The sequence below is a fragment of the Equus asinus genome, chromosome 20, assembly GCF_041296235.1.
Source record: "Equus asinus isolate D_3611 breed Donkey chromosome 20, EquAss-T2T_v2, whole genome shotgun sequence".
In the NCBI taxonomy this organism is placed as follows: domain Eukaryota; kingdom Metazoa; phylum Chordata; class Mammalia; order Perissodactyla; family Equidae; genus Equus; species Equus asinus.
The window spans coordinates 59,805,832-59,877,920 of NC_091809.1; the positions used below are offsets into that span (position 1 = coordinate 59,805,832).

General features: G+C 39.4%; 1 protein-coding gene and 1 long non-coding RNA gene across 2 annotated transcripts; one reads left to right on the forward strand and one right to left on the reverse strand.

Annotated features, from left to right (window-relative positions):
• Positions 1-4,397: 4,397 nt before the first annotated feature.
• MMP20 (matrix metallopeptidase 20) lies at positions 4,398-52,044 on the forward strand. Its single transcript, XM_014860010.3, has 10 exons — positions 4,398-4,577; positions 12,010-12,257; positions 16,615-16,763; positions 18,579-18,704; positions 19,516-19,677; positions 21,989-22,130; positions 34,387-34,523; positions 35,529-35,685; positions 48,735-48,838; positions 49,881-52,044. Exons 1-10 carry the CDS (start codon positions 4,452-4,454, stop codon positions 49,979-49,981), a joined length of 1,452 nt encoding a protein of 483 aa, XP_014715496.1. The 5' UTR covers positions 4,398-4,451; the 3' UTR covers positions 49,982-52,044.
• Positions 52,045-55,718: 3,674 nt separating this feature from the next.
• On the reverse strand, positions 55,719-60,104 carry LOC123279086 (uncharacterized). The gene is made up of 3 exons (XR_011495662.1): positions 59,934-60,104; positions 58,834-58,882; positions 55,719-56,125 (listed from the first exon to the last, which is right to left on the reverse strand). It is a non-coding gene; the product is annotated as an uncharacterized lncRNA (long non-coding RNA).
• Positions 60,105-72,089: the final 11,985 nt, after the last annotated feature.

Below are 72,089 nucleotides of genomic sequence, written 5' to 3' on the forward strand. Positions count from 1 at the left end.
GCACTAACAGATCTGGGTTAAAATCTTGGACCCACCACTTAATATCTATGTGCATTTCAACAAGTTATCTACCCTTCCTAAGCCCAAGTTTCTTCACTTGAAAAACGGAGCATTCTACAGTTGCTTAAAAAATGTACAGAAGGTGCTTGGCTCAATGTCTGGCATATAATAAAGGCTTAATAAATGTTCTGACACCTTAGGGTAATGTCACACACCTTTGTTTGATTCTTTATATGGGTTCATTTAAAATTTATCCCTCTGAGGACAATCTTGTTTTTCTTATTCCTAGCTTTAATCATTCAATCAGTCAATCATTCATGCATTCATTTGTTCAGCAACTGTTTATTGAATGCTTATTTTGTGCCAGATATTATTCTATGTACTAGGGGTAATGTTGTGAACAGAATATATAAAGTCTCTATCATTACGGAGCTTACATTCTAGTGGTGAAAGACAGATAATAAGAACATAAACAATATATATAGTATGTCAACATATACATTTAATGATGTAATTCTTTTTATCCCCACAATTGTTATTTTAATTGATGGTCAATTCAGTAACCAATGGTATCTTAGAAGTAAGAAAATGTCATGTATTCATTTTTTATTAACCCATCACAATATTTTTGGGAAATATTTGCAAATCATGGAAAAAACAATTCTGAAGTCTCCCATTGTGAACTAGACTGAGCACTAAGCATCCATTGGCTGTTTTAATCCTCTCAACATCCTTCTGAGATAGGTATTATGCCCTATTTTACAAAGCAGAACATAGTTTAGGAGATTTCGCAGATTGTAGTACACATTTTCTGGGTTTGGTTTTTGATTTGTCCCTTGACTGCCAGCATCAATTTCCTCTCTGGGGAACATTCCCAATACATATATATTCCCACTCCCATTATATGTGTATATATGTATAATTGGTGGTCTGTATGGAAGATGTCCTGCCTCTCAGTATGGAGGCCAAGTTGAGGAGGTCCTCCTGCTTCTTGCCTCTGGACATCAAGATGACGACACATGAACCAGGCCCAACCAACAGAATCTCCCATTCCTCAGACTCTGAATGCTGAGAGTGTGAGACAAAGACAGAAACAAGAGCCCAGCAGCAGTCACCTTGGCCGTCCTGCTGGAATACTGTCCAGTGGTAAGAGGCAAGGTCCCCAGCAACAGATCACGCCTCAGTTTTGGTTTCTAGTGCTCTTGGCCCTGCTGGTTCTCCCAGCCTGATACACCGGCCTTCCTGACAATTCTTTGAGATACCTAATATCCTTTCAAAAAAAAGCATATTTTCTCTTAAATTAGCCAGAACTTGTTTTCATAGCCTGAAACTTAAGAACGCTTACTGGTAACACATCTAGAAAATGGCCAAGTCAATGTTTAATTCTTTATCTATCTACATACAAAGTCTGTGCCTTTTATTTAAGCAAGGCAACTAGGTAGTCCATTATTTATTCAACAATTATTCATCAACCCATCACATGCGTAGCAGGCACCATCTCAGAAACTTACCTGTTGGGGATTTACTAAAACACCCATGGAATTGAATTTGGCTGGCACCTAGCAAGTAGTTCTCTACAGTGAAATTAATTCTATCATTTAAAACCCTATCTCCTTGTGTTAATGGTACATGGAAATTTGAGTTCTGTTTAAAGTTTCTGAAAAGTAGGATCCCCAAAACATCATTCCTGTCCGGAGGTTCCCAGCCTTCTGTTTCACGTATACTATTTTTATCGTCCAATTTTTCTCCTCTGCTTTCCACATTTCTCTGTTGTATGGTCTCTAATTTCATTGCCTTTTCATCATTGACTTGCTTTGACATGATCATTTTAGGTTCAAATGATTTGGATTTAACTTAGATTTGATAAAAGATTGAAAGAAAACAGACTATGCTCCCCTGTGAAGAGAGAAAAATCAGGATGAGGAAATGCCTACTGAGAAACTACCAGCTTGAGTCTGTCACTCTCTTTGGAAAGGTCAAGAGTGTTGCGTAGCACTGGCCTCAAAGTGAAATCTATTCACACCAACGTGTAAATGACTTATAATAACATAGCTTGGTATTTCTCTGCAGTTTTTCACTTAACAATCAAAGTGTCATACTTGGGAGATTGATTGTATTTATACATTAGAAGAGTGGATACTGGAATCTTCTAGAAATATCTAGGTCACACCTTACAGGCAGTTATTTATCTCAATTTGCTTCCAAAAATGGAATTTAGCATACTCTTTAGAGTTCTAGAAGTGAGAATATTTTCTACTGGCCCCAGAGTTTCCTTACTGTCATTCCTTCCACCCCAAAGCTTCCTCCCTGTCGGCACTGAGGCCATCACGATAGACTGGAGTAGTGATTTGGGAAGAAAATACGGGAATAAGATGACCAAATGGAGGTAAGTTTCAAGGACTCATTCCATGTGTTCTTCAATTTTGGCAGCAGTTATGAAGGTGTAGCAATTGCGCTGCAGAGGACAGGAGAGTATACAAACGCAAATTTTGAAAAATTACTGTACTATTCTTTTCCTTTCCTCAAACAAAAAAGTGACAATGAATATATGTTTGCACATTCACTCATTTATAAAACAAACTTTGTTAAGTGACTTTTGAATCATTCAATCTTCAAGGAGCTTACAATTTAGTTAGCTGAATATCTCCATCTTTCAGAATCTACTAGAATTCTCTATCAGTAGAATTCTCTATCAGAATCTACTAAATCTGTGGTTGTCTTTCTTTTTTCTTGTGAAGATGATGTTTTGTGTGTCTCACAGTACATGACAGAGATGATATTCACATGTGTGACAAACTCTCATTGAGTACCTGGGGTTATTCGCAAGACCCCACACGCAGGCTGTCACTCCACTGTTTTCTCTTCTATGCAGGAAAGTATATCAGAATGCAACAGAGCAAGAGAGAGAGAGACACCACTGTAGTAACAATCTTGAATCTATTCTAAGTGTGAAGGTAAGTCATTCACACACTTTCATGGCTTAACAAGCACTAGGAATAAATTATTTGCAACAGACTTCACAAATGACTTGCAAATACCAGGTATGTCACCACTAAAACACACTGCTGTAGATGGCAAGGGCAATCGTGAATACTTTCTGAGACTGGGATGTTCTTGGCACTTTTGATACATTTTTTAATTTATCCTAGACCCCATAATTCTATTTGCTCAACTAATCCAGTGGTTTTCCAACTTTAACATGCATCAGAATTACCTGGAGGGCTTGTTAAAATGCAGTCTGCTGGGCCCCACTCCCAGAGTTTCTAATTCAGTATGTCTGGGCAGGGCCTGAGAAGGCATTTCCAACAAGTCCCCAGGTAACAGTGATGCTGCCGGTCCATGAACCGCACTTTGAGAATCATTGATAAAGGTATCCATTCATCCCTTCCAAAAACATTTATTAAAACCTACCAGGTGCCTAACACCAAAGTAAAAAGACCAATTGAACATTATTCTATAAAAGCTAACCTCTATTGAGCACTCTGCTGAGAGCTTTGTTATGACCTGGTTTACTCCTTTATGACAATCCTACAGTTAGGTATCTTTTCCACACAGTATTATTATGGTCAGTCTCTTTCAGATTAAAAAAAAGTCCTGATGTTCAACAAGGTTAAAGAACTTCCCCAAAGTCACACAGCTAGGAAGCATCTTAAACAAAATTTAATCTGTTTGTCTGATGCCAAAGTGTTTTTCTCACCATACCCTCTCTTCTCCAAGCTATCTCTAGATCAAGATCTGTCTAAATCAGAGCCAGGAAAAAGAACATGGCTCCAGATAGCCAGTGTGCAGAGAATGGGGAGTTCTGTCTAACATTTTGGTTAGCTAAGACATATCTTTGTGTTAACTTATTCAAAAGCTTTCTAACAGTTATCAGTTCACTTTCTACCCTAAGTCAGCATAATATAATGTACTGTTTCCTTGATGATTCAGGATCTTACGTGTCCCAGAACCATCATTATACACAGCATTCGTTCCTGAGAAATGTCGAACTGGCTGCAGAAGATAGAGGCAATTCGACTGAATGTGTGGGGAGCCCAGAATTACTGAGGACAAATTAAATTATATTCTAATTATTTCCCTTTTCTGTAATCAGAATGGAAAAGACTCACAAAGTGAGACTAAACAAATGTTTCAGCTGAGTTGGGTTCAGATTAATCAAGTTTACCCCAATTTGTGTAAGTAGCTGACAAACTTCATTTAAAAGTCTTTTTCTCCTTTTGCGACTCGGTAACTCACAAAGAGCGAAGCTTTCCTTGACTCCTGTGCACCGTTGTGTTACCCCGTCATCAGGGAGAGAAATGAGCTGTATAATTACCTTTTGAGACATGAATCATCCTTGCTCTGAGGGCCCAGACCTGTTCGACTCTATAAAAGCAGCTGAAGGTGGAAGTGCAAACGTGCACTGTCTGTCGTCCCCCAGGCTGATATAATTACCACGCTACCGTGAGGAGATGAAGGTGCTCCTTGCATCTGGCCTCGCTGTCCTCCTCATCACGGCTTTGAAGTTTTCCACTGCAACCCCCTCCCTATTTGCAGCCACCCCCAGGACCTCAAGGAACAACTACCACCTCGCACAGGTTTGTGAATCTTTGCACAATTCCCTTTTCCTCCTCTTGCCCTGGAAAACTTAAAAGGGTATAACAAGAAAATAAGAAAAAATCTGTTATTGTTTTAAAATCATCGTCTAAGTCCGCTGAAGTCTGATAGATACTATCTCCTGGACAGCTAAGACTAAGGTCTGGTGCACAGTGGGTGTACATGTTGCATGAGTGAATAAATAAATGAATAAATATCTATCTAGGAATCTTGCTTCATACAGAATTTGAGGTGGCTTGCAAAATTACATGCAATACAATAAGACAAAAGAAATATTTGAAGAATAATGCAGGAGGAAAATAAGGGCAAAAAAATAAAAATCAAGGTGTAGGATTCCCACACTAGAGGTGGATTGTAAATTTAGTGCTAAGCTTCCTAGCAGTCACAATAAAAAGATTTCCTATGGGCACATTTTAGAAAATGGCTCTTCTACTCACAGTAAACTTGATCAAAACCTAAAGTGAACCAAGTTTTTCCTGAGTGCCTACCCTCTTTTTATTGAAGAGTCTTTCCTCTCTAAAGCATATTCACCAAGTACCTTATTTGCTTACACTTTCTGTATTTTCCTTTTTTAAAATCTCCCCCAAATAACTGTTGGTAAAGATCTGATACAAATAATTTGTAGTAGAATTTTTGCAAAGGCTACACATGACTCAAATTGATTCAACATACAGTCATGTGTCGCTTAACAACGGGGATGTATTCTGAGAAATGCGCCCTTAGATGATTTCGTCGTTGTGTGAACATCATAGAGTGCACTTACACAAACCTGGATGGTACAGTCTGCTACACACCTAGGCTCTATGGTACTAATCTTATGGGACCTCCATCGTATATGCGGTCCGTTGTTGACTGAAGTGCCATCAGACGGTGCATGCCTGTAAATTTGCTTCAAAGTGTCATTTTGCATTTAAAAGGAAGGTGGCAATCTTCAACCTAAAGAAATGAGTCTCTAATGATGGAACTTCCAACGTTAGTGAAAGATGTGTGGATGAGATGTTTTTGCACCAGGGACTGTCTTTCAAAATGACAGCGTATCTGTGATTACCAGCTCTGCCTCCAGGTTGCTTTCCTATCTGTCGGGCTGCACCGTGTGGTGCTTCAGTGGTTGCGCTGCAGAGCTGACCTACACCCTGACACACCGGTGCGTCCCTACGGATTGCTTTGCTGCCCGTCCATTCTAACTGCTCAGTCCCCCTGCCATACCAGTCATCAGCTCTGCATATAAACAGAACAGTGGATGCCAAGTGCAGACCTATTGAATTGAACTTCCTTTGACTCAAGCCCACTTTTAGATGAACTAAATTCAAAAATAACATATCTCAGAATACTGGGGTCTATTTCAAATTGTATTTCACTGGTGCCACCTGGTTTTGAGTCCCTTCTCCCCAAATATAATTTTCCTCCCTAGCCTCGTGCCACTCTGATGCAGAAACTACAGAGTCTCTGCAACCTCCAAGAGGAGGGTCATGCAGAGGCCAGAACTGATCTGAGGTGGCCGAAGACTATGATTCTAGTCCAGGTTCAGACAAAGTATGGTCATCGGGCCAAAACTGGCCACATCTATTTGTTTACATACCATCTGTTACTGCTTTTGCATCACAATGGTGGAGTAAGGTAAAACCAAAAATATTAACTATCTGCCCTTTACAGAAAAAATTAGCTGACCCCTGAGCAGTCTTACAGGAATAAAGCCAGAAAGTCTTAAGAAAAGCCATCCTTGCTAGGAGTATTTGGGAAGAATTAGGTGGCCTTGGAATGTTGGGGATCTTTGGTGATCCCTTACTTCTTCATCTCCAAAATAAGTCAGTGCGCCTCAGTCTCCCTTATGGCATACTCTCAGAAAGACTCCAACCAGAAACCAAGGAAACTTGTCAATACCTCGTCACCCAGCAAACAGCACCTTCTCTTGCCTGCAACGGGCTCAGTCACCAGCTCGGGGCAGGACCAGTTGACACCTTTCAGCAGGCTGAAATGATCTGGGCAAACCTCTAAAGTGGATCTCAGTGACTTAGAAAGAATAATGTCTCACCTTATAGTTTACAGAAATATATAACAACTTTGGCGCAGCCTTATAATACAAATGAAACAACATGAAAATGGGCTTATTTCATGATAATAGCTTAAGGTCACTCATTCAACAACTATTCATTGAACATTTACTATATGCTGTGTGCCAGCATCTCTTCTAAGTACTGGAGAAACGTCAGTGAGCAAAACAAGTAAGGTCCCTGTTCTTATGGCTGTTACATGGGGATGACGGAGGAGATGGGGAGGTGCTAAACAAGTCAGTCAATAAGCGCCCAATATGATTTCAGTAAGTGATGCTGGAAAATAAATTAACCAGGATGAGAGACAGTGACTGGGACAGTGGGGGTGCATTTTCACCTGAGTAGTCCAGAAAGGCTTCTCTGAGGAAATGACATTTGATATGAACTTGAACTATAAGAAGGAGCCAGTCATGTGAAGATCTGGAGACAGAGTAGTCAAGGCAGAGGAAAGAGCAAGTGCAGCAGCCCAGGATGAAGAAGCGCGGATGGAGCATCAGGCTAGTGTGGCAAGAGCTGAGAGACGACGGGAGGAGGGTACTGACTCAGTCCCAGAGTCAGGCCAGGCCAGCGGATCATCGGAGCCAGGGAGCTGGATCAGGTAAGCACTTCCACACTGCTCTCTTCTTTCTAGATGGCTTGCTAAGAGAGAACAAGTGGTTTTTTGTGCCTGGAAACTCCAGACAGGAAAATTTCCAAATACCGTTCGCTTCTTCCTAAACCCACGGTGACAATAATCTATGCTTGAAAACATAAACAGGTTTTTAGTTGATTTATTTAATGCCACTTGTATTCTTTAAATTCTAATTGGCTAGTTAGCATAAAGACTTTGAACATGATAGAAAGATAAAATGCTTACTTAGTCTCATAATCCAGGGTTTTATTCCACTTTTTTGTTTGTTTTTAAAAGGCAATATCAATACAACACTTAAAACAGATTGTTAAATTGTCCTGAAAAATAATATAGATTTTCATTATCATGTTATGAACTCATAATTAAAGAAAATGAAAAATAAAAGCCTTCCAAATACAAACTGTTAAATTCAGGTGCTTTTACTACCATTTTACTCTCTGTGTATAAAGCTATTTTTAAATTGTTATTATATTCAAAATTCAGTTCCTACTTTTCTGATTATTATGTCATAAGAAAATTTCGATTTTAATATTATTTTCATATTTTTAAAGAGTTGCAAATATTCCATAATATGAGCAAGTTATAATTCACTTAACTATCTCTTTTGTTGGACACACAGATTATTTTCATGTGAATAATGTTTCTATGAACACCTTGTGCATCAGCCTAATCTAAAGGATTATTGTTTCAGGATAGAATTCCAGAAGTGGAATTAATGAGTAAAAGGGTATATACACTTTAACGTCTTTTGATACATTTAAAAGCATTTTCACATTGAGGATCTCATTGGATCCTCACACCAGTGTGGTCAGTAGGACGGATTCCAATCCCATTTGATAGATGAGTAAACTGAAATCAAAAGAAATTAGAATTGTTAGAATCCAGGATTTATCACACAGCAAAAATTTCCCATAGTTCCATTTTTGTGATTTAGCCAAAATAGAAAGAAATGTTGAAGAAACCATATCTTGAACTTCACCTTGTCCTGAAGCTTACTTAAATCTGAGTTTTGAACTCTTAACTCTCAGAAAGGACACTAGGAAAGTGCACTGAATGAAGAGTTGGGAGGGAGCTTGGGCCACTAGCTTGCTGGGACTGCCCTCTAAGGCCTCAGTTGTTTTTATCTATCAAATGTTGGAAGAGAAGTAGAGAGAGGACCACCTGAGAACCAATCTTATGATCTTCTAATTTTGACAGTGGGGGAGTGGGGAGGGCAGGGTGCAAATGGGACAACTCTGGTGAGTCTGAAATCTTTGACTCAGCGCCACAATCAGGTGTTGAGCCAACAACACACAAGTGTTAGAATTAACACAAACCAAATTCTAAGGGCACATCTAAATGCCTCATTGAACATTGTGACTCTAAAAAGTATGCTAAAACTTTGTGAATAACTTTGGCAAGAAAGTGCCCAGAATCATTTGGGCTCTCAGCACCTCAGAACATCTGATAATTCTTCAAAGAAGCGTATTTTCATATTTCACCTAAAGAAAAAGAGTTCAAATATTAACTAAACATCTACTCTGAGCCTAGAACTGTGACAGCCACAGGGCCTGTATTTGTGAAGGAGTCATGGTCCCCACAGGAAGGAGCTTGCCACCCAGCAGGCAAGAGTAATGAGAAATCTGTGGACAACAGTGTCATGTGGCAAGTATTTCCTAGTAGAAGAACCACATCCTGTGGGAGCAACTCCCTTGTATCACCATAGACACCAATTTTTGTTCTCTTTTTAAGTAGAATTAGTTTCCAATTTTATTTTACTTCACTAAAAGGTACTGTTTTAATCCTATCTACTATGATTGGTCTTAAGCCTTCTGAGGCGCAGGTCTAGCATCTTAGTCATATTTTAAAGTAACATTTTATTGTAAAACTGTATATGTTCACAGTAGAAAAATTATAAAACATATATAACTAAGAAAGAATTATCCTCAATTCCGTCACTAAGATGCAACCACTGTTAATCCTTCACTCTTTATCTTTCAAAACCACTTTTCTATGAGTTAGGGCCGGAACTAGGGCGACGGGAGGGAGGCAGGGTCGAATGCTGGCTTTACTTAAAAGTTTGATGCTTTGTGTATCATGTATTTTTTCAAATTAATTTTGATATTTTTTAAATATTGCATTAAAATACTATTTTTCTTGATCATTTCAGTTTTTGGGCGATTTCTCACTTCCTCACCCTGGTGCCAGTTTATGACTATATATCTGTGTGTGTATCCATATACACACACTTTCATTTATAAACATGGCTTATACTATACGAGTAGTTTTAAACCTATTTTCTACTTAATGTATCATGAGCATCCTCCCTTATACAACTATATTTTTTAATTATTTCAATTTAATTAATTTATTTCAAAATTAGAATATAGAGTGTAACATATAACCTAAGAAGGGAAAACATATTTGAAATCAAAACTGTCTCAGAAAATAAGAGCTTACCTCTGAAGAGCATAATCCAGATTTACCATGAGCATCATGTTATCATAGCATCAACTTGAGCAAACAGGAATAGCTCAGAGAACCAACGTCATCTCGAAAAAGATCGGAAACACAAGATGCTTACTTAAGATGGTGGCCTAACCAGAGATGGACACGGAACCAAATAGTCACACCTCTGTTTTAGAGCACCTCAGCCAGGTTCCAGGGCCCGTGAGCTCGCTCCACACTGCCTCTCCCTTTGCCTCCTCTGGGCTCTCCTCTCACTGAGATTTGTAGAAGGGATGGCCACCGGGGAAGGGAGCTTCTCTCACAAGCAGGGCAGGGAGCAAGGGTCAGTTGACCCCACAGTAAGGAAACAGCACCTTGTCAAACAAGTGAGCAAGTCTTACTCCTTTTTTTCTTTCCTTAACAATTAAAGTCCATGTTCATAGCAGAAAACTTTGGAATATAGGAAAGGGCAAAGAATAAACTTTCACCCATAGTTTTACAAGGCAAACAAGGTTAATATCCAGGCATATTTCCTTCTAATATTTATGTTACTCATGTTCATTATAAATTATATATATAACAAATTATATGTATTACATATAAGTTATTTATTATATATCAATATGTGGATTAATATCTTAATTTTAAATATTAACATATATTAATATATATATAGTGAACATGAGAATAAGATAAATACATACACATATATATTTGATTTGGTTTATTTATGAAATTATGATAATTTGCATAAAGCTTTCACCTCTGCTTATTTCAATGTTATCACTATTATATTGAGTGCATTATTCCATATCATTAAATGTTTTTCAAAAATGTGTCTTAGGGGAGGCCTAGTATTACTTCACGTGAACATATAATAATATATCTAACAAATCCTCTATTGTGAGATATTGTTTGCTTCCAATATTTTACTACTTATATATATAAATATGTATATATAACATATAAAAGTCATATACATAATTGATAAAAAATATATATAGTTAATGTGATATATAAATAAATATTATTATGTACAGTAAAACGACTTACATATAATATATAAATATAAAATTTTATATATAATAAAAAATATACATAAATCTTTAGCTGCTCTTTGTTTATTTTCCTGAAATAAGTTGGCTGGGTGAAATTCCTGGGCGAACAGCAGGCTCTAACCCTGCATTTGCCTGACTCTGCCTTGCTCACTTCACCTAAGCAGCATAGACAAGTTTTTGAATCATATATTACAGGTTCTAAGCCTTTACGTACGAATGAAAGCCTTATAATTTATGGTTAATTTTACCTGTCTCAAGAGGCAAAGAGCCTGTCCCAGGAATCCTGCCTCATGAAAACAATCTCAGTCCCACATATTGAACACACTAGAACTGATTAAAATCTTCAGTTGGGAAACAGATTGACGCTCTGCCCACATATAAGATGAGAGGCTGGAACATAACTTTTGAGAGTTAAAAACATACTGAGCTTGCACAATGTATAGTGAAAATACCAATAACTGCTTACCTAGTGGTTCAGTGGTTAAGATTTGGTGCTCTCAGCACCACAGCCGGGGTTCATTTTCAAGTCAGGGAAGCACACCACCCAACTGTCGCTTGTCATATTGTGGCGACTGCATGTTGCCGTGATGCTGAAAGCTATGCCACCATTATTTCAAATACCAGCAGTGTCACCCATGGTGGACAGGATTCAGTGGAGCTTCCAGACTAAGACAGACTAGGAAGGAGGACCTGGCCATCCACTTCTGAAAAAATTGGCCATGAAACCCCTATTAAAAGCAGCTGAGTGTTGTCTGGTATAGCACTGGAAGGTGAGAGGATGGCGCAAAAAGACAGGACAGGGTTCCGCTCTGTTGTACACAAGCTAGCTAGGAGTCAGAATCAACTAGATAGCGCTAGCAACAACTGCTTACCAGAGACATAGGATAGACTGTTTCATAAACTGGGTAAAGATTTCAATGCCAAATGATCCATGGGGAAGAGGTGTTCACATCATTTTCCTTCCATTATTTCTCCCTCTTAAAATATCTACTCATTGCAGAAAAACTATAAAATGTAGGTGAGAAAAAAAAAATCTAAAATTCCCACTACCCAAAGATAATTATAGTAATTTGGCGTATATCTCCCTAAGCTTTATCTATGCAAATATATCTAAGTTTTTTCAAAGATGGGAATATGCTCTACACTGTAATTTTAATATATCAAGAATATTATCCCTGTCTTACCTGAGCAGGAGTATTTCCCAGAGACTGTGCTACAGATGTGTCAGCCTACCTCTCCATTTCAGGCGTACCTCGACAAGTATTACACGGTTAAAGGAGGCCACCAGATTGGTGAGATGGTTGCACGAGGAAGCAATTCCATGGTGAAGAAGATTAAGGAGCTGCAAGTGTTCTTCGGCCTCCCAGTCACCGGGAAGTTAGACAAGTCCACGATGGATGTGATCAAGAGGCCTCGCTGTGGAGTTCCTGATGTGGCAAACTACCGCCTCTTCCCAGGTGAACCCAAATGGAAAAAAAATACTTTGACCTACAGGTAATGAGATCTGAGTCTCTCCAAATTCAGAGAGAAACATCCTTTCTCTTTCCTCCTTTTCTTTTAAAAATATCTTCCTTCTGATCTGTATAAAAATCATGACTCATCAAAATCATATAAGAACACTTAGGTTGAATCTTTAGACAATGACGATGAAGACAGCACGAGAAAGTATGATCCCCAGATTATTGTAGTGGCTGGCCATCTTAGGCTTTACAAACAATTGTATCAGTTAGGGACAACACATTTATCTTTAAAGAAAAATAATCTAGTCTAGGATTAATAACCTGACAGTGCCAACCAGTTTTCTTAAAACAACCTGCTTAATCAGAAGGATATGATGAAACTCACCAATCAATAAATTAATTTCCATTGATTCCAAAAATCATTTATTGATGATTTACTAAGTGCCTACTATACGCGTTCAGTGTTGGAAATATAAAGGTGACTAGATAACCATCTCTGACCTTAGGGAACCCACAGCCCTTTGGGAGAGGCACACACACAAGCAGATAGTTGCAGCTCTGTGTGAAAAGTGTGAAACCACAGGTCTGAGCAGAGAACTGTGGGAGTACTTAGAGGGAGCTACCAAGTCGCCCAGCGACCGGGTAAGTGACATCTGAGCCTAAAGTCAAAGTAAAGTAGGAGCCCGTCTGCCTTTAGCCCCAGGCTCCCCAGTCACCCATGGTATCCCTCCCACCACCACCACACTGTAGCATGCCCCCAACCTGGCCATCCCCTGGCCTCCTCCTGCCTCGGAACAAGGATTCTGTGTTGTCCGAGGGGGCATGCCCAACCAGAGTCTGGTCCTCTTTGCGCTCTGCTTATTCAGGCTGAAATTCCTGCTCAGCAGTCTGGACCCACTTGCTGGGCTGGCCCAGCCTCCTTCCCAGGTCAGCCTGGGTTGGACCACCCATGGTGCCAGCCCCTCTGCCTGAATGTGGGGCTGGAGGCAGGCTCAGGGAGCCTGGGTATGTGGGCTTCGTGCATGCTAGACAGCGGTGGCATCGGAAAAGAAGGGCGGCCTTCATTTGTACTTTTGTCCCAGGCCTCGCAAACGTTAGGTGTTTTCCACTTTGAAAAGCAGACTGAGCAAACAGTGGCAGAGGGTGGCGGGAGTAGAGGATGCAGGAAGGGGAATGGTGGGAGGCCGGGCTGGAGAGACAGCCTGAAGGGCAGCTAGAAGGTGAGGCTCAGCAGTTTGGGCTTTTGCCGCCGGTTGTTAAGTTTCCAAGAATTTTGTGAGCTGGTTGCCAAACACAGCCATTATTAAAATTAAATTATGTAAACTTACAATTAAATACATTTATTAAAAACAAAGGTAATCAAAACGTCGCTTCCTAATTATTTTTCTTTAAGATTAGCACCTGAGCTAAACACTGTTGCCAATCTTTTTTTTTTCCTGCTTTTTCTCCCCAAAGCCCGCCAGTACATAGTTGTATATTTTAGTTGTGGGTGGCTCTAGTTGTGGCATGTGGGATGCCACCACAGCGTGACCTGACAAGCAGTGCTATGTCCGCGCCTAGGATCCGACCCTGCGAAACCCTGGGCCGCGAAAGCCGAGAGCATGAGCTTAACCACTCGGCCACGGGCCAGCCCCCCTAATTATTACACTACGTTTTACTATTATGTGTTCACAAAGTCTTTTACATCTATTTTATCTGCTTAGTGGAAATGATGTCCTGCCCCATATCTCTTCCCAACTTTGCGTTCTGTGGTGCAAGTTGGTGGCTTGAAATTCACCATAGTGAGAGTGTTTACGGTATGGAAATGGGCAAACCCTATAAATCAGGAGGATTGGTTATGGACCCAGTTGTTAAACTGTACCAGCACACTAGCCAGTCCCCATGGTCAAATGAGGGAGGGTGCAAACCCAGAGAGAAACTACATGATTCCTGAGGCCACTTGTTAGCTGCTATGAGTCTATGAGCCCATAAGGTGGTGCTCTGAACACAATTATTAGCCTCTGCTTGAGCAAAACAATTCCATGAGAATCAAAACATTTGGGGAAGAAACCCCACAAAAGGAACCAAACACACGAGTGATTATGACATAATTAAGAGTAAGACAGGAAAAATTTACATACACTCATGGAGTCTTTTCCACCATTTTCTTAAAATAAACTGTATCATAGAATTTTAGTCTATGACTGTGAACAGCAAAGACAGGGGCATAGATCAAGATAATTTAGGATTTGGAGAAGTATCATATTCTTGTGATAAGTTGGGCAGACCCCAAACCCACAAGCTCCCACTGCCCATCCCCTCTCGCTCTGGAACAACTCCCCTGCCCCCTCAAAAAAAAGAAAAAAAAAAGCACTAGGAGCTATCTTAGTATTCTGTCTGTATAGCTACTGGATCCCAGAACAACTTCTTATAATATAAGCCAGAGGATTAAAATACATAAAATATATCATAGTGTTTATGTGCATAAGCTTTGGAGTCAGATAGAACTTGGCTCAAATACTGACTAATCATAAAATGTGGGTGATTACTAAGACCTCCTAAGGGTTGCTGTGAGGATTAGATGGCATACCACATTAAAAAAGTGCTTAAAACTGTGTCTAGCACTTAGTATGTGTTCAAGAATATTAGCCATTAGCACTGTTGCTTTATCAATTTCTAGACCCTGGGTCAGGATTGTTCTCTAGATTCTCTTCTTTTCTGGTGCTGTCCGTTTCGCCAACTCTGTCTTCTCTAGCTCAGTACACACAGTCAGCTCAAAGATATGGCTGGCTTGTCTACAATGCAAGGGAATTCAAGGTATTACCCATCCAGAGTCATGATAAATCAGAGATTCATATTATATAGTGGGCTTGGCATATATATATATATGTGTGTGTGTATATAAATATATATATATATATTTTTTTTTTTGGTGAGGAAGATTGGCCCTGAGCTAACATCTGTGCCAACCTTCTTCTATTTTGTATGTGGGACGCTGCCCCAGCATGGCTTGATGAGCCATGTATAGGTCTGCATCCGGGATCCAAACCAGCAAACCCTGGGACACTGAAGTGGAGCACACAAACTTAACCACTATGCCACCATGCCGGCTCAGGCTTGGCAGTTTTTGAAAGCACTAAATGATCCCTTTTAGTGTCCTGGTTTCCTCTTCAACTCTATAGCTCTTTCCTCTTGGCTACAATCCCTGGACTTAAAGATCTCCTTGCTCCTTCCCTCTCCATTGCTAAATTGTGCTATGTACCATCCTCTGTGTAGGACACGTTCCCTTCCTTTTGGGCCCCAGGACTACTGCTGTGGGTTTCTGGTTGAGATGGCACCACTCGTATCAGACTAAACTAGGATACTTGTTAAAATGCAGATTTCAGGATCACACCTGTGTATTTAACAACCTTCCTAGGTGGTTAGTTAGCACAGGGCCTAAAATTTGAGAACCACTGAGTCGGTCCTAAAAACCACTAGCTTTTATTCATTAATTCACCCATTTATCAAGCATTTGCTAAGCACCTACTCTGTGCAAGGCTCTGGGCTAGGAGCTGGAAAAAGAGAAGGTAGGCTCAGTCCCTGCTGTCAAGGTTGGCTCTTACAGACCTAGCTTCTCCCTCCACATTCGTCATTCCGTCCCAGCCCGAGGTCCCAAGTAGAAGCTCCTCTCTCCTGCCCTGTCTTCACACACATGCTGCCAGAAACCCCCAGCCCCAAGCTCCAGAGCAGCACGTCCTAGAGTCACCAATTGTCCTAGAGAACCACCAAACTGTCTACTTGCTGTTTGTCCAAAAAGCTCTATACTTTTCTGCCTTTAGATGTCACTGTCACACAGCATTTGATGAAAGCCTCAAGCCTTTTTTCAGTCCAAGTGAGAATCCTTGTTCAAGGCTAGCACTTCCTCTTTAAGAAATGTATTATTTTAAGAAAAAACATTCCCCCGTGGCCCTGGGGAAATCCTGATGGCCTTTGACTAAGAATTTGCAAAACCTCAAAACTCCACGTTTTTGTTTTTTACAATTCAAAATTTTCAGTCCCTTTTAGGGAAACAAAAGCTCCCTTCTCAATTAAAACCGCTTTAGGGACAGAGGACTTCTTGACACTTGTAAAGTTACACATGGTATTACTCTTTAAAATTAGTGACAATATAGTAACAATGAAAGCCCAGCTGATTCAGCACCAGATTATCTCAACTCTCATTTCTCCCCTTCATTTCTCCTATGGTTTAACATGTTTCAGTAATTTAACAAAATGAAAGCAAAACCAGAATTATGGCTCTGGAGAAAAAAATCTCAATTGTAGATTTATGTTCAATGTTTTGATTTTTAACACAATCTTGACGTAATTCTTGCCTTCTTCACTTAGGAGCATTTTACTGAAAGGAAAACGTGTTCCTTCTATTTTCACAGAATATCCAAATACACAACTTCCATGACTCCTGCCGATGTGAACAAAGCAGTAGAGATGGCCCTACAGGCCTGGAGCAGTGCTGTGCCCCTCAACTTTGTTAGGGTAGACTCGGGAGAAGCCGATATTATGATATCTTTTGAAACTGGAGGTACTGTGGGGCTTCTTGGATACTGTCTGCTAATCCAGAGGAGAAGTGTTCCAATACTTTTCCTTCTACAAAATTTAAGCCAAGTGATCAATGCCATCCTCCTTCACACAGTGATGTTATGGGCAGAAGCCAAGATCACGGCAAAGTCATGATCTTCGTCTGACCAGAAACTAGAAACTGGGGAGTTCTCAGCATTTCTTGTCATCATTAGACTCAGCCGTAGAAAGGACTCAGTATAACAGTTCTCAGGATGGTTTAGCCCCATTAAGGGCGGATTCTGTCAGATTTAGCTTTCCTATTGTCTAGGAGGCCATCTGACCTCATGCTATTCCCATGATGTTGTGCATCACTATATACCCTATTCCATATTAGCCAAGAATCCTCACCTCGAATCCTCGCTGAAGGCAATCAATTCCACAGTGGCCCTGACGGCTTTCCCCCTGCAGCAGTGGTTAGGAGAGTGGCTTTGCTGTCTTGCCTCCATTTGCAGACACAGATTGCCTCCAACTTACCCATTTTTTCTCCATCCCCCCACTCACTCTGGTAAGTTGTGGAGGTGTAACTTTGCACAGGGATGGGTGGTGGACTCTGAGCCCTTTTCAGAGAAGTATGTCTAGTTAGGAGATAAAGTTAGCAGTTAGCAGATAAAGTAGATGGCCCATGAGATTCTCTTCCCTTCTCAACTTTCTAACAGTGAAGGAAGTGACTGCCACTGCCTTTTTCCCTCCACAGATAATGTTTCTAGACGTCCCTGCTATTTCAAGTCTTGATCTTAATTTTAATCTGATGTCACTGGCGGAAAACATGCTTAGGAGCTAGGAGAGAGAAGATTAAGCAAGTACTGAGTATGAGCCCTTCAGAGATGGCCCTGGGTGTGACCTGGCCCATGGCAGGTCCTGCTCCTCCCGGAGGACCAAGGCCACCCCCAGTGAAGTGGCAGGGCAGGGTGGCGCTCTCGATCTTTCCAGCTTGTACTCTGTCCCCTAAAACACAAGCTGACTAAGGACTGCGGGACCATTCCACCAGGCCCTCAGGGCACGCAATCTGATTAAACGGCACTGCACCAAAACCTCAGAAGTGGCACACTGGAACTTTGTTATGTTGGTTTTTAATAAAACACCGTATCCTCACTAAAATCGTAAAAAACTGTGAAAGGTGACTTCTACTGCATCCCTCATTTTATTCTTCTTCATTTTCTATTAAATGTAATGAACTGTTAATTAAATATAGACAAACAAAAGCATATAAAGCCTTAAAAGTTAAGATTTTATAAACACCTTTATTACTTTCATTTTACATATCAAAGTATATGAAAATTACAGAGAAATTTTCTTTTTTTTGACACTTCCTTAAATTGTATTATATTGTGCTGTAGAAACAGAAAGCACACGCTTCTTCAATTTACTGTTAATGTCTTAGCTGAATCACATGTTGAAAGCTACACTTTGCCAACACGTTCATCTTCCAATCAATGGATGAGATTGCTGTTGGATGGCCATTTGTTCTTTCTCCGTATGTAATCTACAACATGCGCTTAGTCCACAGTGTGCCATGTGGCAATTAATAGACGTTGCAGTAAAAACAATAACAAAAGCATATTTTTAATGTTTACTATCGTTGAAATACAAAATACCCCTTTTAATTTTTCGATGGACAGATTACTCATGGACATGAACTTCTTACAACAAAAAGCAAATATTGGAAAGTAATACTATTTTAGGTGTCGATGCTTTTCAAAAAGTTGTCCATTCCCTGTACCCCTCAAAAATTGCTAGAAAGACTAACTCCTGTTGACATTTCTCCTCGCTTACTTAGATCACGGGGATTCCTATCCATTCGATGGGCCTCGAGGGACTCTAGCCCATGCATTTGCCCCTGGAGAAGGCCTGGGAGGAGATACACATTTCGACAATGCTGAGAAGTGGACTATGGGAACGAATGGTATATATGCACAATTCACCATAACCTGGAAAATATTGTACCTTCTTCTGGGCCTCCATCATGAAACCTTGAGGTTCAACGTCCCAAGCCACCCTTTAACTAGGGAGGCTGGCTAGGAAAAACAAGTAAGCCAAAAATCCAAAAGGGAACACCATAAGGGAAAAGATTCGCCCTTGATTGTGCTGTAGACTTGTCTGATCTCTGGTTCATAGCATACAATCTCAAGAAGTAGCAGTGCTCCCCGCAACACACAACTTTTTTTCTTTAGCTATACAGTATTTAGTGTTTCTTACTTGTACTTGGAAATAGGCCTATGTTCAGAAATATCCTGAGGGAATCACTAGTCTCTTGAAAAATGTGATGGGAATGGGTATAAAAGTTCCAGAATATCATGCATGTCACCTGGATATCTTTAGTGTGAAATTTTTGTAGATAAAAAGAAGTAGGCTGTCATAGCAGGGATCTAGTAAAACATTTGTGGCCTAAATCTATGAATTATTGCCAACTATTATCATTTTGCCATTATTAGCTCTAAGGCCCTTCTATCAATCTATTTAGCATCACTGACAATAAACAAAATGGATTGACTTACATTTCCATCCTCTCCCACCCCCAAGCCTCTTCTAGCCAAGGGGGACAGAACTAGACAAAAGTCAGCAAAGTGCCAGAATAACCTATCAACCTTTAAATAATCCAGTTACGAAAAGAAAAGGAGTTAACTGTGATTTGGGTATATTCTCCTGTAAAGACAGAAGATATGGATGATAAAACCCTGTGTTGATACTGTCTTTTTCTTTCTCATATTGTCTAGGTTTCAATTTATTCACTGTTGCTGCTCACGAATTTGGCCATGCACTGGGCCTGGCCCATTCCACAGACCCATCAGCACTGATGTACCCAACTTATAAGTACCAGAATCCTTATGGATTCCATCTCCCCAAGGATGATGTGAAAGGGATCCAGGCATTGTATGGTACATTCACTACAATTCTTTGACCACTAGCCCTGAAAGTGACAGGCATTCAGTCTCCAACTTAGAGAAACTATACTTTGCCAGGAGTTACCAGCATAGGTAAAGATTAAGCTAGAGACCACAGCCCCAAATATGACCTCTTGTGAAGAGCTTATTTACCAGAAATGAATAGTGCTTTTTTTTCTAAAATGTGTGATTAAATTTTACATCTTTCCTCCAAAGCATGTTGGTCCCTTGATAGCCATAGAAAATATAGGCATTTGTTTGGTTTTTGAGTGTAGGTCAGCAGTTAGACATTGGGAGAGGATGGCTATATTTTATAGTTCATATATTTAATGCTTACCCATTTGCAGATAAGGGACTTTTATCTTCCCAAAAACAGCAATGATGATGATGATAACTACACCACTCAGTCATATAGACAATCTACAGTTTACAAAACATGTTCATATGAGTCCTCTCACACTATCCTCATGACCAGCCTGTGGGATGTGAAGTGCTTTCCTCATTTGATAGCTAAGACATCTGAGGTTCAAAGATTAGTAAGTATCCCAAGATATTCAAAATTATCTCATCTTAACATTCTTTCAAAGGTAATAAAAGATTATTAGAAATTCTATATCCAATTTTCCTTAACAAAAAGACAAATCCGTTAATCCAGGAGAAGGAACCTTGAAACATCATTAGACATTTGACACGTTTTCTTTAATGGGTAAAAGGAAGAAAAATCTAGGAAACTGATTTCCATTAAGCCTCAGAGCCTGGCTATTCAGCCTTTACTTGTCAGAGACTCTCTTCATCCTCTCAACCTAGAAAAGGACCTGGAAAGCCTAGAACCCTCATGCCTTCCTCCACGTTGGCCAATCCATCTGGCTGTTTAAAAATGGGCACACAGATCTACAATCAGATTTCGTCTGAGACATAAAAGACAAATTTATCCAAAGATGTGTTCAGCCAGCTCTACCTACTTGAGAAGCAGCTTATGTGCCAGTTCTGTCTCCCCCTTGACTGAAAGAAAAAAAATGCTGTGAAGGTCTCCATTTTACAAACTTGGCTCCTGAGTGCCCATTGGCAGAGCTCTAATGTGAAGCAGTTCTCGTGGGCCACCAACAAGAACTGAACCCAAAGGCTTGCCTGCACTTTACAGGTCCTTGTGAATTAGAGAGCCAGCACCATTCTGATAGCCACTGTCACTCAGCCAGGAGCTGAAGCATATATTTTGATATGGCCATTTTTGCATGGATGAACAAAATGTAAAAACATGGTTTTATATTGCTGAGAAGCATACACATCACCCACCCCTGACCACCTTGCCACCCTTGACCATTAGTACAGTACTTGGCACATAGTAAATATTCAAAAATTGATAGCACATTTCTGATCTGACCAATTTCCAGTTCCTGATCTTTTCCCAAAGCCTCCCTGTCCCTCTGATCTTCACCCCATTGCTGACCCTGCTCCACCCCTGATCTCACCCATCCCTCACCTTCGTGGGCCCTTCCCTGTGCCGCACTCCTTCCCTGATCCTCACCTCTGGTTGCAGCAAGACTTGATCAAGGGCAGGGACCTGCCAGGACCAGCGGCTCAGGCAGCCCCAGCTCGTTCTCCTGTAGCTGGCAGATAGTCCTCAGGAATGCACTGTGGGAGATAAAAACTCACCAGCATCTTTCCCAAGCAGCGGGTCCCTGTTTTACAAGAGGATCGCCCAGAAGATGCCTTTCAATAGCAAACACCTTCAGGGTACTTCAATGCCACAAGAATGTGCTCAGTCTTTCCTGGATGCCTGGTAAAAGGCTCTGCACAGTGTAGGATGCCCAGAAGTGGACAAAAATAATATGAAAACACACAGGACGGTTATAATCTTATTGAGTCAAAGAATTAAATTAGACAAATAATCAGTGGCAACTTTGAAAATACGTTTCTAATTTGGAACACCTGTAGCGATCAAGGAAGTTGTGTAGAATGATAAAATAATAGCTACCATTCTTTGGAGAGTTACCATCTGCCAAGCACTCTACTAAGTGCTTCTCAGGCATTATTGAATTCTCACAAAAACTTTCTGAGATAGGTACTATTATTGCCACCTCCCATTTTACTAATGAGGAAACTGAGGCTTGGAGAGGTTAAATTATTTGCCCACATCACACAGCCCAGGAACTAGTGAAGCCCGAATTCAAACCCAAGTCTGCCCGCCATCAACAGCCATGCTCTTTATCACCTTGTCATATGCAGGGAAAGTGGGTCTGTAGAGAAGAAGAGCACAGACTCTAGATTCCTGGTACTATCTTGACCAAGTCACTTTGAATCCTAGGACCTCGGAGAGCATTCCTGGGAAAGCCCACCATGCCCCACGCCCCACCTCGTAATCCATCCATCCCTGACCTCTGTGACTCCGGCTCATCCTTTGATGCTGTGACAATGCTGGGAAAGGAGCTCCTGTTCTTCAGGGACCGGTAAGACAGTGCCACCAATCCTTATCAGGCCTCAGCTCCACACATTGCTCTAGAGGGACCTGTTGCTGCCGTGTGTGAAGATCACACAGAAATACTGTCCTGTATGGCAGAAGGGTGGGAGGCACAGGTCTTTAGGGAGATATGGAACTGCCAAAACTACTGTTTGTGGAGCATCTGCTATGCTCTTGGTGCTGGCTAAGTGTGTTCCGTAGGTGCACTGTATTTCTTCTAACCCTTTCCACTGTGAAGCAAAGATTAGAATCCCCAATTTACAGATTAAGAAAGAAGTTCAAAGAGAGCAAGTAACTTTGACAAGGTGACTCAGTTTCATTAAGTGACTGAGTTACGACACCAGCCCAGATTTCTCTGATGTCTCCCTTGTTCACCACTGTATCCCTAGTGAGAGCACATGGGGATGCTCAATAACTATTTGGAAATGAGAGTTGGATAGAGGGACAGATAAGTGGATGGATGGACAGATGGATGGCTGGATGAGTGACCAGATGAATAGATAAATGGGTGGATGGTTCCAAAGTCAGCACTCTTAAATCCCTCTTTCTCAGGACTTACTGACTTTTCAACTGTCAGTTAGCTATCAGATAATGCAGAGAAGGGGGAATATTGGTAAGTTTTTGTTATACTACAAAGATAGCTACTGAAGAATGCCCTGAGGTTTGAGTTTCTAATATTGTTGTTTTAGGAATGTTTCTTTTGAGATTATTAGTAGAAGTTTTAGTAGTTCTGTGAGTTGTAAAGAATGGTGAGGTGGAGTTGGTATTTAAATTTAATAGCACAGGGGCCGGCCCGGTGGTGCAGCGGTTAAGTGCACACGTTCCTCTTCGGCGGCCCGGGGTTCGGCCAGTTTGGATCCCAGGTGTGGACATGGCACTGCTTGGACAGCCATGCTGTGGCAGGCGTCCCACATATACAGTAGAGGAAGGTGGGCACGGATGTTAGTTCAGGGCCAGTCTTTCTCAGCAAAAAGAGAAGGATTGGCAGCAGATGTTAGCTCAGGGCTAATCTTCCTAAAAATAAATAAATAGATAGATAGATAAATAAATAAATTTAATAGCATAGGAGATGGAGTAATTTATGGTACTGGAAATGCTGGGGTTTTTAGTGAAGATGTTATAGGAATATCTGCATTCTTTAGCTATGAGAGTTGACTAGTGGTGGTAGCTGGTTGTTCTTTATTTATTATTATTATTATTATTGCTATGGTGATTACTCATCGAAATTACATAGAAGTAAGTTTAAAATTAGTGTAATAAGGAAAGAAAGGAAATATAATTTCATTAAGACTTTTTGGTTTGAAATTAATGTGGAAGTTTTTATTTGGAAATAGGAAATAGGTTTGGGTAATAAATTTTCTAGTCAAATTAAGTCTAACAATACTGATGCTAGTTTTTGGCTTGCTGAAAGATTGCTGAATGGTGAGAGGCAGTAAGTAATAATCGGAAAAAAAACCGAGGGGGTTGGAAAATTTATATAGGTGGGAAAGAGATTAAATTTTAAGTTTTGTGTTATAAGGTTAAGTTCAAATGCTAGAATGAAACCTGAGAGGGTTATGGTGACAGCTATTAATTTTAGGTGTCGGGTATTCTTATTTGTAGATTAGTTGTTGGAAATAAAAAACCCAGTGGAAATGCTTCTAATTAAAATGCATTTAATAGAATTATTAGGAGAGGATTACTTTCATTCATTAGAATTAGAGTGGAGAAACAAGGTTGTAGTATAAGTGAGAAGAAAATAATTGGAGTGCTGTAGACCACTGTTAGGGAAGTGGCAATGAGTGTCATTAATAGGGCTCAGGCGTTGGGATCCAGAGTTATAATTCTGCTCACCACTTCCAATGTGTGGGTTTTTTTATGGAGGCTTCATTACATAAAAATTGATTAAATCATTGGCCATTGGCGATTGATTCAACTTCCAGCCCCTCTCTCCTTCTTGAAAGTCAAGGGGTCAGGTCTGAAAGTGTCAACTCTCTAATCTCATGGTTGGTTCCTCTGGTGATCAGCCCCCATCCTGAAGTGCTTTCCAAAAGTCACCTCAATAACATAACAAAAGACACCTTTGTTGCTCTCATCACAGAAAATTCCAAGGGTTTTAAGGGCACTGTGCCAGAAACCAGGACAAAGACCAAATATATATTTGTTATTATAAATCACAACATCACAGACATGTCAGTGGTTTTGATGATTAAGACTTTGGAGTAAGAGCCTGTAAGGAAATGCATTTCTGTGAGAGCTAGGCTTCCAATAATAAGTGAGGTTATAGGAAAATGTAAACCTTTAAATAAGATGCCTACTTTCTGAATGTCTTCTTCATCGTCTAAGTTATGAAGAATAGACCCAGAGGATGTAAATAAAATGGCTTTAAAAAATTCATGAGTGCAGATGTGAAGGAATGCTAAGTATGGTTGGTTAATGCCAATAGAAACCATTAGGCCTAATTGGCTTGAAGTAGAGAAGGCAGCAATCCTTTTAATGTCATAATGTCTGTGAGAGCTCAGATTGCTGTAAATAGTGTGGTAATAGCACCTAGATAAAGTGTTAATGTTTGAATAATTTTATTCTTTTCTATCAATGGGTAGAAACAAATTAATAAAAAGACACAAGCTACAACTATTGTTCTTGGGCGAAGTAAAGCTGAGACTGGCACTGGGCCTTCTCTGGCTAAGGGAAGTCTCGGGTAAACGCCAAACTGGGCGAATTTACCAGTTGAAGCTAGAAGTCCAATTGGCAGAATGCAATCAGGATTAAGATTAACTATGAAGATTTGTTGGAAATCTGATGAGTTTAAGTTAAACAGTTCCTTTTCTCCTCAAACTCTGGCTTCACAGGGAGCATGGCTGCTGTCTCCATGACACTGGTTACTGTAATTGTCTCTTTCCTTGGAGGAAAAGAGAAACTTTCCTATACTCACCTCCATTTCTCCCTTTACTGGGGACAGAATTCAATCGCACCAGAATAGGCAGAGGTAGCTCAGAAATGTGCATGTGTGACATTATTTTTTATGCTTTTTTCTTCATTGGAAAAGTATTCATTGAGCCCGTACGGTGTTCCAAGCACTGTTTTAGTGGCTGGAGATGGAGCAATACTCCCCCTGCATACCTCACAGTTACGTGAGGAATAAGGACATTCAAAAAGCACTGCCATCTCACTGTGTGCTCACATGAGCTCTTCTCTGTGCATCTGGAGAGAGAGAGAAAGCAAGCTCTCTGGTGTCTCTTCTTATAAGGGCACTAATCCCATCAGTCCAGGGGCCCACCATCATGACCTCATCTAACGCTGTTTACCTCACACTGGTCCCATCTGAATACCATCATACCATCACTTTATGGTTTAGGGCTTCAATGTATGAATTTTGGGAGGAATCAAACATTTAGCCCTGTTGAAAAAAACAAAATTCAACCAAGTAAATTTGAAGACCTAATTGGTTTTATTAAATGATTAGTGAATCAGGCAGCCTCCCATCTAGCATGCAGAAGGTGCTCCAAGGGGTTGTACAAAATGGAAGGTTTTTATAGGAAGAAGGGCATGGCAAGGGAGCTATTAGCAAAAGAAAACAAAAGATTGTTATTTTTAGGCCAGGCCATCCCCTTTTGGGGGAAGGAAACAGCAGGGGGTTTTATCACTCAGATCACCCCTTCCTCTTCTGAGGATGGAGATGGCCTATGTGACAGATCACCTTGCCAGTGCTTGACCAGAAAATCCCAGACTGGATTACATTCATGCGAGAGGTTGAAACTGCAATTAGACCAGATGTTACATCTAAGTTTCATATTGTGGGCTTTAGCATGAGTGATGCCATTTTGGGCTTGTGGTTTTCTTTTTCTTAGTGCATAACACAGAGCAATCACATTGTTAAACTTGTTGTTGTATATCCTTCCAGATTTTTCTCTGGATGGGGGGATATATTGTAAGTATTGGAGGGGGTACAGGGATGTCCACAAAAATGGAATTTTACTAGATATGCTGATTTATAAACTTTTTTTAGTTTAAATCTGTCTTTTTTTAGTTTCTCTTAGTTTAGTTTATCAACAGCTCATTTTTCCGTGTTGATGAATTTTCATCTTCATCTTCATTTTATGTAAGTATATGTTATTCCTATGAATAGATACATCATTACTATTTAACCAATCCCATACTTATGAAGATCTAGATTGTTTCTAATTTTTAAAAATTAGGAAGAGGTTGAGCTAAATCTTCAACAGTAGATGGACATCCACTTTTCAAAGGCAAATTAGAGCAGAGCCCAGGAACCCAGGATTGGTGTCAGACTAAGTTGGTTTAAATTCTAGCCATTCTTCTTAGTGATCGGGCAAGCCGCCACAAGTAATATGCCAAACACATAGTGAGCACTCAATAATTGGCACTTACTATATTTAGCAGTGGGAATCAAAAATATGTACAATGGGTTAAGCCTTAGAAACAACTTGAGATATTTTTCATTATTTATTTTTATTGATTCTTTTCTATTAAGACATTGATTATTGGCTTGATTTTATTGATGATTACCAAAAAGTAAACCAAAACAGAATTGGTAGGCATTGCCCCAGGAGCAATAGGCAAGGCACAAAGAAGGAGGAGCCTGGAACACCAAGCTAACTAAGGTCTGCTTCATCTGAGGGATAACATTTTCAAATTCTGCACTGCCCAAATGAGTGCATATAGTACTCGTTCAGTGATAAAGAAATGACATGCTAGCGACGGTGTAGCAGGTAGCTTATTCTTTTGTTAATTATCAGTGGTTGTGATGGGGCAAAGGAGAGAGTGAAGTCAAAGATATTTCACCGTTTCATGCAATTATAATTGCTTTCTTAGAAAAGCAAAAAAAGAAAAATCTAAAAAAACCTCTACTTATCAAACTATGAGCATTTAGCAATTACAAAGGACTATTTGAAGATGACACATCTTTTGACAAAGTCTTGACTATAAAAACTGAGAGTGGTGACAGAATAGGGAGGCAGAGATGCAAGAGACATTTAGAAATGAGTGGTTAGTTGGGGGGGATTAAAGAAAGACAGGTGGCTGCCCAACATGTCTCTGCTTGGTCATCACCTTCTCATCTTCTCCCATTTCTGACCTGATGAGCTATTGTGGCAGGGCAGGTAATGCCAAAGAACTAGGAAGGGCTAGAAGGAGGACCGAGAGTCAGGAGTGGTCCCCTTCTGGCACAGGATTTGTTACTAACTTGACATGGGACCTTGAACTTCTCTTCCTTCTCTTTAAAATGAGGTGTTGTCTGACATTAATAGTGACTTTAATGTGTTCAGGACTTACTGTCTAAGGATTCTGTTATCAAAGCCTTACAATGGCCCTGTGAGGTGTGATTATTATTCTCTTCTTACAACACACAGAGAGGATAAACAATTTGTTCAAGATCACATAGCAAGTGAGAGGTGGAGCTGGTACCTCCACCCCTACTATGGTATGCCAGAGCCCATGCTTCTAATAACCTTGTCCTCCCACCTCCTATGATGCCATCCAGAGCTAGAATCCCATGACTCTATGGCTCTGATCCCTTCCTGGCTGTCCCCAAAAGTCCCAAAGTGCTTGCTAAGCCTGGACAAAGAACAAAGAATACTTTCAAGCCACAGTTATAATGGCAACCTGGGGGCCATTATGAAAGAGCTCCCAGTCTGTGCTCTCCCACCCGCCAGCCTGGAATTCCCCATCACCAACCATAATCTGTTAAGACATTTCAAACTGTGGACGTAATAACCACATGGTTTGTTTTCAAAGCAAGATGGAATGTGGTACTTTTAAAGTCACCATGAGATTGTTACATATTCTTCATAGTGTATAAAGGTACATTGGTACATTCAAATGTTCTGTTTGAAGAGAAATAAACTTTAGCTATAATAAGTTGAAAGTCATACATATATTTAATTCACATTTGTTCTTTGTAATAGATGACAAAATATTAATGCTATCTCAGATTTCCTTAGGCACTTAGGGAAGAGAAGAGGGAAATGACCAGAATTACAGCCATACCAAAATTAAATTTGCGTCTCTCAGATTATTCTGGGTTTTGCACAATATAATTTTAAGAATAAAATCAAGAATACCACAATCAGCTATAAACCTCAGAAGAAGAATAATGTTTTACTAAGGGAATAAGCGTAAAGGTTGATCATGTCCAAATCCTTTGTTAGAGGCAAGAAATCTAAACTCAGGTCTCAGTTTAGCAGAAGCTCCACTGCAATCTGGGTGTTTTGACTCCCAGTCCAGAGTCGATCCCATCACTCGTACAGAAAACTTTCTGGCTATGTAATGGAACTACCAAGAGAAGCACTAACAATGAGTTGAATGAACTTGTGCCTTTTGACAGGTATGCATTTGAGTTAGTAGAAAAAACACGTCAGGGCTACTCCTGTGCTCCCAGGCCCTTGGCCTGAAGGTTGGATAAACAGCCACAAGGAGGACGATATTCTTAGACTATCCAGGTTTCCCAAAAATATTTGATAGGCTTCTCCACATTCTGTTTTATTCTCAGAATAAGATTATTTAAAAATGTCTGTCAATTGCCAATTGTCATGTTTTGAAAGAGATTATATATCTTAGGTTAGAATGCAAAGAAAGACATTTTTAAGGGTTATGCACATAGGAATTGAAGAAAAGGATAAATGTAAGAGGCATTCTGAGAGAGTCACCAGCAGGACTTGGATATTAATTTAATGAGGAGAACAATGGAAAAGGAAGAGTCAAAGATAGAAGCATCATTCACATAGACAGGAAAATCAAAAAGATTTGTTGGACACATGAAGAAACACTCAGTGTTAGATGTGTCAGATTTAAGGTGATAACAATTCTAGTGGAGTTTTATAGAAATAAGCTAGTGCTCAGGGGAGAGGTCACAAGTGGAGGTGTCATAGGTATGGAATCTCCCACATGGAGGAGGCAGTTAAAGACTTGAAAACCAACTACAACAATAAATAAATCAGGGAGAATAAGATTCCTTTTTTTTAAACAATCAGTAGTGGAAAATGCTGCCAAGGTCACCCAACTGAGGACTGAAGAAGGACTGACTGGCCAAGATAATTAAAGAATGTAGTTTCAGTGGAGTAGTGAGAAAAGAATCCAGATCATGTGGAGTGAAAAAGCAAATGGCGGGAAGCAAATGGAGATGGTAGCTATAGATCATTCATTTGAGAATCTTGTTAATAACAAAGGGAGGTAAGTTAAGATAATAGCTGGAAGAGGCAGCAGGGTCGACTGAGGATTTTTCAAGATAGGAAATATCTGGGTGTGTTTGAAGACCTTGAAAAGGAACCAATAGAGAAAGAAATGCAAAGCACTATGGGAAGGAGGGCCAAAAAAATCAGTAACCACTACTATTAGGTATGACGTTTGGAATTTAGCCTTTCCCAGGGTTCCATGGGCTTGAGGAAAGCCCGCACAACTGAAGAGGAAGAGTTCCTCCTTCGCAGTCTCCTTGGGGAGTGTCTTTTTCTGGGTATAAGGTTGCATCATTGAAAACCAACAAATGACATTGTAATTTACTTAGACTGACTCTCTATTATGTTTTAAGAATTCAGATAAAGAGGCAGAAGGTGTACTAAGATCCCTGACTCATTGTCATTTCTTCTGAACGCCCTCCTTCCGTCTAAGGACGGGGCCTTTTACATCTTCGCAGGTTATGGCTTATAAATATGGATCCCCATAGGCTCTTCAGATGGGTATAAATACTTAATTCAAGGACACTGTGCACAGCTTTGACTATTTTTAACTACTGTTTACACATGGGTTTTTAATTTTATAAGCTGTATTTTTCTTGGCCTCAGTGAGATGAATGCTGCATGTTTGATTTCTTGGCTTCTAAAGCCGAAATAAGCAGCCCTTCTGATACAAGCAGCCCTAGTTAGTGGTCCCCCCAAATGAATGTCTTCTCAGACAATAACATGATAGTTTGTACCTCAAAGTTTCTAGTGACAAAAATTTTGTATCAGTGAGATAAATTTAGTAGGAAACTTAGCTCCATTGGTAAACTCCGCTTAAGTTTTGCATATTATCAATTAATAAATTTGTAAGATGAAAATATATCTTTTTTAAGTATCTACAAATAATTGTAAGAGTAGTCCAAGATTTATAAAATACTTTCCTATGCATTATCTATGCATTATCTCAATTGAACCCTTGAAGTATTAGCACAGATATTATTATTATTCTCTTATTTGACAGAAGGAAATTGAATCTCAGAAAAATTGACTCATATGAGGTCACATATCCAATGATAAAACAAAGTCTCAAGCATCCCTTGCTTCTCTGACTGCACTGCATTGCCCAATATCAGAAAAGATGAGTACCAATTCAAACTGTGAGCCACAAAAGATAGAAAGAAGAAAGACACCTCTACCCCTTGAAACTAGGGAAAGGATGACAGAGAAGACGAGAGTCAAGGAGAGTAAGGGATTGAAGAGGATGGAAAATGAAGGTTCCCATTCAGCTCGAGCTGAATTACCTTGACAGCCCAGCAAATAGGAGATGAAGGCACTTACTGAAAATGAAAGACTAATAGGATGGGCTTTGGTAGGTGGGGAGTAGAGATGGCTGAGTATAACAAAAAAAGAACAAAGGTCCAACAAACATAGATTTAGTCCCTACTGTGCCAGGCACGAAGCTACACCCGAGGATAAAAAGATGAATAATAGAGGACCCTGCCCCAAGGAACTCACCAGACTGGCAAAGAGTGAATGTTACCAGTGACTTAATCGCTAACTTGATGGATTAGTTGCTGTTCTTTAGTAAGAGGGAAAGAAAATTTCAGAGAATAAGAAAATCGATGATCAAATAAGTTCCACTCAACCCTCTGGCACCCATTTTATCTAGCCAACAAGTATTTATTGAGCCCTGACCATGTGCCAGGCATGGCATTGGCTCTTGGGTACACAGAAGTCAACAGTGCAGTAAATATCTAATCAGCAGGTCTATAATATCAACAAGCTCCATTGTTTTGCCCTCCTTATCAAATATCTGATTACAGACTACTGATGTGATCTGTTTATCTGTTTTCATTACCAGTTTCAATACATCTTGCAGCTATTCTTTTCCAACAAGCTCATAGATATTTTTTGGGTTTTTTTTTTGCTTCTATTTTAAATCCCTTTACAGATGCACTGGGAGTTACTTGCTATACTCTTTTTTTTGTCAATTTTAATTCATTTATTATTATAATCTATAGCTCTAAGGTTGTAAGTTCTCTGAGTATGTGTTCTCTTGCTCTGTTACACACCAGACATAATTTTTCTTCAATAGCATATTGAAAATTTTCATGATTACAAATTCTGTTGGAATTTGTGATACTTTACATAAGTGATGGGTAGTGTTTATTTCTACCTTATGCATACAGTGTATACAGTGTACACACTATAATATGTCACAACAGTGTTTACACCAGGGTTTCTTAACTTTGGCACCACTGATATTCTGAGCCAGTCTTTGTTGTGTTGGGCTGTCCCCCGCATTGTAGGATGTTTAGCAGCATCCTTGACCTCTACCCATTAGACTCCAATAGCATTGCCCACTCCCAGTTGTGACAACCAAAATTGTCACCAGACCTTGCAGAATGTACCCCAGGGCACAAAATCACTCTTGATTTAGAATGACGACTCTACTTCAATTTAGTCCTCACGATATCCACAATGTCCTAAATCAAGGTTTGTTTAGTAAGGAATTTAAGGTTCTGCTATCTGTGAAAAGTTCCAGAGGTACATTTTCAGTTTGCCTGCACTCTTAATAACTACACTTTACCACCTTTCATATTGAATCATTCGGGACATCAGTGTACTGTCACTTCAAATGAAAGGAAGGGTTTAATTTTGCCTAGAGTCATTTTGCTGATTTTTTAGTGAGAAATGAAAGAAAATTATCCTAGCTTTAGGGTGCCCAAGGAGAAAGCAGCTGGAAGTCAGCTGTACCTTATCAGAGATGTAATTCAGACAGAGCCTAGTTATCATGGGAGGATGTGTCTGCTCCTCCTTTTACCTGCTTTCCTCACTTCCTTGTCCCCACCATTAAAATCCCCTGAAATGCACACTTTGTGCCTTAGTAAGCAAATAGCATAGTGACATGAACACAGTCCATATTTCAGAACTAACTGTTGAACTGAATTAATTGGAAAACACTTGCTTCTTGGGTTCCTTATCAGATTCCCAATTAATCCGTTGTTTTACGCTCCTGATCAAAGATAAGATTAAGGGCTGCTGATGTGATCTGTGTATCTATTTTCATTGCCCAATTCTTCTGGATACCCAAACCTGTGCTCATTTTGTGGTGGTGGAGAGAAAGGAGAGGGGGAAAGCAGTCCCTCTTGCCTTCAGAAAAGGCTAGGTCTGACTGGACAAGGGGTCAAGTTATAAACAAAGACCAGAGATCACAAGGCTGAGAATGAGCCAGTAGGTAAAATACTATGGTATGTGCTGAAAATCCAGACAGCTGGCTGGAGTCTAATGCTCCTCTGTCTGCCTCTAACTACCAAAGAAGCTTTGGGCCCATCAGCTTTTCTGGGTCTCAGTTTTTCATCTGTTCATACATATGTCCTAGATAAGATTGTGATGTCTGGGGCCCGGGGTGAGGCAGTGAACCCTAAATGGACTCCTGCCACCCTGTGTGTTATCTATTGTGGGTGCCCAGTCGGTGGGTAGTTAAGGCCTAGGCAAATAACTTTTTAAATGAACGGTATCTAGCCATATGGCACTTTACAGTGCATTACCTCATTTGATCTTTCATATGCATTATCTCATTTGGTCCTCATAATGATCTCATGAGATATGCTAGGCATTATTATATGCACTTAAGAGATGATGAAACTGAGGCTCAGAGATGCTGGTCAGCAGTGGAGGTGAAACTCTAGCCTACGTCTTCTAAAACACAATGGGCTTTTCCTGCTGCATCATCATGCTGCTTAGGAAACATGAAGAAATATTTCTCTCTTCTCAGCAGAGTTCTCTTTTAGATTTCATCATCAGCTTAAATTGCCTCACTGGGACACCTTCACCAAATCTCTAAATGCAACGGGATATCACTCCTGTGGGGTATGCTCTGTGTTCACAGAGCATTCTGAGCTTCATTCTCTGTAACACTAACCACTCGGAATTATAATTGCCTAATCACCCATCTGTCTCTACTACTAGATCAAAAGCTTCTCGAGGGCAGGGCCTGGGTTCTGTTCAGTGTTTCATCCTGGAGGTCTACCCCAGTGCCTGCTGATAGGTGCTCCATAAATATTTGTTAAATTAACCGAATAGAAAAACTCAATGTAGGATTTGAGGAGTTTCTACACTAACTACACAGAAAATTAAATTTCAAAACTTCACTACAGTTTCCCCTTCCACAATTTTATGTATTGATTCTAGCTTCTGTGGAGTCAAGTAAACTAATCATATTTTACAAAAATGATTTTCTTCTCCAAAATTCAAAATGACCACATTGATATTCAAAGTTTCAGCCCAGTACCCTCGTGTATACTGCCACAATTTTACGGAAATAATATAGGATAAGTAGATGGATGAGTTGTTAAACCTTAAGCTAATTTGCGTCTACCAGATTTTCTGTTAACTAGCCATCAGGTTCAAAGACACAAACAATTCCGATAGATGCATATATAGGCAACATGATTATTTATAATTGTTAATGTTTTTGCTTTTTTTACTGGGAATAATTAGCGCTTCCCAACACAAACTTTTGGTTCATTTATATAATACTCATAGTGTTCACTTGGATCATATTTATGTTCATGAGATTTTAATTTTTGAAAGATCAGAATAGGAAAGGGAAATTTGTATTAATTGACATTTGGAATAGGAAGGAGCATAGCTTAAGTGTGTACATCATTGATGTTATTTCCTTGTCATATTCGTCCATGTTTTGAACATCCTTAAACAAATGAAGGAAAGAGGATTGCAGAGATACTAAGAAAATGAAAAGAGAGTCCACGACTAGAAGGACCCACAACTAAGATATACAACTATGTACAGGGGGGATTTGGGGAGATAAAGCAGAAAAAAAAGAAGATTGGCAACAGTTGTTAGCTCAGGTGCCAATCTTTAAAAAAAAAAGGAAGAAGAAGAAGAAAATAAAAAGACAGAAGTTGTTTACTGAGGTCAAAAAACATGTTCTCCTTAAAAACAAGACAAGGGCAAGTGGCATTCAGCAATGGCTTCTGAAGTGTGGCTTGCAGTACAGTTCAGTCCAAGTTCAATTAAAGATCTAAATCAACCTTTGATCTTGATTTCTTTTGGATTGCCCAATAGGATTTTCTGGCGTCGGCAGATTCACTTGGCGGCAGGGATCCGGCCCAGCATGATTACCAGCTCCTTCCCCCAGCTTATGTCTAACGTGGATGCAGCTTACGAAGTGGCTGACAGGGGCACTGCTTACTTCTTTAAAGGTACCCCACAGATTTCCCAAAGAAAGAAATGGCAGGGGGCAGTGCCCTCTGTGTTTGGAACATCCAGTGCTAACAGCGTTTGTTGAGTGATCATGAAGTGTGTTCCGGTCACTCCTCCTCAGGTTGGGTATGAAATGCCACTCAATGGTATTATAACAATGACAGGAATGACGATGACTATCAAACTGTTCTCAGAGCCAAAGCTTTAACCTAGTGAGAAACTGCCAAGTCTCAGTGGCCGGGGAGCTAGAAACCTGGTTCCTGACCCCAGGACTTCTGCTCAGAGTGACATGACATACCCCACGGAGAGCCTCTAATTAAAAAAGCCAATATGGAACCCAATGAGGAGAACAATACCTTTGCTGCTATGCCATGCTCAGAAGCAATGGGGAATGGAGAGATACCTGTGATTCCAGAAGGTAGCACACACAATATCAATCTCTAGCTCCAGCCCTTTACTGCCTGAGTGACTTTGGGAAGTTACCTAACTGTTCTGAGCCTTCATTTCTTCCTGTGCAAAATAATTATAGTAATATCAATCTTGAAGATGTGACAATGGCTAGCCAATGGGAGTTATCCAATAAGTGGTAACTATCAGTTTTAGCTTATATTTTCTTGATCCTAAGGGATAAGAATAGAAGGCTAGTTTGCCAATATAAGTTAAGAATCATAGCATTTGCAAGTCACTTGCCCCCTGTCTCTCACAGATATATGAGACTTAAATGAAATTATAAATGAAAAGCTATCTTGAAAATATTGTGTTAAGATACAATTGTATCAACATTATTCATTTCTGTAGGTATCACAAGGGATTTTTGCCTTTAGGACAAACTTTAAGTCTTTCACTGAATTGAATAGTTAGAGGCTTATATCTCTTATTGGGTTATAGCCATGGCAAATACCCCAGAAACTAGCCCCAGTTATGATCCTGCCTAGAAATCCTCATGAGTGAAGTGCATCACTAAGTGGTACAGAGTTTTTGTAAACTTTAATTTCCATTTTCAGGCCCCCACTACTGGATAACACGAGGATTTCAAATACAAGGTCCTCCTCGGACTATTTATGACTTTGGGTTCCCAAGGTATGTGCAACGAATAGATGCTGCTGTCCATCTCAAGGATGCACAGAAGACTCTTTTCTTTGTGGGAGATGAATACTACAGGTATGCTTTTCTCCTTTTGATTGTTCAAATGTATTCAATGGGAAGGAAAAAAGCTTTTTGCAGAATGAATGAAAGGCAAGTTTGCAATAGCCCATTGACTCTTCTTGGTCACTGGGGTGCCATTTACTCTTGGTTGACACTGTCTTCAAGATATGGAACTGTCCAAATGATAAGTGAAACATTCCTTCATTAGTCCCATTCTTTGGTGTCTGGGACCAAACATCCCGACCTTTCAATGCACTTAGTAACTGAACATCTAGTGGCCCAAAAGAGTGGATACAGCATCCCCAAATACATAACTACCCACTTGGAATGCCTGAGGGGAGAACTGACTCTCTGTTATGTGAGTACCAATGCATTCCTGAATACTCTGTGATTTTGTGCCAAATGGATGTGGTCACGACTATGGGGCTCTTTGAAGGAAAGTTCTGCTGAAAGGAAAAGGCATTATTGCTAATTCCTTTTATCCAACCTAGGACATGAAGATACTTCTTATGCAAAGTGGATCATGTATAATTTCCATGCCTGTTTTGCAGAGGGTTATTGTAAGCAGATCTGAGTAAGGTGTCATCTGTCATCTAATCACTGCACATGGGGTCACACTTCATCTCACCTACTGGGTTTCTATCCTTAATTGACTCATGTTGAAGAATGAGTGCAGCTCTTTGCCAAGCTCTGCTTCTGCATACCTCCTCTTTATTCTCACTTCTCACTTTGGCATTGTTTGTTTCGCTGAACTTCAAAAGAAGGAAGCAAAAACAGATTGTAAGCAGGTGACAATGCTAAACACTTGAGGCCCATGATAGGGTCTAGTTGGAAGCAGGAGAGCACCCAACTTTAGTCCAAGGTTTCCATTTTATTTTATATCATCTATTTTTAGTAACCATTTCTGTGGCATAAAAGAAATTTATAAATAAATATTTTCCTCTTCTTCCACCTGACTGATATTATCTCCCAATTTGGCACTGAGACAGTAAAGAAACTGGAACGTAGATATATTTCATGAAAGGGAAAATTTATTTTATAAAAATGAATGCCAAACAAACGTTGACTCTTCTGGGCCACTGAGAGCCCTAGTAGCATTGCTCACAGTATCATGTGGTGTCATGAGCTGTCACTTTCAGTGCAATGTTTAAACCACTAAGCCAGCTATTTTTCTTTTAGATCTTGCTTTCTGAAACTGTGATAGTAATTCATTTATTAAGCCCCTAATATCTGCTGGACAGATTCTCCAAAGTCTTTCTTAAGATAAGGTGGCTGTAATCACAATGCTGATATACGGGAAGACACATATTAAGAAACCTAATTCCCGTCGTGGATTTTCATTTCAAAGAATGAGATCAAGAGATGCATGTATGAGCATGCGTGTGGGAGTGTGAGGGCATATATGTTATGATTATGCAGATAATTTGCCAAAGCTTGTTCACAGCCTCATTCTCGTTGGGGGGATTATCCACTCTCCTGTTATTTCTCTTCTCCATTTATCGTCTGATCTTTGGACTAATCTACACCCACCAGCACCCACAGTAAAGCATGCACCTCCACCCAGGCAGGATTGAGTCTTAACAGCTGACACAAGAGGCCTGATGAAAGTTTAAAATTTTCCGTAAATTTAAGGTTGAGGAGAAAGAGGGTCTCTGATTTTGATGATACCTGATGCCCCCTCAGGAAATAATACGGAACCTTTCTAACTGGGCCTTTGTGAGTGTCTATTAAGGAAATGTCTTTAGTAATCTAGAAAAAAATGAACCATTAAAAAGTTGGTCTAAGGTATGAACTCGAATGTTAAAGAGCTCGTTTTGCTGGTAAGGGAAGGAAATTGTGGTAGGCACTTTTAACATTAACCTTCTCCGGTATTGAGAGTATAAAGTGAGATAATGCATGTAGACACCTAGCACAGTTCCTGGCCCATAGTTGAGTACATTCAAAAAAGGTAACGGTTCAGGATTAGAAGGAATTTAAGTGCTAATTAACAAATAACTGCTTTAAAAGCTGTGATAATTAACAAATGATTGCTTGAATATTCCTCTGAGCAGCAATGCAGTCAAAGAGGGGATCAAAGGGAATTTCCTTTCTAAATACTGAAGGGTTCTGACATTGCACTGAAATTACTCCTTTTGGCAAAACATAGGCAATCCTTTCAGCAATGACAGTCTTCTACACACTCCAACACACATCGGCTTATTCACGAAGGAATAAAACAGACAACCTTTACCTACAGCTCAAAAGCTCAGAAAAAGCTCTTGTATCAGCTCTGTTAAAAACTCGCCTCTGAATTCTACCCATTTTGTTTAGCAGGGCCTCATGTATATGACATATTATTGTCATGTAAAGCCCTGTATTGGTTAAAAATTGTGCTCAGCTACTAGTAACAGAGACCCCAAAATAATTGTGGCTTAAACACATAAGAGTCTGTTTTTCTCATATATGTAAATGTCTGAAGTTTAACAGATTTAGGGCTGGTAAGGTGGGCCCACGGTCATTAGGGACCCAAGCTTCTTCTGACCCTTTGCTCCACTATTAACAGGTAGCTTCCACTCTCATGGTTGCCACCAGATTAGAGGTGACCAGTGAAGCTTCAGTCATTACATTCCTGTTCTAAACAGGAAGAAGGGGGAAGCTGGGAGGAAAAGGCAGAGGAGACAAATGAGTTTTACAGGTAAAGCACATTGCCACACTCAAAAATATAGAAGACGAAGAATTTACTATGTTGACACCCATTGACAGTGTGTTAGGACTTATTTCCCTCAGTCCTTCCTCAGGTTCTTCTTTGGTCCCCATGCTTGTTCAGTCTGTGACACCAATAATGTGCCAAGGGAAAAAAAGTCTCTGGATATGCTTGCTGTCAGGGAAATTCTCCAGGAACTTCTAGTGTTTGGGACCAGGTTTAGTAAATGATGCCATGAGGAAACTGTGGAGTGGAACTTCCTCCACTGAGGACTGAGGGTTGCTTGGGGCCAGGTTGGTTTAGGCTCTAAGAGTGAGAACACACATGTCAGCGTGGTAGTAACTTAGAAGGGAGCTACCCACAGACAACCACAAAGTAAAACCTAAAAGGGGGTTCTACCATGCTGATGCCGTTACATGCTATGTCACGGGTTGACGTGCTGGTTAAACTTTGCCAAGTAGGGCTACTTCTCCACACATCCATTTGCTTTTATTCCTTCTTTCCTCTTTCTAGCAGGCTCCAATGATCCAGCCAGTTTTTCTTTCTTTACATTACTTCCACCACCTATAGCTAATTTCTCCCTTTAGATGTTAGCCCTTACCTACCAATAGAGCAGAGGCTACACCAAGAAGTTTCTGGGGAGTACCATCAACTCCATCATTCTTTGAGATGGTCAGTGTTTTCTGAACTTTATGTAAAGTGTCTTGCAAATCTGTAGGTTCCATTCCTAAGTCACTCTTTCTATACAGATAGACTGGAGGCATAAGTGATGCTAAGTAGGACACAATCTTCTGCATTCTTTCCTTCCTGGATGCCTCAGGAATACTGGAAATGGATTTATTTATTTAAAAATCTGATACTTAGTCACCACAGAAAAATAAATAAAAAGTAATAAAAATAAGAAAGATGAGTAGAGTTAAATATCTTGCTTTTTAATCTTACATTTTAAAAAATGCATTACCAAATCAGCACATTTAACCTACATATATTGGGCATGATAATGTATCAGGCTCTGTACTAGGACCTTGACCCTCAAGAGAAGAAAGGCATAGAGTTTGCTGTTTAAGGGTGTGGGCAGGAGTAAGAGAGTGCTAATCTCAACTCTAACAGCAACCACCTGGCAACCTGGATCACCTTTCTGTTTTAGTTTCATCTTGTTCCAAATGGGGACAGAAATAGCATCTACTTCACGGAGTTGTGGGAATGAATGAGAAAAATGTGAAATGCATGTTGTATAACAAGTACCCAATTCATGTTGGGTGCTATTAATGCCCTCAATAAGTCGTACAGTTGAGAGAACATATATAGATAAATAATTACGAGCAATCCAAGCGCCACAAATCCCCTGACAGAAGATTGCACAGGGATCAGTGGGGCAAAACAAACAAAAAATAGTCAGCTCTAGCAAAGGTATCAGGAAAGAATTCTTAGAGGAAGCCATGAGTGAGCTTCATTTTGAGAGTCGTGTAGGAGTTTCCCAGGCAGGAGGCGGGAGGGGCGGGGGTGGCTTCCAGGCAGAGAGAGCAGATGAAGCAAAGGCACTGATGCATGAAATAGCCTGTGTATATGGGAAAAACCTCAAGCAGTTTGGTATGACTAAAACACAGGCTAAAATGAGCAATGTGACTCAAGGATAAGCAGGGTGTAGATCACGGAGGGCCTGTGCTTCTCTAGGGAAATCAGTATTTATTACACAGAAAAGAAGGATATCTTGAAGCATCTTCAATAAGGGAGTAAGCCAAAAGATTTGTGTTACAAAAATAGCACTCTGGCAGCACTGTGACTGGATTAGACAGACGGGACCAGATTGGCAGTCAGCTCAACCAGTTAGGCCAGAAGGGAGTGGGAAATGAATTCAAAATGCTCCAAGAAAAAACCATTTGTCAAACATGAAGGCAAAATAAAGACATTCCCAGATAAACAAAACCAAGAGCATTTGTTGCTAGTACATCTGCCTTATAAGAAATACTAAAGGAAGTTCTTCAGACTGAACACAAGTGAGCCCAGACAATAATTTTCATCCACATAAAAAAACAAAGAGCACTAGTATATGTAATTACGTAGTTATAAGAAAAATAGTATAAATGTATATATCTTCTCCTTTTTTCTCTTAACTAATTGAAAAATTAACTGTATGTTGTGGCTGGCCTGGTGCTGTAGTAGTTAAGTTTGCACACTGCTTCAGCAGCCCAGGGTTCGCAGGTTTGGATCCTGGGGATAGACCTAGCACTACTCATCAAGCCATGCTGTGGCAGCATCCCATATAAAATAGAGGAAGATTGGCACAGACATTAGCTCAGGGCAATCTTCCTCACAAAAGAAAAAAAATTAACTGTGTAAAACAATATATATATAATTGTATTTTGGGCCTATAATATATAGAAATATAATATATTTATCAATAACAGCACAAAGGAGGTTGGTGAGAGAAAACAAACTTTAGATTCAAAGATACAAAAAGACTGAAAGTAAAAGGGTGGGAAAAAATATATATATAATGCAAACAGCAACCATAAGAAAGCTAACGTGGCTATACAAATATTAGGCAAAAGACTTTAAAATAAAAAATGTAACTAGAGATAGAGAGGGACATTTTATAGGGTCAATAAAAGGGTCAATCTACCAGGAAGATGTACAATTATAAACAAACATGAAGCTAACAACAGAGCCCCAAAATGCCTGAAGGAAAAACTGACAAAAATGAAGAGAGAAAACAACAATTAAATAATAATAGTTGGAGACTTCAATAATGGAAAGAACAACTATGCGACAAGATGAATAGGGAAAGAAGACTTGAACAGCACTATAAACTAACTAGACCTAACAGACATCTATAGACCACTTCACTCACAAAAACAGAGTACACATTCTTCTCAAGTGCGTGTGGAACATTCTTCAGGATAGATGATATGTTAGGCTACAACACAAGTCTCAATAAATTTAAAACAATTGAAATCATACAAAAGATCTCCTCTGATCACGAAGGAATAAAGCCAGAAATCAATACCAGAAGGAAAACTGGAAAATTTATAAATATGTGAAAATTAAATAATATACTCTTAAACAACCAATGGATCAAAGAGGAAATTACAAGGAAAATTAGAAAATACTTAGAGATGAATGAAAATGAAAATACAACATACCAGATCTTGTGGATGCAGTGAAGGCAGTGCTCGAAGGGAAATTTATAGCTATAAATGCCCATATGGAAAAAGAAGAAAAATCTAATACAAATATCAACTTATTATGTTATATATCTGAATATATATATATATATATATCTCGAATCAATAACCTAACCTTCCACCTTAAGACACTTGGGAAAAAAAAGAGCAAATTAAACCAAAGGCAAGCAGAAAGATGGAAATAATAAAGATTACAGTGGAAATAAATGAAGTAGATAGTATAGAAGCAATTTGAGAAAAATCAACAATACTAAATTTGGTTATTTGAAAAGATCAACAAAATTGACAAATTTTTCATTAGATTGACTTAGTAAAAAAGAGAAGACTCAAGTTACTAAAATCAGAAAGGAAAGAGAGAACATCATTATCAATCTTTCAGAAATAAAATAGATTATAAAGGAATACTATGAATAATTGTATGCCAATAAATTAGATAACTCAGGTGAAATGGACAAATTCCTAGAAAGATACAAGTTGATGAAAGTGAGTCAAAAAGAAATAGTCTGAATAGACCTATAACAAGTGAAGAGATTTAATTCATAATCAAAAAATTATCCACAAAGAAAATCCCAACCTTAGATGCTTCACTGGTGAATTCTACTAAAACATTTAAAGAAGAATTCATCCCAATTTTCCACAAATTCCTCCAAAAAATAGAAGAGGAGGGAACACTTCCCAAATAGTTGTATGAGGCCAGCATTGCTCTGATACCAAAACCTGACAAAGACATCACAAGAAAATAAAGCATCAAACCAATATCTGTTGTGAATATGGATGCAAAAATCCTCCAAAAAATACTAGCAAACCAATTCAGCACCATATAACAAGAATTACACAGCATCACCAAGTGGGATTTTTCCCAGGAATGCAAGTCTGGTTTAACATCTGAAAATCAATTAATGTAATACATCATATCAAGAGAATAAAGAACAAAAACCATATGCTCATCTCAATAGATGCAGAAAAAGCCTGTGACAAAATCCAACACTATTGCATGATAAAAATACTCAACAAAGTAGGGATGGAAGGAAACTTTCTCAACCTGATAAAAGGCATCTATGAAAACCCGCACATATCAGCTTGTAAGACTGGATGCTTTCCCCCTAAAATCAGGAATAAAACAAAAACTTCCACTCTTGACACTTTTTTTCACCCTGTACTGGAAGTTCTAGCTAGGGCAATTAAGCAAGAATGAATGGAGTAAAAATCATCCAGATTGGAAAGAAAGTAAAAATATCTTTATTTGCAAGGCACATAATCTTTTACATAGAAAAACCTATGAAGTCCTTTAAAGAAACTGTAAGAACTAATAAACGAATTTAGCAAGTTTGCAGAGTATAAGTTCAATATGCAAAAGTCAATTGTATTTCTATACACTTCAATGAACAATCTGAAAATGAAATTAAGAAAACAATTCCACTTACAATATCATCAAAAAATATTTAGAAAGAAATTTAACAAAAGAAGAGGAAAACTTACAACCTGAAAACTATAAAACATCACTGAAAGAAATTAAACAAGATCTAAACAGAAAGATATCTCATGTTCATGGTTTGGAAGCCTTAATATTTTTAAGATGGCAGTACTCCCCAAATTGATCTACAGATTCAACACAATCCCTCTCAAAATACCACTGGCTTCTTTGTAGAAATTGTCAAGCTGACCTTTAAACTCTTAAAAATATGGAAACTCGTAGGTCCTAGAATAGCCAAAATATCTTGAAAAAGATTAAGCAACTTGGAGGACTTAAGACTTCTTGATTTCAAAACTTACTACAAGGGCTGGCCCCATAGCATAGTGGTTAAGTTCCATATGCTCCACTTTGCTGGCCTGGGTTCATGGGTTCAGATCCCAGGTGTGGACCTACACCACTTGTCAGCCATGCTGTGGTGGCAACCCACATATAAAAATACAGGCAAATTGGCATAGGTGTTAGCTCAGGGCTAATCTTCCTCAGCAAAAAATAAATAAATAAAACACTATAAAGCAACAATAGTCAAGACAATATGACACTACCATGAGGACAGAGATATAGATCAATGGAATAAAATTGACAGTCCAGAAATAAACCCATATATCTATGGTCTGTTGATTTTTGACAAGGATACTAAGGCCATTCAATGGGGAAAGAATAAAATTAACAATTAAAGGATTAAATAGGAGTTCCATTTTGTACATGTGGAGTTTGACGTGCTGGTGGGACCCAAGAATGGGACTGTCCAGAAAAGAGTTGGATATACAGGTCTTAAACTCAGAGAACTCAGCCTAGAGAGGTAAATTTAGATTTTATCATATAATCAGGTGGTAATTGAGGCCATTGATATTTTTCCACGTTGTTACAAATTCCTTGTTCCAGAGTCTTCTCACAATTATTTTCCTCATGGGCTCCCAGTTCCTGATTCTTATCTGGGATAGTACGCCACATCTTCTCATTCTTCTCACTTCTCTTCAATCCTGACCACTCTCCCCTCTGCCCTTTTCTAGTGTAGATCACAAAAACCCCTTCCTCCATGAAAGCCATGTGATGCCTGGCTAGAAGTGGATTATCAGCTTCAAAGGGGGTTCCAGATATCCATTTCCCTAGAAAGGCCTCATTGAAGAAACTTCCTGAAAACTTATATCTTAGGTATCTTACGAATAAATTCCCCTTTTTGCCATCCTTTTTCACATTCTGTTTAAGCCTCTTTTAGCAGACTCAGCTCCCCGTTCAGTACTTCAAAGGAGGCAGAATGGAATCATTTGTGCTGTTGACATATGATGGAAATCATCACAATCAAAACACCAGAAATCCCTAACAAATCTAAGTTCTGAGTGTAAAATTAAACAAAATGCAGGCACTTTACCAAAATAGTCCCCAAGACCTTAGATTACAAAGGTGAAGAGTAAGATAATATATCTGCAAAAGCACGTCAGATATCTATAGCACTGTGACACCACTAGTAAAGGTTAACTGTCAGCCATAATTTACTTAATATCTATACCCATTAATCAACAATAAACTATGAAACAAATGCCCATAAAGAAAACAAACAAAATTACAAGCCAATCATTTTTAGTTAGTATTTATGTTTCACAAATAAGACCTCTGTGATGAGAAAATGTATGCAATGATTTTAACAGGTACTAGTATATAGTATATTCACAGTAAAAATTTCTCTCTTTTCTTAATATTCAAATTTAGCTAAAATTTATTAATGGTTTACTATGTGTTAGGAATCATGCCGAGTACTTTTCTCATATTCTCTCATTTTCCCGTCTGCCTTCTCAACAATCTTGAGAAGTAGGTATTGCTATCTCCATTTCACAGTTAAACACGTCAAATCGCAGAGATTAAGTGATTAGGTCAAGGTCACACAGCTAAAAAATGATCCATCTGAGGGTGTATTTCACGTCCTCTGACTCCAAATCCAGAAGTTCTTCCCATCCACCACATATAGTCGTTCTTCATTCTCTTCACCATTTACATATTTATTTACTATCAATTAAAATACCCATCCCCATGATTCTCATCTTGTCATATAATTTCCTTTTCTTTTACCCTTGGTAAAATCCTCAACATACCAGTAGATCTTCTTAATGTTAATCGTTTCTGTGATTTGGTTCTCTGGTCCACCTCTTTTTAATCTCCAACATTCTCTAGCCCCCCGTCTCCACCTCTTCTTAAGCTTGCCTATTACTGCAGAATGTTATCCTGAAATGTGTGTAAAGATTAGGTAAAGATTAAACTCCTTGATGTCTTGGGATCTCAGATCAAATCACAAAGTTCACTCAATCTCGTACGAGCCAGTCAGAGTAAATGCTTCTTGGAGCCAAAATAAACTACAAAGTCTTATGGATTGGGCTTGCCTGGGTGCCTACATGTGCCAGGCAGCAGTGTGTGTGTCTGTAAATTGTCTCTCATCCTCTTGACCACTGTTTTCCAGATAAGGAAACCAGGGCTCAGAGCTCAGAGCACTTTCCCCTGATCACAGAGCCAGCAGATAACAGTGAAAATTCAAGCTCAGAGCCATGTGACTGTTCATGTTATGCTTTTTGCTCAATAACAGAAATCCTCAAATATCTGTCCACAATCCAAGGGCTAGATCATCACAAAGTTTTTCACTAGTCCACACTAGTCCACACCAAAATGAGAACAACAGCACAATATTATAAATGTAGGAGGTGTGGTCTGTGTCAGTATAAAGACGTTATTGGCAAGAACTATTTTTTATTCTGAGATTATGTTCTTTCTGTGTTTTTGGTGTAAAAGTTTCTTTTCTTTGTGAAATGACGATGAAAATAGGTGGTAATTTTTTGAGGGTTTGATGGTAATGTTCTTACTTGGTAAAATGAGAAGTAGGTAACCCTATATTAGTTTTTTAGGTCCTGTCTGCATCATGCCTACATAAAAGATCCAAATGAAATATTAACATGCTATCCGCTACTCCAAAATGTTGATTTGTGTGTCAGACTGATATTTTGAAATATCTTGATGTAGCGTTTGTTAAGAGTAATGTTCTTTGGAAAACAGTCGTAGGATAAAGGTTGGGAGGGCAGAGAGGGAGAGGCACTATTAAATACAGTCATACGATGCTAAACGATGGGGGTACATTCTGAGAAATGCATCATTTGGTGATTTCATCATTGTGCGAACATCATAGAGTGTACTTACAGAAACCTACATGGTATAGCCTACTACCCACCTAGGCTATATGGTGCCAATCTTATGGGACCAGCGTTGTATATGCGGTCCATTGTTGACGTCGTTCTATGGTGCACATATATAAGTGCACTGTATACAAGTGGTGGAAGGGGTGGAGGAAAGAAACAGTGTTTTTACAGTTCTGCCAAGGATTTTGCCTAGGTTTTTATAAATATGACTGAGAATTAAAATTCTGAGCTGGATACTGCTTCTCTAAAATTTCTTCTAAAATTTTATTTACATATAGTATTATCACCTCTGTTATCTTCTGAATAGGTATATATAAGATTTTAGATGTCACCACCACCCACCTTAGTGAACTTATGGACAGATAAAAAGAGAAAAATTTCTTTTTCACATCTTTCTGTTGAATTAATAGTTATTTTCTCTTTAAAAGTTATTACTGTATTACTTAAACTGTCTCTATTCTCAAGAAAGAAGATCTTTGCTCTGTCTTTTCATACTTTCCAGACTTCCCCATCCAATTTATATATAATAGAAGCAGATCCCAACTTGTACTAGGTTTACCTATGAAGATTCTTCAGTCAAGCCATTTGTTTGAAACTGAAAACACATTTTGCCCTAAAACAGTATGAATGGTGATTAAGTTTTCACACTCATTCGTAAATGTGTGTTTAACATACACAAAGGTAAGGCATAGCTCTAATTTTAATAGCTAAGCTTCCTATCTTCTATTCAGAGCAGACAAAAGAGGATAAATACATGAAAGGCATTCCACCATTTTCCCTAAGCATAGGGTCAACATTAGGCAAAGAATTCAAAATAGGTCAGATTCTCTGCTGTCCTCCCCCTGTATCTCCCTCTATATCTACACTCACCAAAGGCCTCTTAGTCACTTTGTCTTTTCTTTTGCATCCTGCTCCCCAAATGTTTTAAGCTTTAGAATTATCTTCCTCACTCCCTGCAATCAAGGCTTTCATTTTCTTAATACAACTGTCTCAGGGAAGTAAGAGAAGAAAAACAGCTTAATGAACAAAGATTAACATGTAAGCAAGCTGCACTTCCATTTTTAATAAAGGACTCCAGATTTCAGCCTCTGCAACAAAGTGAATAAAAGAATCTAGGCCATGGTGGAGTCAATGTGCCTGGACTGTTTCTCTTTTTCTCCAGTTTTTCCTAACTCCACTCTTGACACCTTCCAATCACCCCTGCTAATACTGTACGGGTGCCCTGTCCCCACACTCTGTATTGGCACTTCTGATGAAGATGAAACACAATAAGTGATTTCCATTTTCATCTGTGCTCCAGTAACTCATCTAGTTCAGTTTTCCCCTTGGCTTACTGGAAGGTTCTAATGGTTCTCCTGGAAAGGGAGTTTGGGGGAGTTAGCTTCCCTTCTATCCTCAACACTCCATAAAGCAGCTCACCCTCTAGTCAGTTTCAGCCTAACTTCTTTCCCAGTGTTTGACTCCTGCTCAGTATCATGAGAGATCTGCCCCCTGACCTGTGTAGTCATAGCCACATGAGAGGCAGGAGAGGGTCCGTGTGATCTGTTGCCATAGGAAACTGCCCAGTGGCCGAGGCACCAGCAGACATTGTCTGACCTTTTGGTGGGAAAGGATCGGGTGTCCACCTTGGGAATGTACCCACTGGGAGCTCTGCTGATAAAGAAGGGACTTTCTCACACTTCAAATGAATTTTTCTTGAAGAGGGGAGAGTCTGCTTTGCCTACTTGCTGAACTCATACAAGTCATGCTGATTCATATAAGTCACAGGCTTTTTTACAAGGGGTAATTTAGATGACAAAGAGATGCATTAATCAGTCTTCAGAATTATCATTGCATGGTGGTTGCTGATCCAGAAAAAAATACCTAAACTACTATTCAGTCAGTTGTATAATCTTTCCAGGAAACAAAAGCGATTTAATTTACTTTAACTGATTTAAAAGTCAGAGGCTCATATTCCACATTTTCTCACTTCTTAAATCTATCTATTGACCATTCACATATTTGTTTATTCATCTGTTGTGCATTATTTGTTCAATCCGTCCTCCATGGGTACATGGCAAGAAACCCATGAATAAAAGCTCCAGTGAAGGGCTTGCAACTGGTGAGCCGAGAAATTTACACATGGAAAGAGAGAGAGAATAATTACAACAGTAAATACAGCACAAAAAATATACGTAGAGTTCCTTTTGAAAGATAATACATATTTTTTTAATTATAGGAACATGTTGCTATAATATAGAGAATAACTAATTCTAAGCAATATATCTAGCAGTTTTTTAAAGAGATTGTTTAGAGCAAATGACTTCCAAACTAGTAGTCCCAGAACCTCAGGACCCTGGGACAGCAGTGATAGAATGTGTGTGTGTGTGTGTGTGTGTGTGTGTGTGTGTGTGTGTGTGTGACAGAAAGAGAGAGGGACAGAGACAGAGAGAGAAATTTAAAATAGGTCATAAGTCAGCCCTAGCTAAATATGATTGAGCAGCACAGTGCCATCTACAATCAATAAAAACCTCTTATTAATATTGTTTATGAAATGATACTTCCAGCTATGATGAACGAAAAAGGAAAATGGAAAAAGACTATCCAAAGAGTACTGAAGAGGAATTTTCAGGAGTTAATGGCCAAATAGATGCTGCTGTGGAATTGAACGGTGAGTGTTTCCACCAAAAACTTTCTTCGCGGCAATTATAACAAGAAATCTGGACTGTGCTTTAACATAACAGAAAATGGTTTTCCACATGGGAGTCCTTGATTCTTATTTTGGGTCCTGAGTCCCTTATAAATTTAGCGAACAAGATTAACCACTAGAAAGAATAAGTATAAAAAGTCTGCCATGGTTGTTCTCTCTTTGCAAATGAAAAGGTTTAAAAATGTAGCTTCAGTTCATTAGTCAATCACATCATAAAGTCCACCCAGGGCAAAATTACCCGTGTCATCTTTAAAATGCACATACTCTCAATCTTCTCAGTGCCTTTCCCCACTCCATCACCCAACACCTGAAAATTAACACATAGCTGGGAAAGTCGAATGGAAATGAACTGGGTTGAATAAATTTAATTGAATCTTTTGAATCAGTCAACACAGTTTTCCTGAATATATCGTATAGAGCTGGACACTGTTCAGAAATGCAAAGATAGTTCCAGATGTGGTCTCTGCTCTTGGAATGGTTAATATCTTTGGGAAATACCCCTCCATGTAACACAGATGAAATTAGTAACAAGCAAGACAATCTGTAATTTATATTGAATTCTGTGTTAGTCTTCATAGTAATTGCAAGAAGTGATCTGAGAAAAAAAAAGATCAGAACTAGAATCAGTAGTTGGAAATTTCATGGTTTTGAAGAATGGCTAGAGGTTTGACTAGGGAAAGAAATGGGAAGGTGATTTCCAGGAGGGGACAGCCTGGGCAGAAGCATGAAACATAATTGAGCGTGAGCTGTTGGATGACCCCAAGGAGGATGCCGTACCCTGGTTAGGACAGAAAAATGAGAGATGATTGAGAAGTCAGAGATGTCAGATTCGAGGGCTTGGTGAGAGCTGTCACCAGAGGTAATAGAGGACTAGCTAACTGCCACCTGACAAATTCCAAATTCCCCTTTGACACCAGCTCAAGAAAGTTAAAATCACAATCCTCCCATTTATATACTTGCAAGTCATTTTCAGTAACCACAGTTTCAACTTTGTCTCTTTTAGGCTACATTTACTTCTTTTCAGGACCAAAAGCATACAAGTATGATACAGAGAAGGAAGATGTGGTTAGCGTGCTGAAATCTAGTTCCTGGATTGGTTGCTAAACAGAGAAGTCTAGTCTTTCCTAAGGAATGAAGATGTCTGCAAGCAGCTGGTAATTGGATCTTAAGGACTCAGGCAGAATGCAGGATAGGGATTCTTCCCATGGCCTTCAAGTTTAAGGACAATTTAGAGTTCACTGAAAATAATTATGCTTCTAAATTTTTTCACAGTTGTGGATTCAGAATTTTAATCCAAACGGGAAATTCCTATATGATCAACTTTACACAAAATCAGAATCGACACAATGCATTCTTCTGTTAGACACTCATTGTTTTTTTCTTACCTAATATATTGAGGCAAATTGATAAGTTAGGTTTTTATTTCTAGGAAGAAGCCTACTTGTGGATTCCCTGACATATATTATAATTCTTTTAATAGGAAATGTCGTTACTTTACAAACTATAATTATTCTTTACAAGTGCTGGCTTTTGTGGCCTTAACATTTGTTATGATGAATATAAATTTATCCATCTTTACTTTAAACATATCACAAACAAAATACTGTGTAAGTTTTGTTTCTCACTGTTTGTTTGTTTGTTTGTTTAACTCTATGTGTACCCACTGGTCTTTGAAGCAGGTTATGGTGGGCAAACTTTTTCAAATCAATTTTCGTACTAGGCAAGAGCTGGGCACTTCGCAACAGGAAAACTTTCAACAAAGTCGACAAAAAGGTTGTATAAGAACAGTTCCTCATTTCTCTTTTCAGTTAATATTTACTAGCTTCTATCACACTTTATCTGGCAACAAATTCTATGTGCCAGTAGAAAACTCAGAGCTTGAGATGGTATCATGAGTATGCAGACCCAGAAGAAATAACAGTAAGTCACTCTATTTCCTGCTTCCTGGCATTGAAATGCCTCAATGAAACTGTCTTTAATCCATTGAAGTGAGTCTCTTCTGGATAGCTTTCCACTTACGGGAGTTTGTCTTTTGTTTTAGTTTTTCCTACTTCAAGCTAAACTTTTTTTTCCTACCTAGTCATCAGTATAGGTAAAATACAGCTGTCTGTGATTCTTATGTTTTTTTAATCTTACCCTCTAGAATGTAAGGATTCTAAACCATTTTAGTGGATCTAAAAGTAGATGACATTTAACACATTAAACTAAATACATTTAACGTGCTACACAGACTGCCTGGAACATCTACAGTGTTTAACACGTTAGCTATTACTGTTACTACCATTTATTAAATTTGTTTCATACACTCACTAAAAAGACTTAGTATTAAGAAGGGATAGGGCAGTTACTCAAAGTTACTCTAAGCTTTCCATTTGGTTTCAGTTACGGAAAGTGGTTATTTATAGCCACTCAGATGTTGAATCTTTACTGTTGAAGACAAAGTCTAGTATGCTTGCTTTCCAATGTCAACTGCCTCTATAGAATAAGAAAAGTCAGTTTTGCAAAAATAGTCAGCTGAGAAGAACTTCTTAACATCAATAAGCAACGAGGGAAAATAGTCCGGCAGTTCCTCAAAAGGCTAAATGTAGGGTTACCATGTAACCCAGCAATTCCTGTTCTAGGTATATACCTGTAAGAAATAAAAACATACGTCCACACAAAAACGTGCACACATTTGTTCATAGCATTATTCATAATAGCTGAAAAGTGGAAGCATGTCCCTCAAATGATGAGTGGATTTTTTAAAGGTGGCAAATTCATACAATTAAGTATTATTTGGCAATTTTAAAAAAAAGAGGGACTAATACATGGCACAACATGGATGAACCTTGAAACATTACACTAAGTGAAAGAAGCCAGGCACAAAGGCCACATATTGTACGATTCTATTTATACGAAATGTTCAGAATAAGAAAATCCAGAAACACAGTAAGCTGACTGGTGCTTGTCAGGAGCGGGGGGTAGGGGGAGTAGGAGGTGACTGCTAATGAGTATGGGGTTTCTTTGTAGGGTGATGAAAATGTTCTGGAAGTGATAATGGTGATGCTCACACAACTCTGTGAATTTAATAAAAGCCATTAAATTGTACAATTTAAATGGATGAATTGTATGGTATGTGAATTATATCTCAATAAACCTGTTATATTAAAAAGCTAATAAGCAAGGAGATCAAGGAGATATGATGATCTGTGCATGTCATGCCATCTGGCCAGCTGCGACAGGAACCACATGGCGATGGAGAGTCAGCCTGAAGACATCTGGTGCTGAGCACAATCAGCCAGATGTCCTCCTGTGTCCAGCGCTAGCCCAGGGGCACGAGCATTATAGACACTTCACTGAACGAATGAATGTTCCTGGAAGCAAAAAGCATGTGCTCTGAGTTCTGACTGACTGGATTCAAACCCCAGATCTGCTACATTTAGCTCTGTGATGTTGCTTAAATTCCCTAATCTCTGTCTCAGTTTCCTCCTTTGTAAAATTAGAATAGGAAGAGTACTTACCTCCTAGGGATATTTAGAGGCTTAAATGTATGAGTCAAAATATGTAAAGCTCTCAGGTAACCCCTGGTACCCTCTAGGAGCTCTATAATTGTTTGTTTTTGAAGCAATTGGAATTAATTTTGTTTTGAGATATTTTGGAGAATCTGTGTATATCCCTTGAGATAGGTGTACACGTGATGAACTGTGGCACCACAAGGATTGATAACCAGTGACCTGAAATTTTTCCTTCCCAAATTGCAAATGAAGGCAATAAGCAAGTAATATACTGACTGTGGTTAACCCCCATTCCCTAAAAATAATTCTTATAAACCTTCACTCTTTTGTTGAGCAGGAGAGCTCCTGGCTCCCAGATATAGTTGTGTGTATTTTAGAAAGATACAGTCTCTCTAAAGTACGAGAAATAGTGATTGTGTTTATGTCAAAACTCAATCAGAACTTTTATATGCTCACTTGAAACCAGAATTTTGTGCAGAAATAATTTATAACATGTACTCCCCACTTGGCTTCAGAGTAACTAAGTACAAAAATGTTTTGTTAAATAACAATTTTGAACCAAGTATGGTTCAACTGCTACTTTTAGGATCAAGAAGCAGCAGAACGAAGTTTGCTTTCTGATGACCTCTGTGTATTGTCCTATTAACCTCAGTGATAACTGTTGATGGGCAGTCCAGAAGCCCATGGAAAGCACCAGAAGGCTACTAAGGGATGAATGGATTCACCCAGGGCGCATGGGGGTGGTGGGGGCGGTCGGGGGATGGGAGCACGGGGTTGGGAGGAAGATTCCCTGATAGTTCCACATCAAGTTTTCTGTGGCTAGAACCAAGCTCGCTTCCGTTTAGCCTGGTGTGAAATGGCAGACCCAGCTTTGTTGAGCCCTCTGTTCCTTTTCCAATGTTATATGCAAACACCTTAAACTTGCATTTCACATAGGCGGTGACAAACAAACTACGTAGTTTTTTATTTGGAATTCTGTGTGCTATACTCAAAAATTATCACAGTCTTCGAGTGCTTTCATTTATATCTTACTCAGGTGTTTTCTCTTTATGCCTGTTTTTCGTGATTTCCTTCTACAGACAATGATATTGAAGGTTCTTTGTGAATATTCATAGCTAAAATTACCTGATGAAAAGGCATTTGAGAAGAAATGCCTAATGCTGGTCAACAGGTTGGAGTTTTAGGCTCCTATAACGGAGTATAGGAAAGTCTAGGCCAAAAGATTTTCTGCATTTGTTCCCTGGAGGCCTGAATAAAAGGAGGAAATAGTATCCTCTGATCATCTTCCCATTTCCATCCCCAAGTGGCTTGTCAACATGATCAAACTAAAGCACATCCTGTTACTCTCAAAATGCCGTAATCCCTGCCTTGCTCCCGCCACCTAGACTCTTGAACTGAAATAAGGGCAGAACTGGGAAGCCTGCTGGTAAATAAATTATGGTAGGAAATTAATGAATGACTTTGGGGTCCAAAAGAGGTTTCCTTTTTAAAGGCACATATCCTCATTTTAATCTCTTCTCCATTAATCTGAGTCCAACATCCTTTCCTTTAATTCAATACATCATTTTAAATGGTTGGGGATGAAATTAAACATGTGTTGCACAATGCAGCACTTTGTTCTGACAAAAGTGGGAGGATAAATCAGGAGAGAAAAGGATGGGAGAGAGACAATGAGAAAACAGTTGCAAAAGACCAATTGAGAAATATAACCTAAAAATGTAACATTTTAGATCATCTGCAGTGGAAAAAAAAGCATGTCTGTATATATAGTTAGCAATTTGTTTATTCTTGGAAAATCCCGAGCCTGTAATGCAATGATAAATAACGTGAGCTCTTGAGGTTGGGTAATGAATGTGTTTCCAGCTGCCTCTATAGAGGACGGGATATCAAAAATCCTATTAGGGCGCATTCCACGTGAATCTCAGACTGCCCATGATTGTAGTAGTAACCTTACAAAATTTTAGACATATCCGTATATGAATTGGCAATTTCTGGAAGTTGATATTTTTATCAGCAGTTTCTTTAGAAAGATTATTTCAAGTTTTATCTTCATAAATAATTCATTCAGGCTTTTTGAAGGACCTAGCTACCCCCACCATCTCCACCCTCACTATTCATTCTTAATTCATTAAAAAATATTTATGAGCCTTGACTTTATGTTGGCACCAGCCTAGGTGCAGCTGCTTTTCTAGTGTAAACTGCTGCCCTCAAGGAGTTACATTCTCATGGGAGAGACATTGAATACTCAAATGAATAAATAAATCTAGACATATTGAAAGACACTGGAAATGCTTTGAAAAAAAGAAATAAAGCAGGGAAGGGGAAAGGGTGTTGGAGTGTCATTTTATAAAAGCGTGTTTGGGGAAAGGATAGACTGAGTCGGGGATGTTTATGCAGAGATGTGAGTGAAGGGAAGGAAGGAGCCATGGGGGTCTCTATGTAGAGGAAGCCATTAGTGCAAGCCTTTGAGCTAGGAGGGGGTTAGGTATGTTTGAGGCACAGCAGGAAGGCCAGTGTGGCTGGGAGCAATGAGAGAGAAGAAAAGTAGAAAGAGGTGAAGTCAGAAAGGAAGCCAGCCAAACTCTGGAGAGCCTTGTGGGAGACCTAAGGAGACTGGATTTCACAGTAATGAGATAAGAAGGGTTTTGAGCAGACGCATAACATGATCTCAGTTATGGTTCAAAGGGCACTCTGGCTGCTGGATGGCACACAACTTGTAAAAGTGTATGAGTGAATGCAAGGACACCAGACAGTGGCATTTTCCATGGAAGAGATGATGATGGTGCTGATCGAGGAAGGAACAATGAAGATGCTAAGAATGGTCAGATTGAAGAAAATTTTCCAGGGAAAGCCAACAAGATTTGCTCCTCAAGTGTATGTGAGATTTAAGAAAAATAGGGGAGTCAAGAATGACTCCAAGGTTTTTGGCTGAAGCAAGTGGGAGAATGGTGGTGAAAGGAGGAACGCTAGAGGAAGCACAGGTTTATGAGGGCTGGAAATCAAGGGTACGATTTTGAATTTATTGGGTTTGAGTTGCCTGTTAGACATTCAAGAGGCGATGTCTAATTAGGTAGATAGATAGAAAAGCATGAGGTCAAGGAGTAATTTGGAGCTGGAGATAGAAATTTGGGAGTCATAGCCCTTGTATTGTTATCTACAACACTTTGAGCCTTCCACCTCCACAGACTACCAAGGAACCTCGGGCAAAAATGGATTATAAAAGAATAAGAAGGCTGATAAAAATGATCTTAAGTTTTTGTAATCACCAGCCAGTGTTCAGTTTACTAATCCACTCTTCCTCTCCTCTTCAAGAACATTGTTTAATTTTCAACAAGTGTTTTTGAGGTTTTGAGGGTTTCTTTCTTTGGTTTATACGTTTCTTGGTATAAAAATCTAAGAACAAATCACAAAAGAAAATACAATACCTTAGTGATTGCTCTTCTCTCAGAAAGTTGTGGTAGCCTAGGAACTCATTAAAAAAGAGTGAAAAAAACTTTCAAAATTGAAAAAAAAAACTCCATTTTGTTGTTACAGTGAAAACACCTCTGTTTGCAATCTCACCAAGCCTTACAGAGAAAGGGACAAACAAGGTCTCTGCCACATTCTTCTGTCTTTGCCTGAAAACCAGTGTGGCTGTGTCTTTACCTCAGGCCAAGGCCTTCCCAGTACCCAAATCAATGTTCAAGATAACAGTTACTCCTGGAACCTCAGTCCAGCGATCAGTGGAGTTTGTCTCAAAGGGGCCAGTCTTGCTCTGAGAGAGAGAGAGAGAGAAAGGGGGAGAGAAAGAGAGGAAGAAAAGATGAGAGGGAGAGAGCACTTTGTGTAAAATACTTGCATCTATGTCCCTGAGGGATATTAGCCTGAGATTTTCTTCTCTTGTGTTTGTTTGGTTTTGCTATTAGGTTTATGCTGCCCTCATAAAATGAGTTGGGAAGTATATCCTTCTTCTCTGTTATATGAAAGAGTTGGTCTATGATCAGTATTATTTTTATCTTAAATGTTTAATAGAATTTACCAGTGAAGCTGCCTAGGTCTGAAGTTTTCTTTGTAGGAAAGTTTTAATTACAAATTCAATTCCTTTAATTCATATAGGTTATTCAGATTTTTTTATTTTCCCTGTCTTTGTTTTAGAAAGTATATCTTTCAAAGACACTGTCCATTTCAAACGAGTTGTTGAGTCTATTGGCATCAAGTTTTTAAATAATATTTTCTTAAGATCCATTTAAAATGTATAGTAAATATTTTGAGGTCCCCACTTTCATTCCAGAAATTGGTAAGTTGTATTTTTACTCTTTTTTTTAAGATTTTTTTTTTAAATTTTTCCTTTTTCTCCCCAAAGAGCCCCCGATACATAGTTGTATATTTTCAGTCGTGGGTCCTTCTGGTTGTGGCATGTGGGACGCCACCTCAGCATGGCCTGATGATCAGTGCCGCGTGCATGCCTAGGATCTGAACTGGCAAAACCCTGGGCCGCCAAAGCAGAGTACATGAACTTAACCACTCTGCCACGGGGCTGGCCCCTACTCTTTTTTTTCCTTAATCAATCTAGCTAAGTGTTTGTCATTTTTATTTATCTTTTCAAAGAACTAACTTTCATTTTCATTGATTTTTCTCAGCTGTATGTCCATTTCCTAATTTATTGATTTTTCACTCTGATTATTTCCATACTTCTACTTACTTTGGTTTAATTAGCTCTTCTATTTCAAGCTTGTATCTTAATCATGACCCTTTTCACACCCTTATATTGTTTATCTGATCCCTTCTCTTTTTTTATTTTCCCCATCAATCTCTCCATTTGTTTCCTTGGAAGCAACATGTTTTTTGTTTCTTTCTCTGTATGTTCATTTTCTATTTCTTTGATTTCTCCTTGATTTCTATTATCTTCTTCATTTTATATTCTTTGGATTTATTTTGTTCTTTTTTTACTTCTTAAATGAGACACATTAATTTTGAGTCATCCTTCTTTCCTAATATAAGCAATCAAGGCTATAAATTTTCCTGTTTTTATTCAATTCCCTAGTTCTATGCATTTTTTTGGTGAGGAAGACAGGCCCTGAACTAACATCTGTTGCCAATCTTCGTCTTTTTTTTTTTTTCCCCAAAACCCCAGTACGTAGTTATATATCCCAGTTGTAGGTCATTCTAGTTCTACGTGGGACACCGCCACAGCATAGCTTGACAAGTGGTGCATAGGTCCACACCCAGGATTTGAACTAGCAAAACCTGGACCTCCAAAGCAGAGCATGCAAACTTAACACTCGGCCAGAGGGCTCGCCCCAAATCCCCAAGTTTTAAAACATGCTATTCTCATTATTGTCTAGATCCAAGTATTTTAAAATTCACAATATAATTTCTTTTCTTTTGCCCATGAGTATTTAGAAGAACACTATAAAGTTTCCAAACATTTAGGAATATTTTCAATTAATGTTTTTGTTACTGACTTCTAATTTAATTCCCTTGTAGTCTGAGAATGCAATCTGAATGACATAAATTTTAAAAAATTTGCTAAGACTTACTGTAATTTGTCTTTTGACTTAATACGTAATCAAATTTTTTTAAATACTTTCATGTGTTCAGATATAGGTTTTCAGTACGTGAACTTTCTTTTGAACACCTTCTCACTAATTTCCTCTGTGAGCTCACATTTCCATGAGATAATTAGTTTCCCTGGCTAGAGGAAGGATGATGCCCACATTGCAGGTTGTGCCTTCTTGCAGAGTTTGGGGAAGGGGGAGGAATCGAAGCACCACAGGGCAGAGTGCTTGGTGACGAAGTCTGGACTCAACCACTCTCATTTCTCATCCTCATCAGTGCATCCTCCCCTCAGGAAGGTCTCAGAAATTTAGCGTCAGGTTCTGAGCATTTCTGGGGACTGCTGCTATGTGTGTCTGTAATTTTCTAGTGTCTAGCCTGGGGAGGAGCGAGAGAAGGGATCTTTCAGAAGCTGGCCAGCCTAACTATATATATTGTCGTTGACCTCCCATCTTTGCTGGCATCCAGCATCAATTCCACATTAATTGATTCAAAAATATTTATTGAACATGGACGTGACCTTTGTATTATATCAGCAAACAAAACAAAACCCTTTGCCCTCATGGAACTTCCAATGTACCTGAGGAAGACAGGCGGTAAGCAGTAGACACAATAAGTGATTAAGATAGATAGTATGTCAGAAGATGATAAGTTCTATGGAAAAAAATAATTATAGAGCAGTATTTGGCAATTGGGAATCAGGGATTGGGGATGTCGTTTGTAATTTTAAGTGTGGTAAGCCAGGGAAGACCTCACTGAGAAGGTACAAATTAAGTAGTATCTTCATGAGAAAACAAACTCATTTCTTATTTAAAAATAAAATAAAATTACACGTATTATACTTAACACTGATAAATTAGAGAAAAGAGTTAGCTTTTTTCAAAAAAACCAAAATTATTAAACCATTCTAATTTGCCAAAGACTTACAGTTATTATACGAACTCAAATTCTTAAGATGTATCTGGGTTAACAGTCTCTGTAAAACAGGATATTTTTAAAAAGTTAATATAGTTACCATGTTGAAACTTCACTTTTCTTATTTTTCATGAATTTAGGGAAAATTAGAATTATATGAGTGCTTGTTTATCTCTATAAAAAATCAGAACAGAGCTTCTTTAATTTAGGAGACATTATAATCTAATTTATTAATCCCTTTCAGTACTAATACCTTCCCGAAGTTGGAAAGCATTCTCCACTTTCACAGTTAAAGGACAGGGCCATTTTCAGTTACAGAAACTAACACATGCAGACACATAAGCACATAGAGAGCTTATGGCTTCAGTCTCACACTTCAGCCGTGAGTTAAGAATAAACACAGAAATACGAAAACTACATCTAGATGCAGCTCCAGATCTCACAGAGCTATTCTCCTTCCCAGTGGGCACGAAATTCTGAACTGATTTGAACTCACAAATAGATGAACAGACAGACAAACAAACAAAAATGACTAACCAACCATGGCCCATAGGACATGGCCATTCAAAATCATGTGCCTTAAATTCAAAATTTTTTATCATATCAGCAATATCATTCAGCAAGTTTCCAAACCGAGAATGCCATAACTAAAAGTCATCTGTAAAGCATCTATATTATACACATTTATAACTATGAAATATCTAAAAACATTACAGAGGAAATAGAAAGAAAGGAAGGAAGGAAGGAGGAAGGGAGGAAGAAGTAGAATTGGCTGACAGTTTCATAATTGTACCAAAAATTATTTCAATGAGGCCTTATTCATAAAACATTGCAACCAAGTGTAAAAATTCTACTGAGAGAATAAAAGAACATTGAGTTAAACTTTACCAAATGAGAGTTTAATTCTTACACAGATAAGGCTGTCCTCAACAGTGAAAACTGTCAAGCATTTCAATGCAATACCTGTCATACCAAGAAACCCTGCCTCGTGGCCTAGCATCATAGGACCTACCTTTGTCTATTTTGGGAAGTCAGCCAATTCCTGCCCAAGATTTAATTATTCTAACAACAGAGCCCAAAATTCCCAAACATGACTACGTGTCTAAACTCACCACGATGTGCCAAGAACTTGAGGCCGGTAAAGCTTGGGAATTTAAGTACCAAAGAGCACCAAACCACAGCACTGTTAACAAAATAGAGTCAAGACAGTCCCCAAGTTATAATTGAGTTGTATTTCAAAACTTTGTCAGTTGGCTCTTCAGAAGTCAGAACATATTTCCCAGGATGATGATCTTAGAAACTAACAAAAGATTAGAGGGTGTACACCTATAAGTAGAATTCTTAGATCATATCTGTGCTTCTGTCCAGCTTTAATATAGACCATCAAATCATCTCAAAAGTGGTTGCCCTCAGATGCCCTCCAACCAGGAGTGTGTGAATTCCAGTGAGTGTTCATCGGCATGGAGCATTTTTTATGTGCCAAGCACTGTGTAAGTGCTTTACACGTGTTGTTCCGTTTAATCTTCACAACAACTCGGTGAGGTGGCTATTACTGTTTTCTCCATTTTTAGGTTAAGTGAACTGGCCCCAGTTACGTAGCTAAAAAGAAGCAGAGCCAAGATTGGAACCCGCGTCTGATGCTCTTAGCCACTAAGCCTTCCCTGAGAAAGACTTCAGTGCAATTACAGCCACAGAGCAAACACATAGGAAAAATGCCCTCATAATACACTAAAGGAAGAGCCGCATTTAGTCCTGTGCATAAATCAACCATCAGTTCTACATAGGGATGTACCTGAGGGCTGACGGGAACAGACAGGAGGCTTCCAGATGGAGTTAGCACAGGGTGAGGATTCAGAGATTTGGGAGGAGGGGAGGGATGGCTTAGGCAAGGCTGGGACAACACACAAGTGAGGTCAAGAGCTCTGTGACTTGGCTCACTCTGCCCTCTGCATTTGCAGCCTCATGTGTCAGTGACATCCTTAGCAGGGAGTTGTCTGACTTCCCAGAGCTCTCCCCAGAATAACACAGACCCCAGGGCTCTGAATGAAAGAGTGATTTTCACACACATTTCACCTTTCTTTCTCAGGGGAGAAAATTGCTTTATCTCTTCCTGGAACTCCACCCTTTGTTCTTTGGCTCTGTTTGTTGTTTCTGAGTGGGATTTTCTTTCTCTCTTCCTCATTCCCCGGTGCTGTACTATCCTGCCTCGCCACTCTGATGGGAATTCTTAAAATGCCGGCAGCCTCTTTGATCAGCTGAGCCTTGCAGACCTAAAGTAAACCCTGGGAAGGGTGCTCTGAGCCTCTGGCTCTCTGACCACCTTCCCACAACCCACAAGTGGAGCGTGTCTGAACACAGATCATTGGTTTTCTCCTCTTAAAACTCTTGGACTAGTCCCTGAGGGAGGGAAACCTTGGGAGACCCAATCTGCCTCTTTGAGATCCAGCTCAGCCCGGCCTTACACTCAGGGTGGACACTTTCCTGAGCCAGCTTAGAGTGCTGCATTTTAGCTCAAGTGGCTCCAAATATCCACCTTTGAGGTCACACTTTTCTCTAACATCCAAATATAAAAATGAGGGCCCCTCCTTCTGCACTGGGTCTCAAGTTATCAACCCCCCCCACCCCGCCACCGCCCCTCACCAAGCACCACCACCACTCAGATCCTCTGAGAATTGCCATGCTAGGGGGACGCTTACATCTCTGTCATCTCTTATTTGTCCTCATCATCTCTTCCCCAAACTCCTTCTCTAAGTATCATAGTCATCTGTGCCTTGTCACCCTTCCAGGCCTGCTGTCCTCTTCAGCGTGAACACAGCCCTTCTTCCCCAGGTCATCACAATCCCAATGTTGATGTGAGTAGCAGACTTATTACAGTTTTAAGGGGAAGATTAGAGCGCAAAAGAGGAAACAACTTGCAATTGAATGTCAAAGAGCTCTTGTAACATTCCCTGACCATTCTCAGCCCAACATCCTTTCCTGGTTGTTTCTCCTCTTGGGCCCTAATCTCCCACAGCTACTGAGGCCTCTTCTTTCTCCTCTTGCCTGTAGTCTCTCTTTTTCCACTTCCCAAATTTAGAGACCCTTGAAAACTTCCTTGGGACCACCCGAAAAAATAGGAAATTCCTATTACTTCATTACACAGATCAATTTAGCTCTCTTTGCCTCCATTTCTCATTTTCTGGAACTTGACTTTCATAATCAAAATGCCATAAACGATATTCTCAAAAAGAAACTGTCCATTTTAGGTTTCCAACTTCAGCAATAGCCCAGATCCCTGAAAAATTTTTTCAACAACTTCGAAGTTTCCAATTCAGGTTTTCTTAGTTTCATGGTGACAGTGCCCGTACTTTCCTCTCCCAGGAGTCTATAGGTAGAAGGACAGCAGATAACAATCCAGTATCCCCTTTTCCTGGACAAGTTTCAGGGCTGGAGCTTTTTTTCTCCTCTTTCATGGGTAAAAATACTTCTCTAGGGCATGGTCTCCTGGAGGGGAATCATGTCTTCAGCACCAGGAAAAAGCTCAATTTAACGATTCGCCATCAGGGGATAAAAATATAATTCTCCCTCCACTATTCCCTGTGGGAAAAATAAGGCACCTCTGAATTATGGAGCCAACACAGAGAGCAGCAAACACACAGGGAGTCAACCTTGTCACATACAAAAGAACATCCCAGAGATCTCAACCACAATTCTAACTTCAAGATGCATGATATTTACATAGGAGATTTTTAGGTCCTGTTCCCCATGATCCCTGTGAAAGATCCTTTTTGTTCCCCTACTCTATGCTCAGAGTTTAATTCTCAGAATGGTCCTGGCAGTTGGAGTTTTACTCTCACCTAACAAGCGGTAAAACCGGGGCCCACGGAGGTTAAGATTTTTTTGCCTAATTTAACACAAACACGTGTCAGAAGAATGATTGCAACCTTGCTCTTCAAATTCCAAGCCCCTAGTGAGTCATGTTTCCTCCAAATACAGAAGATAGTAAGTTAAACATCCAAGGGGCAACCTACCTCTTAGCATTTGCCTCTTAGCCCAAGTCCTCTAAGCAGTACATCAAATGAAGGAATGTAAGGGGCAATGGGACACTGAAATGTGAAGACAAGTTTCCAGGGCAGGAGAGAAGGAGATGAAAAGCAAAGGCAGTATTAAGTATGTCAGCCTATGTTTATTAAATATGTTTGTAGCCTGTTAATAAAAGTATTTGAATTATTAATTATTCTTTGCAGAAATCTATTTATATTACTCTGCCCCTCGAGGGTAAGGAGAACAGATATGAAAAAAATAAAAAATAAAATAATCACAAAATGCTAGAAATGCTTAGTTTCAAGAATCCTATGAAGGAAGGGTAGGATTTCCAGCCCAACTGTCAGAGCCATGAGTGAGGAGAACACCAAGTGAAAAATGAGAGGTGTCCAGACACACGGGGTGTAGGTCACTGATCAGTGTGTTGTGACCTGATACAAGGCAGTTCCGAGGTCTCCCTGACAATATGTGAAAAGTCCAGACACAAATAGGATTTTGCAGCTTGCAAGAGTGGCCCGCATGCTCTCTGGACCCCATTGGAGCTATTGTCGTCGACGTGCTATCATCATAAGGAGTTCGTGCTTCACTGCTGAAAGGGCCCTGGGTAACCTCTGTCCCTTCCTTTCACGATATTTGCCAAGCAATGAAGTTTAAATAATATGCCTGCAAGCTCACAGGTTGTCTAAGTAGAGACTAGAACTCAGACCCAGCCTACATTCCCAGAATCCTGAAGGGAAAAGGTGAACTGCTAGGTGGGTGGAGGGGGGAGGAAGAGTGGCAGTGGCCGCAGCAGGAGCTCACAGCTCCAGGCAGTCCTGTTGATCAGCATGCTTCCTCCCACCTTTGCCTTTCTGATGACACACATAAATCTGTACAATGGGAATAACAATTACAGAATTATTCTTGTGAGAATTAAATGAGATAATCTAGATAAAACACTTAGTACAATGTCTAGTTGATAGCAAGCAATAAATTAGTAATTAGTACAGTATTAAAATAATTAATCCTTATTTTTATTTCCCTTTTAAAGTCCTGAGGACATGTCTCATGCTGTAGTGCTACCAGAGCTGGGTGACAAGAAATCACGCCAGTCCTGGTCTTGCTAACACACTATGCGTTCTTCGATGACTTGCTTCATCTTCCCAGACTGTCTGAATCTCAGTCTGCTTTTTGTTATCACCATGTGCCAGCAATTCTGAACAGTATCATCGACAAAATATTCCTGCTCCAAAAATCTTTGTATTAGTCTATGTCCTAAACAAATGCTGAAGTTATTGTTGAATTTTAATAAATACATGTATACTTCAAATTAGCACAATTTTTATTATTTATCTTTAATATATATTGTGTCCCACATAGAAGTTAATTTGGAGAACTTCTAGCTAAACAGTTAGCCTTGCGCAAATGAGGCCTCAGCTACACACATACCTTTTGAATGTAAGTTCACCATGGTTCATGCTCACTCCAGCACAATTTGTTTCTTCAGTCCTGTAGTCCTACACATTCCTGTGTTTAAACTGTAGATTCAAATAAACAGTAGGAACTTGGGATTATAAAGATGAGAAAATAGAATTTGAATTCCATCATTTCTGTCATTCCCTGTAAACACGTGGAGTTTTCATTTGCATTTTAAATTACTATAGAGACATATAAAAGATGCTAAAATCGATCCCAAAGAAACAGATATGGAGAGCATTGTGACTTCTGGAACTGATATGAAATTGATGTGAAATGTCAAAGTTATTCTTCAGTATAAGGCTTTTCCTAACTATTTGTATATTGGTTGCTCCATGTGAAAGAAGTTTTTCAAAAACAAAATTAATAAAAAGTGTAATTCCATTAACTATGAGTAAAATAGATTGACAAATTTCAACACGACTATGCAACGAACAATTATGATCAAGTTCAGACTCAAAATCAAACACTGCCGTGATAGCTTATTAATAGGATAAGTTTTTTTCCTTTTTTCAACATGATGTAATTTTCCCTGTACTTGAATGTTTGTTTTATTTTTTATTTATTTTCCTGGCATCGTTATATATAAAATGCTCAGTAAATGAAAATTTCACTTTCTGCATATCTTTTCCAGTCAGTATTCTTATTCATTTCATTTCCTAATTATGACTAAACATAATTTTGTCGCGTAGAGAAAGAGGGTGTTAAAAAATGACTCACTTCAGGGGCCGCCCCGTGGCGCAGCGGTTAAGTTCACGTGTTCCCCTTCGGCAGCCCTGGGTTCGCCGGTTGGGATCCCGGATGCAGACATGACACTGCTTGGCAAGCCATGCTGTGGCAGGCGTCCCTGATAGAAAGTAGAGGAAGATGGGCACCATTGTTAGCTCAGGGCCGGTCTTCCTCAGCAAGAAGAGGAGGATTGGCAGCAGTTAGCCCAGGGCTAATCTTCCTCAAAAAAAAAAAAAAAAAATGACTCACTTCATGGGCCATATACACTAGGTCTGCTCCTGCTTCTGTCACCCAGAGGTAAAGGGGTCAGGCTGGTTTCAGAATTGGAAAGGGGTGGTTCACAGGTGAAATTTAACCTAAAGGCATGTTTTTTTTGAACTGCATGGTGTTGGGCTACATAGTATTGTTATTTACTTATTTAATTTAGTTGATACTTTAAAAATCAGGATTTTCAGGTAGTATTAAAAATTTCTGGCATCTCTGGAAAAATGGGACAATCTGGTAATAAGCAATTGCAGCTGAGCGGCAATTGCCCTGTTTAGCCTGCTTGCAGCTCTCCAGTTCACCGCAGTCACCGGTCCTCCCTTATCACCACCCTGCCTCTGAGGCTAAGTTTTGTTGCCCATTAGCACTGGTTTGCAATGAACTACAAGGTGAAAGTGTCCTCAACCAATATATGTTTTTCATGTATACTGCCTCTTAAATTGAGCATCGGAGAGGATAATTTCCTCTCAGATTACTGGAACCAGCAGCCCAGATCTCCTGAGTAGAATCCCCAGGCTCTTTTCATCCATTACCTGCCTATCTTAGAGGGGTGTGTGTGTGTGTTTAAGAGAAAGAATGCAGCATGTCAGGTGTCAGTGCAAGGGTGTAAGAGGTGTCCAGAGAGAACTCGGTCTCAGCATATTGAGAGGAATTTATTTTTAAGAGGAATAATTACTGGATCAAGTTCTGAGCCATATTCCTTCCCTCCTTCCCTCGACGAGAACATGTCTGTAGCTGTATTTATGGAATACCTGTGATGTACCAGGCATGCCCACTCACTATCACATTCATCTCCTCCACACCCCCGCACTGGCACGTAAATTCTCTCAATCCCATGGTTCCCAAAGTTCATGCCAAGGTACCCCAAGGTAAACACGTGAATTCATGGGAAAGCTTAAATTTTCAAGTGAAATACAGTAACACTCAACATTGGTTGGACACTGCACAAACTAGTAGTCAAGGTAGTTTACAGTTTCAATACTAGATTGTACTATGTTCCTTTAGCTATCATCCAATTTTATAAAACTGGTGTTTTCATAGTTGTTGTGACAAAAAGCAAGTACTGTATGAAAATCAACGTGGATTGATCTTACTCCAAAAATCCGGAAGTTGTGCAGTCTCCGACAGGTGCACACATTCCATTAGTAAGAAATCATGGTTATATAAAAACCAAGTAAAGATATATTTTTTCCTTCAACTTAGGTGTATTTTTTTCAAATAGACTCTAAATTTCAAATAGACATAAATAATCATTAAGTTGATTTGGACCTAACTACTTAATAAACAAGACTGTGGATATTTCTTTTGGCTTAGGGGCACTATGAAAAAAATTACTAAGATCCGGGGACCAGAAACAAGGATGTTTTAGAATCTTTATATTAACCCATTTTAATTAATTAATTAATTTTTTTAACAAGTGTTGCCAATCTTTTTTTTCTTTTTCTTTTTCTGCTTTATCTCCTCAAACCCCCCTGTTCACAGTTGTATATCATAGTTGCAGGTCCTTCTAGTTGTGGGATGTGGGACGCCGCCTCAACGTGGCCTGACGAGCAGTGTCATGTCCACTCCCAGGATCAATTCAGGCCCATCTGCGATGAGGACTATGAAAATCAATGTGGATTGATCTTACTCCAAAATTCCGGAAGTTGTGCAGTCTCTGACAGGTGCACACATTCCATTAGTAAGAAATCATGGTTAAACATGGGATGTGGGAAATTCAGTAATGAAGGGGGCCCCATGAAAGAAGAACTGGTAGGGTTTCATATTAACCAAGGGGAATGTTTCTGACCGTGCAAATGCCTTGGGAAATTCTCAGACTAAAATGGCTAGGATCAGACATGAGGTCAGGATTTCTTCCAAGGGCTATAGTAAACCTTAGAGGAGTCTTTCTTTCACCACAAATAAATGCAGCTCCTCCAAAACAAAAAAGTAGGCAAAAGAAAATTCTGATAGTGGAAATATTGAATTTACTGTCAAATGACACACAAACACAAAAGTAGTGGCATGCAGTCTGATTTAACATGATTTACCTCAACAGAAAAAAGGCCAAAAATAATCAAATGCAAATTATCAAAAAACACCAGCTATTAAACTTGGGGGAAGATAGGGGACTTTTCACATGATCGCTCTATCCCCCAAGGCCTTTCCTATGTAGGTGCTTAATAAGTGTGAGTGGGTTGAATGAACCAAACTATTGGACACCAAGCTAAATACCAGAGTAAATTTGAAAATTCTACCATGAGCTAAAACAAAACTTTCTAAGACTTTTGTGTTTTTTTTAAAATCAACCGCCATCAACAGGTAAATTTTATGGTGTGTAAATTATATCTCAACAAAGTTGTTTTTTAAAAAACAGTATTAATATCTACAAAGCTCTCTTAAAAATTGCACAGGTGATAGCTAAAAATTCTCTCTTCACCATGTAGAAAATTACTGATTTTCCATTCACATTTCTTATCCCAGATTTTAATTTCTCACATCAGTAACACAAGTATTCATAAGCATGCATACAAAAATATTCAAAAATGTAGGAGACTTGAGAAGGCAGTTTGACTAAATAATTAAGAGCACAGGTTTTGGCATCAGACTGGGTTTAAAACTTGGATCTATCACTTACTAACAGTTTGCTTAAAACCTTTGTGCCTCACTTTCCCCATCTGTAAAATGGAGATGATGATGATGATGATAGCTATTTCATGAGTGCTTACCATGTGGCAAGGGCTGTTCTAGTAAGTTTACATGTTTATTTCAATTATCATCACAACAATCTCATTACTTAGGTACCACTTTTTTTTTTTAAAAGATTGGCACCTGAGCTAACATCTGTTGCCAATCTTTTGTTTCTTTGTTTCTTCTTCTTCTTCTCCCCAAAGCCCCCCAGTACATAGTTGTATATTCTAGTTGTGAGTGCCTCTGGTTGTGGCATGTGGGATGCCGCCTCAGCATGACTTGATGAGCAGTGCCATGTTGGCGCCCCGGATCCGAACCGGCAAAACCCTGGGCCGCTGAAGCGGAGCACGTGAACTTAACCACTTGGCCACGGGTCTGGCCCCTAGATACCACTTTTATTTTCATTTTACAAATGAGGAAACTGAGGCACAGAGGATTTAAGTAACATAAATTAAGTAACTTAAACAGCTAGTCTGTTTGTAAGCTGAGATACATATTTTGAACTCTGGAAAACCAATACTCTGGAAGAGCCTACACTCTTCCCCACAAGTATCTTCCTCATGGGGTTGTGGTGAGTAAGAGAAATAAAACAGGTAAAGCTTTAGAACAGGGCCTGGCACATGCAATAAATGTTAGCTCTTATTAATTGCTATAAAGTAAAAAGTAAAAATCTCCCTTTATCTGTATTCCACTGCCCTCCTTTCCCCAAAAGAAATCACGATTACACGTACATTTTATATTTAAATGTATATTTATTTATACAAATGGAACAGTATTAAACGTTTTATTCAGCTACTTGCTTTTTACTTACCCATATATCTTTCGATACTTGGAGACATTCATGTGACAGCGCATAAAGATCATTTAATTTAGGATGAAGATTAATTCAGTGGGGAAGATGAATTATTTAATTAGTGACCATTAGTTTTACTGAGTACCCTTTCTTCCATATGGCCCTGGTCACAGTATATCGGGTCCAGTGGTCCAGGGTATATAAAATACTTTATCCCAGGGGAAGGACAAGCTACTGCATCTTCTACTTCCTACCACTAAGAAATAAGCACAACAATCTTTAAATTTTTGAGATAGCAAGTAACATTCTTATCCATTTATTGGGTGAATTACAAGGCTGCCAGATTTAAATAGGGCTCAGATGCAGAGAGGTGTTTTTATTTCAGGTTCAAACCATAGGACCCAGCAAGCCCCAAGAAGAGGGTCACAGTTCAGACCCCTAGGATTCTGGAGCAAGAATGTGCTCTCTGTAGCAGAGAACTATTCTCTGCTTGAAAAACACACACGATGGAAAAAGTACCTGGAGGATCAGACCCAAGCTGGTCCAGAGAGCACATGTTACAGAAACAGGTGGCCGAAACCCTTATGTCACCTATATCTTCAGCACTTTTGCCTCTCCTCCAGCTCATAATTATTGACTTTTGGTGTTCTCTATGACTCCTGTAGGGGAGAAAAGAAAACATTTTTCCTCCATCCTCCTGGGTTCTCCAGCTGGGGCCCTTAAATTACACTGACAAAAAACAGATTAACAAGAGAAAAACAAACAGAAGTTTCTTAACACAATAGGTTTTTAGAGAAGCAACAAGACAAAGGGAAAAGACCTTAAGTTTCTGGGCCCAGTAAATTGTGGGAAAGTAAATATTTGGGGGAACTAATGGAAGATAAGATCTAGTTGGTAAAGTTTCTTATCCAGATTCCTCTGGTGCCATCTTTGGGCTGATAAGGGTCTAGAGTTGTCTTAGGTGATTAATTTCAGTCCTTCCTGGTAGGGAGGGGAGGGGAGACAAATTTACAAATTTATGTCCTGCTTTTAGGCAAATAGGGAAAGGGCAGAGGGCTTTTCTTGTCTCTACTTCTTCTCAATTGCCTTCAGCTCAAAATAATCTTTATGCCAAAGTGGCATATTTTGGGGTGGCATATTCTTCTCCCCTTCACTCACTGATGAGGAAGAAAAGTAGATATCTGACTCACTGAATATAGACTGCTGCTTTGCTCTAGCCTCACACAGGGGTGACTCTGAAAGACAGGAGTGAGGGGTAATCCTTCCAGTAAGCAGAGCATTGAGTAGTACATCTAGTGTTGATGTTGATGACGATAAGCAGACATCAACTCAGTCTGGAGGCCCAACTGATCGGAAGTACAGTCATGCGCCACTTAATGACGGGATACATTCTGAGAAATGCATCCTTAGGCGACTATATCATTGTGCAAACATCATAGAGTGTACTTACACAAACCTGGGTGGTATAGCCTACTACACATCTAGGCTGTATGGTACAATCTTATGGGACCACCATCATATATACAGTTTGTTGTTGACTGACACGACGTTATGCCGTGCATGACTATAAGAATAAATGTAAATCCCTCGGTAATCACAGGTCACTTAACTGGTTCATCAGGATCTGGAAGGAGTGGGATAGAAAGATTATAAGATCAGAGACAAATAAGTCTGGGAAAGTAGCACCTGAATGAACTTATGCAAGTAAGCACAACATGTGCAGATCTTTGTGTCTCATGTCAATGCCCAAAAGAGAACATCCACTGAGGAGGGAGCACTGGACTCCTATGTGGATGGGATGACGCATCCAGTTGAGTTTAGCCAGCCTCTGTCCTTGGCTACCCCATGAACATAATGGGCCCATGAACAACATGGTATGGTAGTGAGGATGCAGGCTATTTATGAGCCCAACCACAGTTGATCTAGCTGCTGCTGCTGCTGCAGGTCTAACTTGTCAGTATTTTTTTTTTTTAAGCTAACATCTGCTGCCAATCCTCTTCTTTTTGCTGAAGAAGACTGGCCCTGAGCTAACATCCGTGCCCATCTTCCTCTACTTTATATGTGGGATGCCTACCACAGCATGGCGTGCCCAGCGGTGTCATGTCCGCACCCAGGATCCAAACAGGCAAAGCCCAAGCTGCCGAAGCAGAATGTGCGCACTTAACCTCTGTGCCACCAGGCCAGCCCCTGACTTGTCAGTATTAAGGACCAAATCTAAACCCTCAATATGGTACCATTACTCAACAAGTCACCTGTGACAAGTTGATTAAATCAGATATTGCAGGTTTGAGTCTGCCTTCACTGCCCTCAGTGCACCAGCCAGCACTACCAGGCTGTGCTAAATGTTCCTCCTCTGTGTTCCTCAGTATCTCAGCAAATCCTTTTATCATTGCACAGACTATACTGCAGCCTAATTTTGTGTGTTTATTTCAACCAAGCTGCCAACTTCTTGAGGTGTGATTCTTCATGAGTTCCCTAGGCCTACCACAGGGCTAGACCACATATTATGTGCTTTATAAATATCTGGTGAGTAAAAAACTCATGCAAACACCCAAATGAGGGACACTAAAGCCACAGGCAGAACCTTGAGGGTCACCAAGTGTTAAGAGATGGACGGAGACAGTGGAGTCTAAAAAGGAGAATGGGAACCAGAGTAGGAGAAAAAACGGGAGAGTGTGTTACCACAGAATCCCAGGGAAGAGAGTCTTTCATGAAAGAAGAAAAGCATCAATTGCCTCAGAGTGATCAAATTCGATAAGGACCAAAAAGAGTCCTCCAGATTTAGCAACAAAGTCCCCTCCTCTACCCTGTTGTTTCATATTTATACTTAAATATTAGCTTAAGCTCTGTAAGATGGTTCCATTCTGTCTCCCCACAAGATATTTGAGGTCAGAGTATATGTCAGCTCACTTCTTTATCCCTAGGGCCAAACACATATAATGGATAAATTAACATTTTTGTTGTATGAATGAATAAATTTGGGGACATAGATATATCCTTCTCAATGGTGCTAAAAATATCCAGTTCAAAGATGGGATCGGGAAGAAGTTTTCTCTCCTGAATGGTGTGTTGTACACAAAAGAGAGAGCTAAATGAAAAACATCATCTAAAGCTGAGGCCCCAGTTCAATGACAGCAGTTGTATCCTATTGGCAAAATGATGGCTTAGACTACAGTGTGGCACAGAGGACACGGCAAGTGTGGATTATGTTGTGGTTCCTATCTCCTCACCAAATCACCACACTGATGTCAGGTTAGCAAAATGGTACTCCTACTGAAATAGCCATCCAAAATAAGGAAGCAAAGTGGCAAAATGCAATATTTTTAAGAAGACT

Coding starts and splice junctions, on each gene's coding strand:
- MMP20 (XM_014860010.3), top strand. CDS start 4,452: ATGAAGGTGCTCCTTGCATCTGGCCTCGCTGTCCTCCTCATCACGGCT. Junction 19,678..21,988: donor AGGGATCCAGGCATTGTATG/GTACATTCACTA, acceptor TTTGAATCCTAG/GACCTCGGAGAGCATTCCTG. Junction 34,524..35,528: donor CACTGCTTACTTCTTTAAAG/GTACCCCACAGA, acceptor TTCCATTTTCAG/GCCCCCACTACTGGATAACA.